The following is a 58,201-nucleotide window of genomic DNA, read 5'->3' on the forward strand; positions in this document are numbered from 1 at the left end:
TGCATTGGCAGATGGAGTATGAATTTGTTCCGTGTGGGTCTCAACGATCGATCTCGTGCATCCTTCGATCTTCAGGTTAGGTATAGGCAGATATATAGGTTTGCCAAAAAAAAAATCAGATCCAGAAATTATGGGCCAGTTTCTCAACGTAGTACAGGTAGTTGTAGGTAGCCTAGCTAGCTAGGTTACATAGCGACTGATCCATTGATATGCATGCATGCGACAACCGAGCGTGTTGTGCAGTGCATCGCTAGCTGGCCGGGAAAGTCTAACGTCGTACGAACCTAAGTTTATTATGTATGTACGAAATTCTTCTTGAGCTTGAGTTCGTGCTTACTTAATTAATTTTGTACATTTCCACATTTTAAGGAGATTTCTTTAAAACATTATGGCCCTATAAAAAGTGCAAACAATGTCCAGTTAGTGAGCAAAATTCACGATATAACGTAGCTATCCCATGGGTAGGTTATACTCCCTCCACCCGGAAATAAGTGACTTGATCATATTTATTTTCTCACGAATTTTTGTATGCATGGAGAATATAAGGAATTTTCACTATGGAGGAAGACTCGGCGCATGGAGTCTAGCAATAAACATATAGTCTAGCTAGTAATTAATTAGTTAATTGCATCTCTGTCCTATGGAGAATCAAGCTAGCTAGCCCATTTCACTATGGAGGAAGACTCGGCGCATGGGAAGCATGCATGCAGAGCTAGCCCTAGCTAATTTTCTCCTATTTGTTTCAGTATTGTACCTGCAAGCAATGTAAAAGGAGGCAGGAAATTACTTAAGGGTCCAAATGAACATGGGTCCATGGAGAGTACTGTACTCTGTCAGTATATTACTTTTATAACGGTATACAAGAGTCGAACAGTAGTTCTTGTTTTTTCCAAACACAGCTCGACCGATCGTACACATATAAGTTTTTCCCTGAGGATTTTTTTTAGGGAATCGTACATATAGTTAGTTTGTTATGGGAGGGACAGATGGGTAATTACGCGTGTGGGCCAGCGCGACACTAGCATCTCCGTGGTGGGCCTGTCGTGTCCCCCGGTCCACCCCTCTCTCACTCACTCACGTACAAAGTGTGAGAGCTAGCTTGCCAAATGCCAAGTGAGTGAGTGAGAAAGAGAGAGAAGCTGCCTAGCCAATTATAGCCGGACGTACGAAAAGTTTAGCTAGCTACCAAAGCAATCTCCTGCCCCTGTAGCTCTCCCCCTTCCTCCTCTATAACTCTCTTCCTCTTCTCTCTATGCAGCCATTGCCAATTTGACATGCTAGCTAGCTGCTGTTTGTTAATTTATAACCCCTTCTTCGATCTCCTCCTCCTCTTATAGCTTAGCTACTCAGATACATATAGCTCTCGTCGATCAGAAAGCGTTTGCAATTCGATCGACGTCCTAGCTAGCAACCATGGATGATATCTGAGCATATGCATGGCTAGCTCTGTGTGGGTAGCTGCTCTGGCTGGCAAATTAGTGTAAGCTTCAGGAAGCTAGTGGAGGACTCCAAAGGGATCGCATTGATCTCATCAGCTGCATCCAAGCATGAATCAACGGATGGATGGATCGATGCATATGCAAGATCAGTGCAATCCCTTTGGAATTCTCGACTCGCCTCTGCCTCGGTCGGTCACGCGCCTTCTTTTCTGCATCTGTCTGTAGACATGGATGATCAGCAGGTGCCGGGAGGTAAATGATTTTGTCCCTCCGTATGCTTCTCCTTTTTCCGTTAATTATCTTTTTGTGGTCTTAAAAGGGTTCATTAATCGATCGAGTTTCCCAATCTGGGTTTGGATTTTTATTTTATTTTGGAAATCTGGGTTTGGATTTTAAGCAGCTAGCGGCCTGCGGGTGTAAAATTGGAACGGGGTAGTAATTCGTTGTTAAGAATTATTATAGCACTTCTTTCTTTATTTTTTGTTACAGGATCAGCAAGCTTAATCTGGGTTTGGATGTTTGCAAGAATATTATCGATTTACCGTCACTTCGTCAGTAGTCTTTCAGGCCCAATTACTTATCTTTTTTGTTGTATATGGATCAACTGCTGCACATATGTTTCGAATATTTGGCAATATGTAGATGATAGCAAAAGAAAGGAGCTAAGCTAGCAGCAGGCATCTCGGTACGTTTGGCATAAACTTTACACGTTATTAGGATAACGACTGCACTAGGATTTCGCATATCCTTTCTTTTCCGGCCTTCTCTTCGTCGAACAATTACATAGCCAGAGGCCAGCCATCCCACTTGTTCTCAGTTAACTAAAGATCCAAAGCAAATCATGCTAGGCCTAAATTATGTTAGGTACATGCATTGTGAAGCCTGAGCAATTGATTTTTTTTTTTCGAAAAGGAGGGAAGTCTCCGGCCTCTGCATCGATCGATCATCATATGCACACAGCCAACTGAACAATCGATTTGTTCACATACAGACCTGGGACAGTTAATTTGTGGTGTCTGAGTCCGTATGTTGATATGGCCTAAATATGTGTGCATGGTCTCTATCGCGGATTCAGAGCTAGCTGTTGGATGAATCTCTGCTTAAAGTGCGAATTTGGCTGTTTTTCTGGCAGTGATGATCAGTGTGAGCTAAGCCCAAACATGCACGTTCTTCAGTTCCATCCATCTATGTATGCATTAACCACATTACCTGCCTAGCCTCTGTGCCTGCTGCATGCGCAGGAGGTCCAACTGTGTGTTATGTCTATGCATATTCCTGCTTGCTTGCATTTGGATCTCTTCTCCGTGTCCTCTCTCTGTTGTCCGACTGAATAACTACTTGCCGCATATGGATGCAGTAGTGATAGTAATTGACTGAGCACACTCAGTCACTCACTGTGTACATACATATATGGCTGGTGGTACATTATTGGTGCATGCGTGTAACCAAGTGAACAAAGGAAATGCTACAAATATAAACCAGCTGCACACCCGAGGTCTGCCTTTTCATTATCCGTGCTTAAAATTCAAGTAGAGTAATTAATCTGCTCGAGGTCTTAATATTCCCCACTGAATTTTGGAAACTTTGTTTATTGTTTGTCAATCCATCTCACAATGTTTATTCAAGCATCCAGCAAGTATTTTTTTTCTTCCTGGCTGCTTATTATTCGAAGTGGTTTTCGCTATACTACTGTAGCTGTATTTTCTTTTCATCTGTCATGACTTAGCGAGAAGAGAAACAAGGAAGCAAAAATTGGAAAAGAAACATGTACTCCCTCCCCTCCGGCCGGAATTACTTGTCGAAATATTACATGTATCTAGACGTTTTTTACTCATAGATACATCCGCAAATTTGAGACAAGTAATACCGGTCGGAGGGAGTAAATAAATCTGCTGTTGTGTTCTTTTAGCAACAAGTGTATGTAGTATTATGACCTTTGTTCCTAAATATAAAGACCCGTTTGACATAATGTATATATAAAAAGTACTAATATTTACAATATCGAATAAGTAATACATATCATGATACTATACTATATACTCCTATCAAGAAAGAGAATTGTATATCCTCCAACGCGTGTTGAGGGGAATATTTACCGATGGCGCAATCCTCCCCGCGACAAGATCAGCTACTCTGAAAACCTGCAGGGCGTTGGCGCCAGAGCTGATCACTCGCAGCTCCGGCTCTCCCAAGTCCCGCACGTCCAGGCTGAGCCCACAGCATACGCCGCCGCTGAAATCGCCCGCCGGACACGCGGCGATCACCCTGGGTGCCGGCAGCAAAGGGTCGAGCTCGAGAATCGGCCGTGTCGTTGATGATGATTCATTGTTGTTGTTGTCCATGGTCGTCGGAGGTCCGAGCGCGTATAGCTTCCCTTGGAAGGAGATAGGCACGGGGAACTTCTTGAGGCGCCAGGCCGAGACGCGCCATTGCTGGCCCTCCCCGGTGCTAGCGAAGAGCACGCGGCGTCTGCCGTCGACGTAGGTCGCGATCTTGACCGTGGCGACGTCGGCCCCGCTCACGCTCAGGGCGGCCGGCGTGCCGTGGAAGAGATGCTGGAGGTCGGTCGTGGAGGGTGTGCTCCCAGTCCCAGCGCTGCGGTGGTCGTCGGGGAGAGGAGCGGCGGGAGGTCGAGGGAGTCGCCGGTGAAGGGGTGGAGGAGACGGACGGGATTGTGGGCGCCGCCGGAGCCCTGCTGCTTCTGGAGCAGGAGGAGGATGCCGTCGACGGAGTTGAGGACGATGTGGTCGCCGAGAAGAGGGAGCCGCTGGTGGGCGCGGGCTCCCGTGGAGCGGTTCACGAAGCGTCCCGTGGTCGGCGCCGACGTCTCGCCGGCACCGGTGCCGGCGGGGGGAAGCATGATCCAGTGGCGCGGGTGGAAGCGCGGGTCGAGGATGCCGCGGCCGCGGGGGGAGGCGGTGCTGGCGCGCCAGTGGGCGCAGGCGGCGCGGAGGCGGACGTAGTCGAGGAGGTCGCCGGTGGCCAGCACGCGCCAGCCGACGAGGTCGACCAGATCTGCCTGCAGAGACATCCACGGGGACGCGTCGGAGTAGCTGGTGGTGGCACTCGAAGAGGGATCAGCGCTGATGGCCGCGGGAGCGCACTCGCAACCCGCCGCCGCCGCCGGAGACGACGACATGGATCCGTCCTAAACTAAACTGCTGTATAGATCGATCCGTTTGTTATTATTTTTTCGGCGAAACGAACTTCCGCCAGTGATCACGAAATAAAAAGAAGTGGACTCGGAGGGTCTGGCTTTTTATCAGGGAAGACCGGAAGAGGCCCAAGCAAGCACAGGGGAGCTCCGTGGGCCTGGAGCGACGGCGGCAAAGACGGGCCAAGGTCAATCTTGGCGCGCTGGGCTTCTGGCTCTGTTCTCTAAGCCGGCCCGGGTTATTTAATGGGCCACGTATGCATGCGCGGGAGGCCCAACTGTTTGTTGTATGTCTATGCATAATCGTGCTTGCTTGAATTTGGATTTCTTCTCTGTGTCCTCTCTCTTTTGTCCGACTGAATAATTACTTTGCTGCATATGGATGCAGAGTAGTAGTAAGTAATTGACCGAGCACACGGTCACTCACTGTGTACGTATAAATGCACGGTGGTACTCTCTAGATACATGTGATAGAAAGTCACTTAATACGTACGGATTGGAGGAAGTAGTAATTAACGGATCGTTATTTGCTAAATCCAAACAGGGCCTAAACTAAAAAATGATATATGTACGTGGCACGAAGACCAATTAGCTCAGAGATTACTTTGTACATATAGGAGCAACTTAATTTGGAATAAGGTATAGCTCTCATCTGCAGCTACTTGATATACAATGACAACAGTAGTTGGCAGACGAAACCGCAACGGCAACAAGAGGCGTGAAGTCACAATGCTGTCGCCAGCAACAATGGCAGGCATAGCTCCATGACTGGCAACCATGTTGCGTCTCGTACACGTAGCACTACAATGCTCGTCACCCCGTACACACATCATCTGGGTGACTGGGTACCAAGAAAGAGGGTGTTTCCTCCTATGCTTGTCAACGGGACGACCTTGCCCATGGCAAGATCAGCCACTCTGTAAACTAGCACGCTGTCGTCGTAACCGACCACCAGCATCTCCGAGTCGCCACAAATGATACATGTACGGAGTACCTATCTTTTTATTTTCCCTAAAAACCAATCTTTTATTTAATCTAAAAATACTTGGAGGTTTTTTTTTCCGTCCCCTGACAAGTGACAAACACCCCCCTCCCGTCCGCTCCGTATCTCGTCCACCTCTTATCCTCAAGCAAGCAAAAAGAAAAAAAGACACGCCTTCTTGACGGCCTTTCATCTCCGTAGATCTCACGATTCGACAAAGTGACAAGAGACAGACGGGACGTATTATCACCACCAAGTGCAAAATTAATGGAAGTACTCTTTTTAATCCATATTATACTTGTCGCGGTTTTATCTGCATATGCATGCATCTATGTACGTTTCATTTCATAGGTAAATGTATATCTAAACGATTCCGTGAGTCATATAGATTGTGACCGAAAGTAAAAACGTGACTGAAAGTAAAAATCTTCTGACGCTATCTAACATAGGGATCCATCTTCCCCGCGACAAGATCGGCGACTCGGTAAACCACCCGGTCGCTGGAGTCAACGCCTTTCACCACCAGCATCTCCGAGGCACTGACTTGTAGGGTGGGGGAGCCATCGCCGCCGAGGAATTTGCCCGGCGGACACGTGGTGACCAGCTTCGGTGACCGCAGCAGAGGGTCGAGCTCCAAGATCGGGCGCGCTCCATTGTTTTCCGTGGTCGTCGCTCCTCCCAGCACGTATAGCTTTCCTTGGAACGACACCGGCATTGGTAACGACGGCGAGAGGCTCCAGGCAGGCGGCGCGGAAGCGGACGCAGTCGAGGAGGTCGATGGCGAGCACGCGCCAGCCGATGAGGTCGGCTAGATCCAGTGGGTGGCATGGCAATGGTTGAATTGGAGGCCGTACGTAGCTATCTGTGTATCACCGTTTTCCGGCCTTATCCACACGCACCATTGATCCAACACGGACTCGTGTACTCGGGACTCCCACTGCCACTGGGCACCGGCTAAAGTGGCTAGCTAGGCCGGCCTCCCCCCATCTCGATCGGCCTGTAGTCGATTCGAATATTAGTTTGTGTTTGGTTGGAGAGTGGGGTGGTTCCAATTTGTTGTTCGGCCGCGGGGGGAGGCCAGTGGGAGCAGGCGGACTAATAAAAAGCCCGCAAAGAAGGTAGGCGACTGAGAAGGCCGCGCGTGGACGGATAGATGATGGGCCACGAATGGATCGACCTGGCTACGATGCAATGGGCCTTTAGAAAGGCTGGAGCCCCAGGCCAGGCAAGCTTGTAACGACAAGGAAAAACGGAACATTGAAGGGTGCTACTGCCAGTAGCTATCACGCACGTCGAGTCCAAGTTGGGGTCGCCCGCCGTTCGAGGACACCGTTTCCGGCCGGCCTTATCCACATGCACCATCGATCCAACATTGAACGTAACGAGCGGGTCCAGACAGATCGATGTGTAAGTACAGGTTGAAGCCAGGTTGGAGTGATGGTCGATGAACATGTCGTGCTGTCCAAGCCAAACTCGTTATCGTTTGCGTCCGTCCGTCCACATGATTGACCAAGTGGTGCCAGCCACAGCATATATACGGCACGTACTCTTGCGCTGCTCAATTAATTGAGCAATACGCATGCGCGTATAGCAACCTAGCAAGGAGGAATATAAGTACACTGTACTCCTACTAGATCGAAAGATTGCCAGACGTACGTACATCAGCATGCACATATGCTGAGCTTAGCTAGCTAGGCATGTCTTTTCGAAAAAGAAAAGAAAAAAAGCCAGGCATGCATGAATTAACCAACGCACTGTCGCATATCTATGTGCGCATATCGATCGATCGTACATGCAGTGGATATCGGATGATTGGCCACGTGGTCTCGATCGTGCCGTTCGCTCCACTGGTATATCTAGATCAGATAGATATTTTGTTTGTGGCTCGCCAAGACACAGGCGTCATGGTCATTCCAGCACTAATCGAGATCCAGAGCGAATCACGAAATATCGTACGAGCATGTGCTCTGGTCGCTCCATCGATCCACTCCATATATATGCGTTTATAGATGCATGTATGACGCGGTCGTCTGAGATTGATCACTTGTCTGGCGTCGTAGAAAAGTTCAAGGGTGTGAAATGTCTCGCTCACTTGATTTTTAAGCAAAAGTCTAAAATTTTGGTCGACACATGAGACCCGTTAGATCAAGATATGGATGTCATCTTTACTGTCCCTCTCTCACGTGCTGCTATTGAACAAGATCGGGTGGCCAAGCACGTCGACTAAGCTCTAATGAAAAGACAAAAGACTCCTTGATAAAAAAAACGAAAGTTTACTATCATGGATCGAAAGTGTTGTAATTGAGCCTCTAAGGGTACGGCACCCATGCTCTGTGCCAAAAGATGCCACTTGGGCGGGACGAAAAATGTGGAGCGCCTGTTGAATTTGTTCGATAAAAGCTCGGTTTGTCAGCCATCGAACCAAGCCGATCGAGCAACCACTTCAAATCGCAAGGCATAACGAGCTTATTAACGAGTGTGTCAACCTTACAGCAAGAGCAATGTGAGCAAGTCTAAGAAAATTGCTAGAAGCGTGTCTAAAGAAACCAAAAGGGCTGCAATGTGCATTTTTCTTAGCTACTGCTTGTGGGACCCACGGTTATAATTTTTTAACTCTCCCGTCACTTTCCCCAGCTCTTCGGTCTCATCTTCCTCCCGTGTGATTCCCCAACCCCCAAGCAGACAACCACCACCTGTACTCCTCCTATGGTCTGAACATGGCGATGGAGTCCTCTCCCCGTCCCCCAGCCTCGGCCTCCTACTCCTGTATCTTTCGACCAGCAGCCTGCCGCCTCTTCTCGTGCCAGCCACCGCCCCGCTACCGTCCCTGCTGCCGCTCGTCTATTCCGGCACCAAGTTGGCCCGTGCTGGAAGTGGCGACGCCCGTGGTCCTTTGGACAGGGTGGAGGAGGGAGGAGGCGATGTTGGAGCAGCTGCAGAGCATGACCAACCTCCGAAGTTTCTGGCCGTCTGGCGTCGACGCGGCTGTATTCTTGGCCTTCTTGCCCACCTCGTCCTGGCCGCCAAGCGTTGCCACCTGCCTCCGCCTCCTCGTCTCGGTCTCCTTCTATCGGCTAGACTCATGTTCTAGATGAACTTAGCCCCTTCTTAGTTATAGGTATTGACCAACATCGCACGTGTCCTTCGACGTTTTACTGACATGCTACCGTCTCTTGCATGCGGACATGGCAAACATGCTTTAAAATGCATGATTAAGATAACTTTCTGCTAGCTAGAGACAACAACTAAAAGATAACGCATTGTCAAAGGAGAGACACTAGTCATGTGACGGATTATTGACCGGAGTAACTTGCTTGGCGGGTTTACTGTACCCCCAAAACAAGACCTAAATTCCTTGAGGTACATGTCCTCCGTTCCACGATAAAGTGCCCACCCAGTTTTGATCTTTAACTTTGGCAAATTACGTGTTGTAAATTTATACCACTATAAACATTTTTTCAGGCGAAATACGACGGTGTAACACCATGCATATTATTGACCCGTGTGCATGCCTGCCTGGCTGAGAGTAATAATTTGCTTGGAACACAACCAACAGGCATCGAAAATATCTCTGAAACAGTTTGCATCGCACACACGTACCGTGTCACACCGCCGATGGATGGATGGACTGGCTGACACGAGGGGCTCCATTCCTGGGACTGGGAGAGACTGTAGCCCCGGGGCCGGCCCGGGCCAAGAATTGACAGGCCCGGTAGCGACAGCCCACCGCCCCCCTCTCTCCCGGGCCCAGTGCCGTGCCATTGTGCATGCGTCGATGCCGCGCGCCGGACGAAAGCTGAAGCCTTAACCCAAGCAAGCAGCAGCAGCAGCAATGAAAAAAAAAAAGGACCGCGCTGGCTGCCTTTTGGTTGGGCGAAAGGAACGGGACCAAATCTTATCGGCCCGGCGTTTGGATGCGTCGTCGTCGTCGTCTCCTTGTGTGGGGCTGGCTGCTGGCCGCCGTTCCATCCATCATCCCATGCCCATCCTCTCCTGAAAAACACATCTAATCTCATCTCATCCCCTTCCTCCTCTAGCTTGTGCACGTAGGCCAACCGCGTCATCTCTCTCTTATCTTCTTCCTCCCATCATTCCTTCCATCCGATCCATCTAGCTTACTCCCCGGCCTTAGCGCTTCTTCCCCCTGCCGCCTACAGCCGCCGGCCGGGAGCGGCCTTGTTCATGCCCCCGCCGTGCAGTGTGCAGCAGCTTATTGGCGTGCGTTCCGGCGGCCGGAGAGCCAGCAGCTAGCTGATAATACATCCTGATCAGGGAGCCAATACGAGCTTGTTCCTGAAGCTTAATTTTAGCCAAGCGGTGCTCGGTGGATCCACAGTTCCATATGCATGGATGGCAAAGATCACCTCATCGCACCGTCCGACCTGCCGCAGTTCTACGCCGCCCAGCAGCAACAACAGCAACACCACCACAGGATGCTCTCCAACGCCGGGCAGCAGGTTAGCCAGGCGTCGCCGCTGTCCGGCGGCATGCACCACTCCGTCATCCGCCCCATGCCCAACATGAGCATGAGCCCCACCGCCATCCTCCAGTCCATCGGCGGCGCCCAGATGCCGCCGTTCCACACCATGGACGCCGCGCCGTCTCCATCCTCCATGATGCAGCACGGCGGCGGCGCCATGGGGGGTTCTGGCGTGTCCGGGCCGGGGACGGCGACGGCCATGGCGAGCCCGCCGGAGCCGGTGAAGAGGAAGAGGGGCCGGCCCAGGAAGTACGGGCCTGACGGAGCCATGAACAAGATGTCGTCGTCTTCCTTGTCTTCGTCGCACCACCAGCAGCAGATGATGGGCGCGCCGCCGCCGAGGTTGGGGTCTCTGGACATGGTGGGAGGGATGGACGTCGACGCGGCCAACAAGAAGCGCCGCGGCCGCCCGCCCGGCACCGGCAAGAAGCTCTCCTCCCCCACCAAGAAACCCTCTGGTTAGTACCAGTACAGTACGGTGTATGATTAAATAAAGTGGTCTTTTTTCTTCTTCAGACGCCTGTAGATTTTGTCAGTTCAGAACATCTATCTTTAGTGCCTGGCTGCAGTAGGAAACGAATTTTAATGTTTTATGATTTTAGTACAAAGTATTTGAGATGGCTCATTCTGTTTACCAGTTATTTATGGCCTCCTTAGAATTCATCCTTTTCCCTGCTACTTGCCCTTTCAAAAAATTTCCTGCCACCCTACAACCAGAGGTTGGAGACGCTGTTAAAACCCATAACCTGTCACAGCATGTTTGTGCTCAATCCTGTGTTTTTACTACAATCGGATTGAGGAAAATTAATGCAGTATGGATCTCTTTCCTGCCGGCCACTGACAATGTCTTTCGCTGCATTGTTTGTTATCTTTTTCTAGGCAACGCGTTCTCTGGTTCAGCTGGAACGAGCTTCACTCCTCACATCATCACAGCGTCTCCTTCAGAGGTATGCCAGCAATGCAAACTCAAACAACCCCACAATGGCAGAAACCAGGCAGCAAGGACATTGTTAGACTGGAGAGAGTTTACCTGAATTCCATTACATCACTCTGATGCCGCTGCGATCATCTTTGCACCTGATGACCAAACTGATAAACAAAGTCGTGACAACGTTTCAGGATGTGGCAGGGAAGATAGCGGCATTCGCGACCCAGTCACCGAGGGCAGTGTGCGTGCTCTCGGCAATGGGCTCCGTCTCCAGGGTCGTCCTCCGCCATCCGGCAGATCATGCTTCCTCCGTCTCGAGGGCTCCACCTTCTTACAATAATCCTGCCATTTATGAGGTAGGCCACAGTTTTATGCATGGACAAATTCAGAAATGCACCTGAAAACTTTACCCCCTTTTTTTTCATCACCTTGAATGTATGTAACCCTCCATGATGTGCCTGGTTGTAGGGGTTGTATGAAATTCTGAGTTTATCAGGCTCTTACAATCTGAACGAGGACCAGCAGAACCAGAGCGACGGGATCAGCGTCACGCTCTGCAGCCCGGAGAGGCATGTCATTGGAGGTGTTCTGGGTGGAGCATTGGTAGCTGCCAGTACTGTGCAGGTACTACTCAACCAGATCATTTCATCTTTTAGGAGCTGGGTTCCTAAACAATACTATCATACGACATAATCAAGCAATCCTCTTTGGTCCTTTGGGTCACTTTTCCTGATTCCTGCTAGAGTATAACTGTTTCCTTTGAAATTCTCTTACAGTCCATATCGAGTTTCTAATTCTGTTGGCATGTGCAGGTGGTACTAGGGAGTTTTGTTCATGGAGGGTCCAGAGCAAAGTCTAAGAAATCCGGGAAACAGCCAAACTTCGGTTTCGACTCGCTCAGTGGCGGTGGAACAGATGCCTCTCCCAGCTCTGGACATAACCAAAACCTAACACCGCCCTCTGTTGTAACAACAACAGGAGGGTGGCCTAGCTCTGGGATATTTGACACGAGAAGTTCCAACATTGATATCAACTCATCTAGAGGATAGCTCATTTGTCGATCCTTCCAGCTCTCAAGAAATTTTCTATTTCCAAACGAATACCAAATGCATACTTTGAAATAGCTCTTTCAGTTTTTGAGATGATTCTTATAGATCATTCACCGAGCTGTGTTATTGCAGCGAGATAATCTTGTTTATATTTCGGTGAAATGTATTTTCGTTGCATCGTGCAGAACACACCGTCTCATACAACAGACTTGAGTTACTCTTAATATAGTTAAGACTCACATACACTAGCGAAAAGAACAGACAACGACATACATGTGACACACCGATGCATGATCTTCCATGGAGATACCTCAAACCCCCAACAACTTCTTGATGTCATTCTGTGGAACAACATTCGTCAGGTCAATCACCATACTGGTGGACACAAGGAATATATGAAACGAAGACTGTTGAGTTCACCTCAATGTTGAATGGGGAACAGGTTGGTGCATATCGATTAACGACATGCCCCTCTTTGTCAACTAGAAACTTGGTGAAGTTCCATTTGATACGCTCTCCGAATAGACCACCTCTCTCTGACTTCAAGAACTTGTACAGCGGGGCAGCATTGTTGCCATTCACATCAACCTGTTGCCAACTTGGAAATATTTAGATCAAAAGTAAATGCATTTTCTGTTAAAATGTAAGGTTTTCAGTTGTATAGACCTTGCCAAATATAGGAAACTCTGCTTTGAAGCGGTTGCAGGCAAACTCCACAATCTGCTCGTTACTACTTGGTTCCTGTCCGGCAAATTGATTGCACGGGAATGCCAATATCTTGAATCCTAATTGCAGCAGAAACCGGGAACAAAGTACATAGTGAGTTATTTGGGCTAGTTGTAGTCCCCTCATCAAAATATAATCATGTGCTAAATATTCAATATTCCCTTAACTACTACAAATACAATCCAACTAGAGCAACTCAGCAACCGAAGCCTTCCTACAATGCAGTCGTCCACCAACACTGATATCTATTTCCAACGGGTGCAGCTCGATGTGTGGAACAGCTTATGGCACATATACGGTTCGTATTGAGCGTACCCCATTTTAGCTTTCTAGTACAGAGCTATAGAAGAGTGTACCTTTGTCCCTGTATTTCTCGTAGACCTGACCCAGTTCAGTGTAGTTGGAGTTTGTCAGACCGCTGCAGGGGTATCAGCTCAGGCTGTAAACACAGTTTCTAATTGGAGAATTTGGAACTAAAAACTGTAAGACACGCTACCAACGAGATGCAACATTCACGATAAGTAAAACTTCGCCCTTGTATCTGCTGAGCTCCACATCGTTCCCCTTCGCATCCTGCAAAGTTATTCCACAGATTGTTCATTCAAAACAATGAAAACAGACTGGATAACCGTAATAAGAAACTGAAGTACAGAAAAGTTCCTTCGTGTTTGCCACAAATGATCTCATTACATCGATTACCAAATATTTCAAGATGATTTGTTCAAAGTATCATATGCAAATATCCTCAATATGCCTGACAAACAGATATGAACACCAGCACGAGAAAGGGAGGGAGGGATGGGCAGTGGACCTTAACGATGAAGTCATGAACGGAACCAACAGGCTTGGAAGATGACTCTGCTGCTCCCATCGTGACTGTCAGCAATACTGTAATGTTTCCACTAGAGAAAGGATTGGAGACGAAGAGTTAAGCAGCAACACTCTGAAGAAGGAGAATAAAAGCTGCGGCAACTGGCAAGCACCTGTCCTGGAATATATTTCTGCATCTCGGGAAGTTCCAGAATTCCTCCTTTTTTGCAGTCCAATGCTTTCCACATGTGCTAATGGTAACCACAGAAAGTGCAAATCATTCTATTTGAATGAGCTATATTTCTAAATCAGAAATGTATCAGTGGCAGAGAATGCTGCAATGGGATGTTGACAAAATACTCTGGACCTACAATACACCAGCTACTAGTGTCACATATTTTTAGGCATTCCTGTAATGGACATCACCTGAATGAAATTAAAATGCAAATGAGAGGTGAAGAAACCATATACTGTGTAAAGCTAAGGGTTGTGCCAAAGTTGTACAACAACAGTATTCAAAAGGCAGAATTCTTTCGTTTTAAGGCATGCAGCAGGAAATTATGTCAAAACCACAGCCACACAAAAACAAGGATAATCAATCAGCAGAAACTAGCCATAGAAAGGCTTGTAAAAGATGCAATCCCTCAAGTGGTTATAGTGTAGATATTCGGACTGAACAGAGAAACCAATCAAGCAGGAATTCAGAATAGTACTAAACATTAAACAACCAGCTATTTCAGAAACCATCATCATAGTTCCGGAACCTGATGAGTCATAACAAGCTGTCAGCACATTATTCCCTGGATCTACCGGCTAATACGATATACAGGCTCATTAAGTCCTGAACAACAGTCATAGATAAAAAACAAGGTGCAGGAAATTACAGCACATGGGCTATTTCTAGATATTACAACGATAAGGCCACCAAATGACTGCGTCTTTATAGCATACTGTCGGTCCTTGCTGGCATGCGTCTGAAGAAGTTTACTGGTATTGAGGGCAGCCTGTGTCTGAACCTTGGGTGCCTCATGGCATAGAACCCTCCTAATGCTGCAAGAACTTGGAGTGGTGTAACATACAGGACTATTGCTGCAGTGAAACAAAATAGGACAAATATTGCTGTAGCCCGAGGATCCCTCCAACTAAGCAGTGCTTGAACTCTCTCCCCTTGTGTTGCTATATCACCAACAACAGTCTGTATCCTTCCAGCAACACTCCTCAGCCTATCATACCTCATCCTTACAATCTCCTGGCTCCGGCTTGTCGGGAAAGTATCGAATTCTTCATCAAGTTCATCTGGGTGAACAGCCTCTGCATGAGAGATCTTGGTGTTCATGTGTGGGGGATAGCGAGGCCGATAACGATAGTTCCAAATCCCTATCAGGAACATGTACAAGAACACTGTTGGAAGTATGAGCTCTGGAAAACACACCAGCATTATAAAGAGGATGTGGACTAGCACAGTGGTAATAGGGTTCTTCCATGCACAGACACCACTAAACCACTTGCTGACCGCAAACAAGCCTGAGAAGACTGACATGAGTCTGAAGAAGTTTGCTTTGCTTCGCCTCATGCTCCACAAGTGAGAATCAAAATCTGACATGTACTCAACAACTTCCTTTCTCAGAGGTGGTTCCATTCGGCTAAGTCGGGCAGCCACGATCTGGACAGCTTGATGGCGCAGCATGTCAACCTGATGGACTGGTATCGGACGTGCATAGTGCATCTTCGGTAGCAAAGGTCGAGAGTACAGGTACAGCATGTTCACCAATGACGTTGAGGAAAACCGTATGGCTAGGTGCAGCTCACCCATCTTTTTCACCCCTGATGGGTGTAGAACCAGGAGAGGATAGGAGTGAGTGTAGACACGGCCAGTTTCAAGTGTGGAAAGGCGAATTCGAACCTTGCCGATTTTCGCATCTTTACCATTGGACGTCTTCTCCCCATTCTTGTCACCAAGCTGGCCATTGTCAAAAGCACCGATAGTCAAGACAGTTGCCGGATCATAGACCTCCCAAGTGTATTGTTCATTGAATTTGGGGTTTGGATTGTTCATGATAGTACGTGTACGAATCCACTTTGACCCATACTTCGCAACACAATAGGTGTCTGATGAACCTTTTCCATCTCGAGTCTTCATAGGGACAATCCCTTGAGCACCAAGGACTCCAAGCTCGAGCAAACCAATCGATGGCTTCCAGAGTTGCTTGGCTGTTGGTCTGAGGTCACTGCTGTAGTTTGTGGACTCGTCCAGAACATGGTACCCTCCATCAAGACAGAGACGGAGATGAAGCCGACTAGAGAACTTCTCCTTCTTCAGTTGGTCCACATCAACAAGTACAGGCTTCTCGAGATTAAACCACTTCCCATGGACAATACGGTCATCAGCCCGTCTTTCAACCATCGTCAATGGTATAATTATGCGGCCAAGCATCTCATCTTTGTTAGGACCTACACGATCTTCAAGCGTGAGGATAAGGTGATCCTCAAAAGGTTCAGCAGCCACAAACATAAGGTCTTCATTCCAAAATGGGTTGAAGTTTCTAGCTTGAACAGGTTTTGTCCTCCCATGCTGATGCCCCACCTGTGCCCTCACAAAAACATCTGGATAGCGGGTCTTATCATGTATGAGAATATCTTGGGCCTCAATTATATTAACTCGCAGGTACCACAATCTGGGAGCATGGTAAACTTTCGACTTCATGTGTGTTACAGCAGATGCGTCATCAAGTGTTGCGGCATCCGAATGCCATGCGTCAGGAAATGCCTCATCAGCTTGGGTGCCAACCCAAACTGCCAGCATCAGCTCACCCCTTGACTTATCCCCACTCTTATGAACAAGCCGATACCATTCTGGAGCTAGCGGACTATCAGGAGGCACACGTATTGGTACATCATTCAAATCGAACCTGACCATACCAACAAAATCATCCTTAACAAGATCTTTATCTTTGACCAACACTTCAAGGACAGATGCCTGCATACGATCTCTAGCAAAAGCAAATACTGCATTCCACTCAGGATTCCGTTGCTTCTCAAAGTGCTTAGTTATGCCCCTGTAGTTGCCAACTCTCACTTCCACAAAAGGATCCAGGCTACCAGTGATGTCCATGTCAGGCAAGTCCCGTGCCTTGACCACACGTACAAACAGATACTGCATTCTCTCCACCAGGTCGTAGGTACTAGCATGCTTCTCACCACGTATGACCCGACCACCAACAATCTGTCCACCACCAAGAAATGGACTAGTTTCTTTAAGGGCGTAGTCCATGGGCTGCTGTGAGGCTGCTGAATACATCCTGACAATCTTGGGCTGTTGAGGTTGAGGTTTCATTTGCTCAATACCATACTTGGAAGGTTGCTCGGAAAAAGAAGCTGGAAGATGGCCATGGTGCTGATGATGATGTGCGTCCTTAGCTATGGTATGCAAGGTTCTCGCTTCATTCCTGTGTTCCCGAGAGGTGTTCAGATTAGTACCAGTTATATCAGCTGCTATTTGCTCAGCTTGACTTGGAGAATGATTCGAAACAGGGTCCATTGCCGGAAGAGGGTTTGAAGCTCTGATAGAGGGGTCGTTGGTGATGTACACTTTCAGACCCAGTTCTCCTCTCACCCGTGAGAACATCCCGCGCTTCTCCAGGGGATAATGCATGATGACGGCATCAGGGAAGGGCACGAATGAGGTCCCAGCAATCCTGACCTTGCCAAGGAATGACCTGGAACTTTCAACGGATTTGTTGACATTGTAGACATACGCCTCAAGAGCAAGCTCAGGGAGATTTGATGGATCTGACACGTTGAAGTAGAAGTGCTCGTTCCACACCGGGTTCAGATCCTTCTCCTTGATAGCTGTCCGGAACCGCTGGCCATCAAAGTTGAGCTCGACACAGGCGCTCGCAGAACCATGCCCGTCCTTGGGCATCAGGTCATGAGCGCTCGCAACCTCCACACCCAGCTTATACGTCGCCATCGCGCAATCCACTACACCGTGCTGCACAAAAGAAAAAGCACCGTTAACACCATTTCCTACAACTAGGAACTGTGATTTTAAAAATATTAGCCAGATCCCCCGCAAAAAGAACTTCATTTGCCAATCAAACGTCTAACTTGCAAAACCGTACCGAGGATGTGCTGATTTAAAGCAGGACTGTGCTTCCTCCCCCGTTCTACACTAATCGGTACATAACATTCCTACTACATTCGAAATAATTCAGCAGTCCACATCAAAGGAAGACATCCATCCACAGTCTAAAAATCCCCCTAGGACCAAAAAAGCTTTTCAGCCATCAGTCCATCACTACTGACCCACCGATTGCGACACCTTCGGAGATCACAGCTGACGGCGACACACACGCACAGATCAAACCTGTATATTAGTACCAGCATATATATATTTCCACACCACCTGGACGTATATCCCAGTCAGTTAGTGAATCACACGAGCACATGAAAGCATTTTCATTTCGCGTAAAGCCAGACGGGGAACGCACTAGTTTATTCCGGACTCCGGAGAGATTCGGCCGATCTAGAGACCGGGTACGTACTTTACCTAATCCAGCATAAGAATATCCAGGCAGAACCCAAACCCCCACCCCCAGAAAAGGCAGAAACCCCCGGCCCGCACCGGGAGACGGGGCGGCGGATCGAGCGGGCGGAGAGAAACGGAGCTCACCTGTAGATCAGACTGCAGCCGGCCGGGGCCGCCCAGATCCGGCCCAATGCGGCCGCGGAATCGGGGACGGAGTCAAGCAGCCGCACGCCACGCCACGCAGGAAGGAACGAACGCTCAGTCGGCTGACTCCATGGCGTGAGACCGGGAGCGGAGGATGGAGCCGGAGAGGGAGCTTGGCGTCGGGGTTTGGGTTTGGGGAAAGGGAGAGGAAGCTTGCGTTGCGCGTGAGAGAGAGAGAGAGGAGGAGGACTGTGGAGTGAAAGGGAGAGACACGTTGGGGTCGAAGTCAGTCCTCTTCCTCGTCAGCCGCGCAGCGGCCTCGTGCCTTCTGCTACGTCTCTTCCTCGTTTGACCGTATTACCCTTTTTCTTTTTCTCTCTCCGTATCCTCGTTCAAAAATTTCGAGTCAAGGAGCGCGTCATCACGCGGGGCACACTGGTCCAACGGGCCGCCCCCGAACTTGGTCGGTGAGTTTACGGCGCCGGGTTTGTTGAGCTTCAAGCTTTACCCTAACACTGACATGTGTGACCGCGCGTTGCTACAGGTTAATAAAATCACAAACTATTTATTTTTATTTTATGTGTAAGCAACTCATGGCGCTGTCGAGGTCGGCATGTGGGTGTGGTGGCGTCGGTTGTAGGACGGAGTAGCAGAAATCGTAAAAAGAACTGGAGAAAAAAAAATAACGGATAGTGGCATATTGGTTGTAATTTTAACTGGAGGAAAAAAAACAAGCAATGACATATTGATTGTAATTTTAATGAAGTTAACCTACGGTGGCGACCGTACCATCACCACCAACTCTAATTTAATATATTGGTATAGATATATCCCATTAAAAAACGCTTTATTCTTCTAATAAATCATATATCTTGTCTTTTCATCTTCTTATCAAGATGAATACTATATACAAGATTGAATCAGAGTTATGGTGGGCAAGAAGCCAATGAAGAATGATAATATTGGCAACCGTTCAGAAGAAAAATGGTAACGATCGTGCTCCATGAGTTATCTTACCGGAATAAGTTGTTGTTGTTGTTCATGGTCTAATATGACTTAGGGCAACTCATTTTTGGTCTGTCTTGTGGTCGTTTGGGTCGAGGTCCGGACAGACAAGAGGATTTTGTCCGTTTGGGTCTGTAAATCAACTATCCCCCAACGCGGCCACTCATTTGGTCTGTTTTATTGGTTATATACATGTGAGGTTCACGAGAGGAAAAATGAGCAATGAAAGGACAAGCACGGTGCAAAGTTGTTGGTTGGAAATGGGTCGGGGGCAGACACAAAAACGGATGCTGGCCGAAATGGGTCGCCTGGCTGGGGACGTGTTTTGTCCGTTTCGGTCTGAACGGACCGGTCCGCCGCAAACGGGTCACGTGTCTGGAGTTGCCCTTAGGGTAAGGAGTTATGAGTGAAGATGGATACTACCAGTGGTAATATTAAGTGCACAAATCCAGAGTAAATAATATCGTTGTTTCTTTAATCCTGGCTTGAGAGAGAGAGAATGGCCAAAGGCTTACATGACTTTGCGCTTAGTTTTTCTCTACACTCGCTTGGATTTTGTTCTAGGGGAATCCACTCGCTTAGAAGAGGTGTATACATTTTTTTTTTAGAATAAGAAGATGTTTATACATGTGTAGCCCACGCACAAAACACACACGTTCAAATTAGCATGTGGCTGTGGGCTGGGCTGCTGGCAGGAGGACAGGGAGGCCAGGGCCTTTATGGGCCACGTCACTTTGCTATGCTAGCAGTACCCCCATGGGGCTGCGCTGTCCATGCATTGTCGTTCGTCCGGCTTCGCCTGTCTCTGTGTGTGGTGGCCCTGTAGTACAGCTGCTCACGTGATGCTTCTAAAGATTCTAGAAAAAAGACCGATGCTTCGATTTTTTGTTCACGACGATCGACCTCCCGTAGCTGTCTTCTGGGGTTTGGCGAGTAATCGATTGATCGAGAGTTGATTTCGTAGATTGATTTGGCCGGTCGATCTTCGGCCTTTCAATCTCTGCAGGGACAGACATGCATGGTCTTCAGTTAATTATTAGCACTCGTCATCTCACATTGCGTGTTGCGGCCGGCGGTGTGCCTAACTGAATAAAGTACGTGCACCTGGTTTCAGAAAGAACAAGAAGAAGAAGGAAAACGCATTGCTAGGTACAGTAATTCTTTCTTGGAAGCATGAGTAGCACTTGAGTTTGCACGGAGATCGATCAGCGTACGTGGACACACACACGTACGGACCGACCCGCATATCGGACCATATTTGAAGCGAAGCGTCTGGTTGGTTTATACTCCACGATGTGCTGTTATTGGCTCGATCTTTCCGGGTTAGGCAGACTATAAAATGTATCATGATCGAGCCGGGAGTTGCCAGGGGCCTTTCCAACCTCCCCAGGGACCAAAATGCACTCCTTCAGGGTCAGTGGCAACTAATCAAGTTTGCGTTTGGACTGCAAATTCGTCGATCCATCGAAAGCACAGAAGAATTCGTGCGTGCACAGGGAGCACGATCGACCTCGAATCCTCGATGGTTGCTTGTCCTGAAGATCGGGTCCCATCTCGACCGCAAACGGCCCGGCAATCTGGTGGAGGCCACGTAGTGGAGCAATTCATTGGCGTGGTCGACCTGACTAGCCGGCTCCCCGGACCCCGCGCGCAAGCAACGGACCGAGCTAGCTAGGTGCTCGGCACAGAAATTGACCTGGCCCCTCTTGCACGTGTCCGCGCCAAGCACGATTGCTGCGACGTGATCAGATCAGAGTGACAATCGTATTCCGGCCGAGTAACACAGAGAGGAGGACAATTGGCCATGTCGAGAGAGCGACGCGGCAGAAAGCCGGCAGTGCTCCGCTTCTGCGTTTGGAAATGTCACGGGAGCTCGATCCGGGCCATGCCTCGAGCATTATTGACGGGTCCAAGGGGAAACTGTCGCCGTCCACCGGTTTCAGTGGTCCATCCAAACAAACCAGATCGGCACCGGTGACGCGCACACACACCAACTGAACTCCGTTCCGTCGCACTGGGACTGAGAGCGACCGTGAGACGGTTGCTCTGGATGACACAACATCTGCAGACAAAAAATCTCTGTCGCTTTACGCCGTCTCAGTCTGCAGAGACAGAATCCACGCTGGCCTTCAGTTACAAGCAACGTACACTACGGTTCCAGAAGAACCATGACACACAGCAAGAGACGAGACGACGTGCGTGGCCCGCCAACCATAACATTCCGGGCGGGTCATTCATTAGTCTCAGGGAAAATGTCGCCGTCGCGTGCGTGCCAGGCTTCTAGCGTGCTCCAAAACACGCCGGAGTCTGTGGACGGCCGGGCCCGTTACGCTCTCCACGTCTCATCTCGACGACGATAACAAAGAACGAAAAAATGTTTTTTTAACCAAAAGGAAAACAAGCTCTCGTTCGTCCAATGCACGTACGTCCAGAATATGGCACACGATCACAAGAACCCCGGCCAAACAACCTTTTCCCTTTAAATCTCTCCTTTTGACGCAATCAAAACGAACTGCTACACTCCAATGAAGTACTAGCTAGTGCGGTGTTCACGGATTCCCTTTCCCTTGTTTGTTCCGCTAATTTCTACGCCGCCCGCCTTTATTCCTTCCTTCCTTCCTTCCTTCGTTTCGTTGCACCTTACATCAATCCATCATGCACGCACCGACGCAAAAGAACAATTAAAAATCATGGCTTTTCACCGGTCCTATCACTACGCCTTGGCCGCCGCCGTCGTCGCCGCGGCCGGCGGCGGGGCGAGGAAGTGCTGCGCGACGACGCGGCGCTGGATCTTGCCGGTGGCGGTCTTGGGCAGATCGTCCGCGATGAACACCTTCTTGGGCACTTTGAACGCCGCCAGATTCTTCCTGCAGAACTCCACCACCTCCTTCTCCCCGACCTTCCCATCTTCTTCCTCCCTCAAGATCACGGCGCAGTTGATCTCCTCGCCGTACTTCTCGTCGGGCACCCCGAACGCCACGGCCTGCTTCACCCCGGGGCATCCTAACAGCACGGCGTCGACCTCGATCGGCGAGATCTTCTCGCCGCCGCGGTTGATGAGCTCCTTGATCCGCCCCACCAGCCGGAGGTACCCGTCGGGGTCGCGCACGCCGATGTCGCCCGTGTGGAACCACCCGTACTTGAACGCCTCGGCGTTCGCCGATGTGGAGTCGGCGGTCCTGCTGCTGTAGCCGGCGGTCACGTTGGCGCCGCGGATGCAGACCTCGCCGGGGGTGCCCGCCGGGAGGAGCGCGCCGGAGTCGGAGAGGATGGCGAGTTCCATGTCGCCTGCGGGGAGACCCACGGACCCCGGCTTGTGGGCGCCGTCGCAGGGGAGCGGGTTGGTGGTCATCATGTGGGAAGCTTCCGTCATGGCGTAGGCCTCGAGCACGGGCGCCTTGAAGGATGTCTCGAGCTTCGACATGATCGCCGGCGCCAGCGACGCGCTGCAGCTCCGGATGAACCGGAGAGAGGGGAGCGGTTCCGGGTCCGGGCGGGACACGTGGCGGTCGAGGATGATCTGGTGGATGGTGGGCACGGCGGTGTACCAGGTGGCCCCCGCGCCGCGCATGTTGGCCCAGAAGGTGGACGCGGAGAAGCGGCCCCCGGCGGGGAGCGTGACGGCGGCGCCGGAGGCGAGGGAGGAGAGGAGGGAGCAGAGGAGGCCGTGGACGTGGAACAGCGGGAGGACGACGACCGTCGCGTCGGACTCGGTGAGCTTGTAGACGGCCCGGATGTTGCGGACGGTGGCGGCGAGGTTGCGCTGCGTCAGGGGCACCCCCTTGGGCCGGCTCGTCGTGCCCGAGGTGTGCAGGAAGAGGGCCACGTCGGACGCCTCGTTGGGACCCAGGAGCTTCTCGTCGCCGGCGGTGATGTCGGTGGTGTTGTCTTCTGGGAGGTTGGTGAGGCTGATTGATGGGGATGACGAGGATTGGAGGGAGGCGGCGGAGTGGGGGAGGTTGAGTTTGGCGGCGGCGGCCTCGGCGGCGGGGTTGGCGGCGGAGAGGTCGGTGAGTAGGAGCCCCGCGCCGGAGTCGGAGAGGTAGAACTCGAACTCCTCCTGCGTGTAGGCCGGGTTCAGCGGCGCCGCCACCGCGCGGGCCCGGATCACCGCCAGGAACATGATCACCAGCTGCAATCAACCACAAATCAATCAGGATTCAGGACATTGAAATCGAAAGCAACACACTTTAAATCGATCATCAGGACGAAACATAGATCCATCGGATCGGATCGATCGGATTTTACCTCGACGGTGTTGGGGAAGCAGAGCGCGACGGTGTGGCCCAGGCGGACGCCGGCGCGGGCGGCGAGGCGGGCGGCGGCGGCGTCCACGAGCGCGTCGAGCGCCGCGTGGGTGAGGTCGGCCTTGCCCGGGACGGCGACGGCGCGGCGGGACGGGAAGGCGGCCGCCGCGGCCTTGAGCTGCGCCGTCAGCGTCGTGAGATCCTCCTCCGCCATTGCTATTGCTATTGCTGCTGTCGTTCCTTCGTTCGTTGGTTGTTGCGTCCGCCCGCCAAACGCCAATGGGGTTCACTTGTCTCTGCTTTCTCCGTTCGTTTGCTCTGTTGGCGCTTTTATTGGGGGGCTTGCGACGTGCGAGCGGGCCGTTTTGCTTCGTCAGCTAGTTAAAAAGCCCGGGTCGACAAGTCACAACGTGCAGTGACGGAGAATTTTCGCCTGCCGTCGACAAGACGAGAACACAAAATCAAGTTTGTGGCTGCACCAGTGCAGCCTGCCCGTGAACACGGGACCGACCGGGGAAGGTTCTTTCTGCAGAAAATTCCGCTATTTCAAAAGAAGAAGAAGAAGAAGAAGAAGAAACCGCTTCTTCTTTTGTTATTGACTTGAAATGCAGGAGTGTTGATAATCGTACTATGTGTTGTTCAAATTTCAAAGCTTGATCGTATTCGTATCACGGACGATGCAGGAGGCCCCGTACCTGTGGACTCGCGCTCTTCTCAAGCTCCGTGTTGTCGACTTGTCACGGGTTCTGTTCGTCTTGAACTGATCAGAGAGCCCTTCTTTTTCATGCCCGGCCAAGCCGACCACCGCACGCAGATTTCCCAGTCTGCCACGTACGACGCCTGTCTCGAGAGGAAGAAGAGTAAAATCAAGATCTCTCCTGACACGATGGCGATGGGCCACCTCCACCTGTCGTCGATCGATCCTGTGACGAACATACAGTAAAATCCGTTAGGAGCCAGATAAAAAGGAAAAGGAGATCTAAAAAATGAACACTATTCCAGAATAAAGGTGGTAGAAGGGGACACTTGGCCAAGCTACGTGTGCGTCCACTCGACCCCCTTAAACTAGCTAGTTTAGCATTAACAAAACGTCACACGCACGCCAGGTCGACAAACTTAGCGAATTCCGTTTCTGTCTGTTTGTCTGAGCTTAATACGAAAACACGAAGAATTCCATTTGTAGATGGCACACGTACGTCTACGTGTCGAGGTCAGGGGTGACGCGGCGCGCGGATGGCTTTACGCGGGCCGGGCCTCCACCAGATGCGCCTGCGTGCACGTGTAGTAGCGATGCGGTCTTTTTGTTATCCTGACGTGTTGCGAATTTCATGCATGCTTTGTGGACTCTTTTTTTTCTGAAGTTGTACGGAGTAGCATTTTTAATAATCAATAAATTCTGTAGTACATACAGTGATCCTATGCAGCGTCGACAGCTGCTCAGTCTCAGCGCAGGGGTCAAGTTAGATTGAGAGCACGGAAGGAAGCCTTTGCTACCTAGCTAGCCTGTCTAGAAGCTTATGATCGATGTCGGCATGTCGTGTTAGCGACGAAGCTCTCGACAAAACCGTTTTCAGCTTTGCCGTTCGTCGATCGTCCTTGGCGAAATGCATGTGACGACGGCCGAAACGGCAGACAGAAGCGGTTTTGTGCAGACGCTAGCTCCACGTACGCGGACGAAGCCAAAGACCAGAGCATGTCATTCTGCCCCTGGAGAAATTGAAACGCCAAAAATCAATCGACATACGCCCCCCCTGCGAATCAACCCCAGAACGTAGAGTATAATAACACACATCAACACCAGCAACAGGAATCCGCAAAGCGACCTGTAAGCGAAACGCAAAGAAGCACATGATTGAGAAGCATCAGGGAGCCGTGCAAGTCCCTTCCTTTCTTTGGGGGACAGTTATATCGAAAGGAACGGCGGCGGCGATCGCACGGCACAGGCTCCCGGACGGACACACGACAGTGGCCCTAGGACAGAAGGGCTACTAGCTATTGTTGTGGCCCATAAGGCCGGCCTCTCTGCCCGCCGGCAGCGCAACTGCAACTGGAAGTTCTTTGGGCTACGAATTTTCGAAAGGCATGTAAAAGACCTCTGACGATGAAAGTGCATCGGTTCATGGAGCATTGACAGAAGGGCCCCACTTCCAGACCGATGCGGCGTCCGACTTTGCAGGGCCTGGACCGAACAGACCACTGCCGAACCGAACCGGATGGATCTCACTATAGGTGGCGACCCGGCTTGGGCCAAAAAAAATAAAAAGTACGCGACCCGCCTTGGGCTGTTCCTGGGCCTCGTTCTTACGCCTGTGGGCCGGCACGGCACGGCCCGTTTAACTATTTTTCTAAAAAGAAAATCTTTTGCAGAGGCAGCCCATCTCATTCCCACCCTGGCCGTATCAGCGGGCCTCCCTCTGGCGCTGGCGCTCGATCCCCTTCAAAAATCTCGCTCGGGTACTTTAGGTCTTTAGGGATTTGGGAGGCGGCGACGCCGGCAGAGCGGCGACCTGGCGTCGGAGGAAGCGAGGGCGGCAGCTGCTCGACGGTGAGTGCCTCCCCCCTGTTCTCTCATGTATTTGGTCAGAGGATTCCACATGCTCTTGTCCTTAATTCCCACTCTAATCCCCCCCCCCCCCCCACCCCTGTTCTGGTTTAGGGTGCGGTGAGCTCGTCCTGTGAGTTCAGCGTGGAAGGATACGGGCCTTCTAAAATGCAGCTGCACGAAGATTCGGTGGAGGATATGGAGCTTCCCAGGTCGTCAGTCCACAAACTAGACTAACAACCAAAGTCAGGCATTCTAACAGTTGCAGAACTTAGACAAGAGTGGTCACAGAAAAAACAGCAGTTTGCTGAGGATGTACTCAAGCGGCTCAAATTGATCTCCTTTCCGCCACCTCTTCTTTCTCCTGAGCAGTCTTGGGTTAATTGCTTCGACCTTGGGCAAAAAGAAGCGATCAAAAGCGCCGAACATGACCCATATTAGGGGGCCATCCTCTGTCTGATTATCCATGATGCGAATTTGCAGCTGGCTGTTGACAACCCTGTAGGCGAAACAGACAACTGCATGGGCTTCGGCTGTTTCAGGATCAGTGACGCCCTGGTAGACAAAGCTGCTGTCCTGCAGGTAACTGATGTACATGGCGCTATCCACGACTAGTGTCCCAATCACTGGACCTTCATTGTAGATTAATGACGCGATGCGAATTGCCCGCAGGTGGCCGTCCTGACGATACCGGACATAAGAACCGAGAGGAAGCATAATATCATTTGGTACTTTCTTCGTCGGAACTCCCCCAGTAGAGATGATTACATTTAGCACATCAGAGACCCAGGAGCCCTTCTCCTTGCTCCAGACACCTCTCTTCTGACATATATTCTTCAGCCTATCCGGATGCTTCGCTTCGAATGTGAATGAGCCGTGCTTATACTTTCGCTCGAATGCAAGCCTGTGTTGGCCCACGATACACACGGTGCAGGCCGCAATGCTGCAAGTATCTGAAAAGACACAAGCAGCAGCAAACATAAGCAAACTCCTTCGATCATGGAACTGGAAGAAGAAGAAGGGATTAACAGAAGAGAATCAGGAAGTCAACTCACCACCGTCGTTGAGGATCGGCTGACCCAGGACGCTCAGCCAGCTCCACTCGGGTGGCGACGCGCTGCCGCGTCCGAGAAACGTCTTCGAGGCCCAGTTGACAAGGGACCGGCATAGCAGAGGTAAGCCCCAGAGGAATAAAGCCTTGAACCTTTCCTTCCGCCCGCCGGTCCTCGCCCGAGCCAGCAGAAGGTCGGAGCGGCAGATGAGGCTGTCCGTGCCGTCCTCCGAGTCCGTCAGCGCGCTCTCTGCTCGGACCTTCTCCTCGCGGCGCAGGACGGCCGCGGATCGGCGCCTGCTTGTCGAGGCCGGCGGTGGAGCGACGTTGACCAAGGCGTCGTCGCGGAAGCGGCTCCTGGCGCCTGCTAGTCCCGGCGAGCTCTCGGCTCCGGCATGCCGCTCTCCCGGCGGGGCGAAGAGCTCCAGGTCGAGCTCGGCGGCCTCGTTCTCCTCGCAGGGCAGGACCGCCGCGGATAGGCTCACGCTTGTAGACGCCGGGGAGACCCGCCCTCGAGCTGCGTCGACGAAGATGTCGTCGCGGAAGCGGCACCTGGCGCCTGCTAGTCCCGGCGCGCTCTCGGCTCCGGCATGCCGCTCTCCCGGCGGGGCGAAGAGCTCCAGGTCGAGCTCGGCGGCCGCGTTCTCCTCGCAGAGCAAGGCCGCCGCGGATCGGCGCACGCTTGTAGACGCCGGGGAGACCCGCGCTCGAGCTGCGTCGACGAAGATGTCGTCGCGGAAGAGGCACCTGGCGAGGACTTGGGCGGCGATGATGACGCCAAACCCAGTGCTGGGCGCGTGGGCGCTCCAGCCGAGGAAGCATTCGCCGCCATTGGAGGCCGCGGAGGAGAAGGAGCTCTGCCGACCAATCGAAGCGCAATTGGGAAGGAGTTCCCGACCGATGGCAATTCCCATGACTCGCTTCTTTCTGGCGGTGCGGTCTTCCTCGGATTCGCCACCATTGGCGCCTGAGGAGGAGGCGTAGAAGGTCTTGGAGGAGGAGGCGAGGCTATTGGAGAACCAACCTTCGCCATTGGTGCGCACATTCATGTTCTTGGAGGTTTCCGGGAGATTCTTGGAGGAGACTGGCAGGTTCTTGGAGGTGGCGGCGAGATTCTTGGAGGAGACGGGCAGGTTCTTGAAGGAAGCGGGGAGGCTATTGGAGAACCAAGCCTCACCATTGGCGGTGCTCTCGGAGCTTTCGCCTTCCTCCATTAGGTTGGAGAATAGAACTCAGGGCGGTGGTCCGTCGGGGGAAGGTTTGGTGGAAGCTTCCGTTCCGCCGGGAAGGCGGACACAGAAGAAAGAAACAGAGGAGGGAGAAGGGGAGGGAAGGGAAGGGGGCAGATTTATTTGTTTTTTTTTCTTCCTTATTATTTTTCTGTAGCGCATAGCCCCTATCGCGAGCCTTCGGTCGACCCAATTGGGCCACAGCCCACGAAACGCTTTCTACGCTTGTTTTGCTTCTTTGCTCGGTAGTTTTTTTTCCCTAAAAAAATACTGGAGTACCTTTTTTTTTAGGATTCACTACTCCGTGGCCTTTTTGAGATGAAATTGCTCTGTTCGGTCTTTACTGTTGGCACGGTAAAGGGAAAAACCAAATTAGGGTGTGTGTTAGTACTCATTTTGGCCACTACTTTGACAGATTTGTGACGAAAGGGAACAAACTTGCAGGCATATAATAGGAAGGTCTATGAAGTTTGGCCATGAAAAAATGTTATACGTCATATATTTTGGAACGGAGGAAATACGTATTTTTTGACCATGCAAAATAACGCACTATTTATTGTTGAGAAAAGGGTTCTGCTCGGAAAGTCACAGGAATGTAGCAAAAGAAAAAAAAAAGAAGACTACAAGAATAGATAAAAGAAGACTTGATCTAGGGCACCAGGGAGCGGAGACAAGGGCCAAAAAACAAGACCTCTAACTTATCATAATTTCCCCATAGCGCAGCCTCGGACTTGATGATTGTGAAGGTGGTGATTGTTGAGATCTCGAATTCGTAGTCTCTCATCCGAATCACCATTTGTTTTGATTTTTTTTAATCGGAGGCAAAAGCTTTACTCATCTCATAAATTAAGAAGAAGTTTCGATGTCCAGTTAATTAACGGGAAACCGGGCAAAAACCTGTACAACAGACCCTCAGTGTAACACAAGCCGGTCTGTCTACAACATTGGACTCTCTACACACACCACCGAAAGGAAGACCATCGTCGAGGTTGTTCGAAGGGTATCACACATCACTCCTCGAGCTGGTGCCTCCGACTTCACCGCAGATTGCAAAACCTTCGTTGTGACAGCTGCACAAAGCCCAAGCGGCCTCTGCCAAACAACCAACCCAACGCTCCAATGACACGACAGCCGATTCTGAAGACCAACTGGAAATCACCGCACACCGAGACCACCTTTGATTTCACAGCAATCGATGTTGCCTCACTGAAGGAGCACCCAACGTATCCGTCACAATGTCATCGACAACAACCCTCTGACCGGCGACTCCGAGTTCACCGCAGACTGCCACGGAAGAGACACTTCAAACTAAAGCTCCGGCAACACCATTGCAGGGCAAAAGCACTGCACAACAACGCCAGACGATGGCACCCTACTCGCAATCGCTGCACATACCCGCCCGCAGGCGACATCGAGCTCACATCACACACTGCCGCCGGCACCCCAGGCCACCGCCAGCGCCCGCAGCCATCCCAACACGAGCACCACTGCAATTAGGAAGCACCGGAAATACCTTCTCCTCGGATCGGCCAAAGTGGCAGCCACCGAGCTTCTCCTCGGAGCCGCCACGGATGCTGCTGCCGCAGGCCAAGCCCCAAGACAAGATTCTTTTGATTTTGTTTCTCCAGTAGTCCCTCCTTTCTTAGATACTTGTCGCTGTTTTAGTTCAAGTTTGCAGTAAAACAGCGACAAGTATTTAGAAACGGGACGAGTACTCACAACTCTGGATGGAACTTGATTTCGTTTTCTCAGCAAAGGTGTCCGAGGCGTTCGTTCGGTTAGGATTTTTGTTTTTCCCTGCCCGTAAAACAAGATTCTTTCTTCCGGATCGTTTTCGATCAGGATTAGGATTAGGATTCCGTACTGGTCTAAGCTAGCATCCGATGATCCCCTAGCCTGCATGCGCATATATATACATATTGATACGATCGATTAGCCCATACATACACGATCAACCATGGGATCCGTACTTACACGATTGCTCGATCAACCATGGGGTCCTTACTCCTCTCTTCCCATTGATGATGATGATATATGTATCAGAGGCCCGCTCACAAAAAAGTGAGTAGTTTCTTCCGATTCCTTCCATTAATCTGTTCTCGCTTGACCGATTCCTTGTAATTTTTGAGTAATAATAATATGAATCGCCGATGATGACGATGATGAACAGACAGCAGGACGCCGAGTACGCCTTGTTCCACGCCTGGACCGCCCTCAAAAAATACAACTCCAACCATCCGGTTCGTACAAGAAGAAGAAGAAGAAATTGCTCAATGAATAATCCATCTATCGATCTACGTATAGCTCGCTGATTTATTACTGGATATAATACGCAGGGGCCTGATTTCTGTCCCGTAGAAGCCAAGGCGGCTTGCGTCGGCTTCAGACAGGATTTCTGGTACCACGTCGGCTTCTCGGCTCGTACTATCCGGAGAGACGACGAGCAGCAGCAGCAGCAGCAGCAGCAGGAGCGCTACTACTTCTTCGCCGAGCTGCGCTTCGATCGGCGCTCCAGAGGTCATCTACACGTCGAATCATGCATCATGCTGGGTATCAATTTCCATCCAGATTGCTCTTAACTAACTGTAGGCGATTCAGCTATATATAGCTATTGCTAGCTAGGAGGAGTACTCGTGGCTAATTCGTTCCCTCTCTAATTTCTCTGTCGCGGCAGAAAAGCCGCCGGGCAGTTACAGGAGCAGGTGTGCGTTTTGCCCGGACAGATTCAAGATCCTGCACCCGAGCGACGCGGAGTTTGTGTGTGGGAAGAAGGGGCACAGGAAGAAATTCTTCCGGGAGAGGAATATGCTTGGCAGGCCATTGTGCATCAGAGGCTTCAGCCAAAAACATTGCTTTGCCGACGTATCAGTGTAACTCTTTGTTACATGTGTATATTGGCAAGTTAGAGAATATACTACATGAATTTTAAAAATAAGCTCAAAGCGTGCGAACCGAACCATTCAACCATACCTTGGGAATAAAATCTTCTGTAACATAAACTGAATTGGAGTTCAGCTCTTTTTTCTGGAGTTGTAGTATTTTTAACAATCAATATATTCTGTAGTACATACAGTGATCCTATGCAGCGTCGACATCTGCTCAGTCTCAGCGCAGGAAGAAATTCTTCCGGGAGAGGGATATGCTTGGCAGGCCATTATACATTAGAGGCATCAGCCGTTCTTGCTTTGCCGACTTATCAGTGTAAATCTTTATTACTAGTATAAAACAGACGATGCCATTGAACTAGCTTTCTCTTCAGGGTTCAGGACTTCAGGTTTTGCACGAATCGAAAAAATGTACAGTACAGATTTGGGCAGGCACCAAATCAGATTCAATTCACCACACTATAGCACAACCAAGGTTCATCTCATTCTCGAAGCAGACCGGTGGAGGCGTGGAGCAGCATTGCAGAGCCCCACTCACACTCACAAACTGTAAAAACACAACACAGAGTTACAGAGTCGACAGAATCCGTCAGGTGTTAACGTGCGAAGCTGAGCTAAATTCCCGCCTGCCCACATGCCTTAGTCCCTGTATATATTTTGGAGCCATGACAGTGGGTGTAGGTAGAGATCAGTATCAGTTTTTGTTACCGCGACGCCGAAAATTATTTACAGCGGGACGCGGCGAGGCACAGGAGAGTTGTATGCTACAACGCCAGGGCGAGCTCTGCCCACGCCAGAGAGGACTCCTTCAGGATGCCGGCAGCGGACAGGTCGATGCCGGTCTCCAGCGCCCCTGCGATGATCTGCATCGACGGTCTCTTGGACGGGTCGGGGTCGATGCAGCGGCTCACCACGCTGCAGATCACCGCCAGGTCCTCGGTCCTGACGTTGGTCAGCTCCGGGTCGACTAGCTTTCCGATCTCCTCGGGCTGCTGGAGATACTTGATAGCCTGGGAAATGTAAAGGATGATGATGAGCAGTGTGTCGCTGCAAATGGCTTCTTCAGTTGGTGAACTAAATAGATGGCCTCCAGATTTTACAATCTTTTTGTAAGACAGGTCCTGTTAGAATGAGACTGAGAAATAGATTGGCTCACCCAGTCTACCAGATAGCCTTTGTCCTTGCAATAAGGAAGCCGCCCACTAATGATCTCCAGTAAAATCACTCCAAAGGCAAATGTATTGCCCTGAACATCAGCATGTTTATCCTCTGAAGAGTCAATTCTACCACAGAAGGCTTTGGTATTGAAGTGTCCGAGAGATTTCTCGTGTTTCGAGAACATCATTTTCCAGCATTCAAAATCGACAAGCTGCAAACAAGCATTGAAAACAAAAATGGTTGTTTCACCAAGTTAGAGAGTATATGCATTTAAAAGATAAGCTCAAAAGAAATATTAAGCATATCTGTGTGCGCAAGTACCGAACCATTCAACCATACCTTGGGAATAAAATCTTCTGTAACATAAACTGAATTGGAGTTCAGCTCTGATATAGCGAATGGAGGCTGCAACTCTGTGTGCAGATACCTTAAACCTTGGGCAATACCAATGGCTATTTTCATTCGCCTTAGCCAAGATAATTGGGCTGCTTCCCCATCTGAAGGAAAAATCTTTGAAATCAAATCTACAACCGATTGCATTATATAATCCATGTGAAATGTAATAATTGGGTTGCACGTAATCATCAACATAATAAAGAGGCTGACTTACAATGTAGGTGCTCATATAGGGTCCCATTTGAAGCGTATTCAAAGACCAGCATCCTGGAAAATGGATCACTTTCTCTGCAATAGCCCAGGAACTTTGCTATATTCTCATGATTCAGTCTTGCCAGATCAATAACCTACAAGATTCACCCCCATTTAATTCTTTGAGCTAAGGAGTGTCTATGTGCTGTAATTCGAGACAAATCAACTACCTTCTTTTGGTAAAAGAGTTCATGCTGGCTAGTCCAATGACCTTCAAAGGCACATAATGATATAACAGAAACCTCAGGTCCATCATTCATAGTTCCTTTGTAGACTACCGTCTCCGGAGTTGAGCCAATAATGTTACTAAAATCCTCACAGGCCACTTCAAGCTCCTGACGGCTTAGCTTTGGCAAACTTTTCAGCATATCAGAATCTGAAGAAAGCATGGTTACATCAACAACAATATATGGAAACCAAGCTTAATCAAGTTATCGAATATCTGTTTATGTGATAAATTTGATACTAACCAATCAATACTGTTATCTCATCGCTCCAACTTTTTGATCTGTTCCAAGAGGATATTCTTATAGAAGGCTTTAGCTTGCAGCTTCTGGAAGCAGTTATTGCACCAGTGATAACAAAAACAAGCAGAAGAACACCAGTTGCGATTTCCAGAACAATAAGCCAAGTTGGTTGCTGGACTCTATCATGCTTATGCTCAGAAGTGGGGCGTTTAAATCCCTTCAAACTGCCAGCCGTAGAACCACCTAAAACAAAAGAGTGGATTTCAGTTAATGGAAGTTGAAGATGATCTACGCAACTAAAATGCTACTTATACAGTAACCAACTACAATCAATGCTGGTGTTACACGAATTTCAATATCTGGTTTTCCTCAAGTACACTGTACACCCCTTTGGGAATAGCTCACAAATTTCAATGTAAATTGAGAGCAGAGATCAAAGCTACGCTGTGTAGCTTATGCAGGTAACTTGATCAAAATTTAAAATCTAGTAAGTACTTGGTCAATATTTAAGATCTAGTAAGTCCTGTAATCATTGGCAACCTGCCAATAGGCCAAAACTCTTTAAAAAAACCAATATTTAAGACCTAGTAAACTCCCCTGTCATTTCAGAAGAGTAAGCTTTGTCTAAATAAGAAAGGTTGGTCTTACAGACCCAGTTCCCATTTTGATTACAGTGCCTGATTTAAGCTCTTCATCAACTCTTAAGGTGGGGTTCTGAAGCACATCCCTTTAAAGAAGTGGATACGCCATGTTGCTTAGGCAGTGTAATTTCAAAAGGACTATTATTTTTGTAGATATCTATCATGAACATAGTGATGGTAAACTCTACAGAGAAATATTAGCAGTGTAACATTTATATGATCGTAATGCATGATTTAACTATTTAAGGGATTAAATGATTCCACTTAAAACTGCACTATGCAATAATTAGCAAAATATATCAACTTTTTGTAGTGAATACTGCAGTGAAGTGTTAACTTCTAGAGGCTAAGTTACATACTTTTACAAATCTGAGAAGCTCGTTGTCGGATAGAGTACTCATCCTGAAAGCAATTCCCCTGAAAACTTGACCTGCAATTAGCCAGGTAAATGGATGGACTTCTAACTGATATTAACAGGGAGAAGTGATTTGTGTAATATTACCTTGGAAGATACTTCAAACAAGGTGGGATTTTTCCAGCAAGGAAGTTGTAAGAGAAATCTCCAACAGTTAATCGAGAAGGACATAGTCCATTACGAGCTATGGATCTGATGGAGCAAACATATATTATTCAGATAAAATAGTGGGACATGGTCAAATTCACACATGAGTGTTGCAGTGCTCTTAATAAAATGCTATTAACAGATAATGGTAATAAACTAAAAAAAAGTCATAAATTGAGAGGTCAGATGAGTACAATTGGCATGCAGCTCCTATTTTTCTTGTGCATGAATCTTTTGATGCCACAAATTAAAATTTGATTTTATGCTTGCATCATATTCCACTTTTCCATCAGTATTGGGTTTATATGATCGAATAAATAAAAGGTATCTACTATATTGGGCACCATACAGAAAAAAATGAGTTAAGACAAGTCACTAACCCAGTATCTGCTGCAGGAGAATAACCAGTAGCATTGCTACCTGGAATTGATCCTTTCAGTCTATTCCTGTCCAACCTAAGCTCAACTAGATTCTGTAGCATTCCTAGCTCCGGTGGTATACTCCCAGTTAGCCCATTGGAATGCAGTTTTCTGCAAGAGACGAATGAAGCAGGCTCTAATTTGAATACCAAAGAAACAGCAGGAAAACAGGAAAATTTCAAATAAAGCAATTGATATCTTACATTACGCTCGAGCTCCTCAATCCACTCAGCTCAGGAGGTATAGGGCCAGCAAGCCGGTTAACACTCAAATCCAAGACCCTAACATTCCTCAGTGAACCTAGTTGCTTTGGAATTGTCCCAAAAAGCAGATTGTGATCCAAATACCTGCTCCAAAAAGAGACCTTTAGAGAAAACTCATAGCTAAGTCTTCAATAAACAGTTGAGAAAATAATGAAACAAAGCATACAGCTCTTGCAGGAAAACCAGTCGCCCGAGTTCTGGTGCGATGAATCCCTTGAGCGAGGCGTTTGACAACTTCCTGCAAGATGAGAAGTCAAATCATTGTAATCATCAGTTCCACTTCAGCGTGATTTTGACCAATTAGGCAAGTACACAATTTAGTTGGCCTTTCCCTGTAAGACCAATCCTACTGACTGCTGATCTAACTGGCACATCAGTGTCCATTCTTAGTTTCTTACAAGCCATTTGCACATCAAACAAACAAAAGCATCTACATCACCGGCTCACATCTGACCAAATCCTTTTTGTTTCGGCTTTTAAAAAGAGTTCAAGTACCAAATCCTAATCACCAGAACACCTTTACTCCCAACTTAAGTGGGTAGCAACTTTGAACAGGTAGTGGTAGTCTGCAAAAGCATTTGTGAGATCTAGGTGAGGGAGGCGTCTCTTACAGGGAGATGACGGAGCCCTGCGCCGAGGAGCAGATCACGCCGTGCCAGTCGCAGGCGTTCCCGTCGGCGTCGGTCCAGTCGGCGAGCGCCGAGTGAGGGTCCTCGATGACGGCGCGCTTGAAGGCGATGAGCGCCGACACTGGCCACAAATCAAAACCCATGTCAGAAAACAAAATTGGCACACTCGCAGCTGCAGCTGCAGCAGCATTGTGTGATTCGCTGATAAGAACCGAGGATAGCTCGAATTCGGCGGCTCGTAGATCAGAAAACGGGCACACCAAGGGAGGAAACAAAAATTAAGCACAAATTTCGCAGAAAAGACGCCGGAATTCATCGCCCGGTCTACTCGGCAGCGAGTAGAAGTGGAGAAGAGAACAGATCAGGACCAAAATCCGGACAGCTATTTCAAACAGAGCTAGAGAAAAAGGAAAGAAAAAAGAAGGAAAGGACCGGAGACATGAATGATTCCAGAAAAGGAAGCGGCAGGCAGTCCAATCAAGCGCAAATTTACAGTTTTACACCCAAAACGAACACACCAACGAATTCCGCGAGAAGAAAAAGGAAAACCAGGCCAGGCAACGGTCAGTTGTCTCACTGACTCACCCTCGCCGCCGACGGCAGACGCCGCCGCCGAGCACCGCAGGAGCACCACCCCGCAGTGCAGGGCGAGGAGGACGACCCCTGCCCAATGCATCGTGCCCGAAGCTATCGCTCCTACTTCCAAAACCACTCGCCCCCTCCGACCAACAAAGAACGGCAGAGAAATCACGCAGCCATGCTCCGCTGCTGCATCCGCCGCCGGTGCCTGCCTCCTGCTGCTGCTGATTGCCCTTCACCGCCGCGGCGACATGAGGGTGTGGGGGGTTGGTTGGGGCCTGGGACTTGGGGGTAGTGGAGCAGTTGAGCAAAGAGCAGGAGCCGCGCGAGGAGGAAGGAGAGAATGTTATTGCGGTGCCGATCTAGAGAGAGGTGAAGGAAATAAATGGCATGGCAGGGAAGGGAAGGGAAGCCAGGAGGGATGGTGGTGGCGAATTAGTTATTGCGCCCACTGCTAATAATAACCCTGCTCCTTAACTAAAAAAATTAAAAATTTCTAATTAACAAGGGGATTAGGGAGTATCTTCCTTTCTTAAGACTGTTTGCCGAGTGTGTACTTATCTATCCAAGCCTAATCTAATCAGCGGGCAGCAGACTCCTGTCTCTCTGTCTGTCTGTCACTTTGAATCTTCTCTGAAGGAGTGGAGTGGAGTAGGAGGAGTGTATTTCTTCAGAGACTTCAGACAAAGGTCTTGTTTTGACCGTTCGTCCTTCTCGTCCGTCCTTGCGTATGGTCCCTCCGATTTCTGCATGTTTTTGGCTTTGGGGTTTCTAGATCATTTTACTGTGTGAGGTAATAAATCATGAATGCAGCAGGGATGGTAAAAACATGGTAGCCAGCCAGTAGTATATCTGTAAAGCTTTGCGTCCTCTTGTATTACAGTACGACATCTTTAACATGGCAAGAAAGCAGTGAAGTGATGTGGAAGCGACTCTCTGTATAGCCATGAACGGGAAACATTGCGAGACAAGGATTCAGTCGTAGAACGGCCGGAAACAGGCAGCTTTGGGGTTTGTTTGTAGTGTATCCATTCCTGTTTCTGTTTGTTTGGTAGCCATCCGGGTCCAGATTTGTAGCCACCTGCAACTGCAAAGACTTCACGGGAGACTAGAGGTGCGTCTTGTTGATACGGCCTGAGTATGTTCCAAATCTTTCGTGATATGGATGTCTTTATAGCTGGAGTCCTGGATTGGAAGATACTGTATCACGCAAGAGGATTCGATATACTTATGCCGTTTGTCTGAAAATGTATCACACAAGAGAACCCAAACAAGTATAGCCTGGACTGCAGCAATGAGGTATTTGCAGCAAATCGACAGTGCCGGTGGCTGCAGCGTTTGCACCACTGACAGGAGAATTCTGCAAGAAAAGAAACTGAATTGAATAGCCTATTCTTCGAAGGACTGCACTGTCGATGTTCACTCACTGCCTTCCTAGCTTCCTTTCACCTGGGCAGTAATTTTGCATCCACACATCCTCTGCACAGGTCTCAGTAAAACCACCGACATCGTTCATGAGCACTTGCTTGCCAGGTTGTTTCTTGGTACCTGTATGTGCAGAAAGAAATTGGCCCCACGTGGCAGTATGGCATTGAATTGAAATGTTCTACTGCTAGCTTGGATTGGATGTGCAGCAAATTACAACACGTTTGAGTGATTTGCAAGCAAAACTACTGACTCCCAGATGCAACAGTGCTTTGTACACCACACTTTGTTTGTTTGCTTTGGTTATTTTAAGGAACAAACAGGAAAACTTTTTAATCTGCTTCGATGAGATGGTGGGCATTTGGTTATGTGTGTATTGTAAATGTTGGTAACATTATCATTGCAGTGAGCACCAAGTGAAGTGTTGTGCATCTGCCCAACTAGCTACCAGCAGCAGCTTGTTGAATCCATAATCCAAGCAAGCCAGAAATACATATCCTTGCATCCATGTGCCGAAGGCTATTGGTTCTCTTCTTTTTTTGAATTGCCGGCAAAGTTGAGGGCAATTTTTTTTGCCAATTTTCAGCTAGAAGTGCCAATTTTCTTGAATTGGGTGACTATGATGGCATACCAACTAAAGATCGATCTCAGTGGTTGTCTCCTCGGCCAGCTCTCTTTATGATGCCGCAAGAACACGCGGTGTGTAAGGCCTACCCAGCCCTGTTATCTCATTATCTTTCAGCGAAAAGTTCGTGAATAAAAGTCATTTTAAGTTCTTTCACAAAGCAAAAACTTACACATTATCGTCACATAGAAATAAAAGTGGCGTCGAAAAGAAACCAAGACACAACAGCAAACCTTGCACAACAGAGGATCAAATTTTGACGAAAAGACAGTCGTTTGCCATTCGATTCGAAGAGTAAGCCACCAACCATAATGCTAGCCAGTTAAAAAGCCTCCAGGTAACTTATCATACATCGTCGAGTAATGACAGTCCTGTTGGAGACACGCAGGAACCTCCCATGTGGCCACGTGTGTGTCCTTTGAGAAATAAGATCAGAACTACTTTTTACCACCTAATTACCCTCTCTTCTTTTCGCCCCAAAGTACGCCAATAAAGTAAGAATTTGGTTCTGAAAATTTTCAAGTTCAGTTCTAGCCATGTTTGTTTTAAATTTAAGCTGCGATCACCTGGCACAATTATGTTTTTGTGTACAAGGAGATCGATGAGAGCACTCATATCATCACACTTAAACATGCATGCGTGTCTTCAAGTGTTCAAGGCACTTGCATGTGCTGACTTTAGGGGCCAGGGGTCTTCTTTCCCTCTCTCTGACGTGCCATCTTTAAATTCTCAGCATCTGCGTGCAAGCAAATCATCAAATGGTCCCATGCAAGCCAACAGTAAATCGTCTTAATAAACCTCTCTACTGCTAACAAAATTCATTTGTTTTCTCTAATTATACACCCAAACGCAAGATTAGAATTACTGATTGACAAGAGCAAACGCAAGTTAACCGTGTAGATGAAATTTGGATTTTTCGCAATCAAAAGATTACGTTTTTAATAACATCAGAGCATAGAAGTTTCTTATACTTAAAAAAATGTATGGTGCCGCCAAAATCCAAGCAATGTAGCCAATGGCCATGCTACGTCATAGACAAGACTCAGTATGTGCCAACCGTTAGATCGCATTAGCACAGTGTTTTAGATGGCAGGTGCGTTGGTGTACTTAGCAATGATCCAGGGAGCAGATGCTCGTGGCAGTGGTAGCCCTTGACACGACGCTTTTGTAAAAGTTGGCTGGTAGTTAACGAGAAAGGAAAGATAAGGTGATGAAATAAACAAAGGAAAGAAGAAGAAGAAGAAGAAGCCTTTTGATGCTTTGTTATTTGTGTTGGATAATTGCATCCATCTGCAGGGTTCCAAGAATAACAGACAAACATGCATAGATTCTGGAGAATTGGATTATTAAACTGTCTCCTGAAACCAAGCTTATAGTAGTACACCAATTAGCTTTTGTCTTGCTTATAGGACTGAAGAAACACCTTATAATGCTGCCCTTTTTTTTTGGCTCTCTTTTTCAAATTTGCACTTGCCAACAAGGCCATCCACTCCTCATCTCATGTATCAACAGAAAGAAATTAAAGATTAAGAGAGAAAAAATGCACAACTTATTTTACACTTTATATCTTCTGACAGTATGTGCGTGAAGTACCAGTAGTGTGGAGCAGAAGCAAGTATACCTTTTCTTGATAAGATCTTAAGCAATACCATACCAAAGTCCTCTACTCATCACTGCACCATACCTCAAATCCCACTTCCAACTGGCAATGATTCCCTTGACTTGCAAGTGAAGCCTTTCATGCAAGCAAACAGACAATCAAGGAGGTCTTTCATTCACAACCTTTTCCCTCCTAGAAGGAAATTTGCTAGAAGAGAAGAGATGGAGTACTGGAGTCAGAGTCTGATACCTGTATCTGTACTGTACTAGACACTTTAGGCCTGATCTTTGTTAGTTGCTCAAGGACTACAGAGTGAGGACAAGAGTGGAGAGTTTGGTGTGTATGTTGAGAGTGCCATCAGCCATTGAATGCTAGTAGCTACTTACATCATGCTCTCATGGATGGACAGATCTAAAATGCCCTGCCCATATATCTGCACTTCATCTTTTTTTTTCTGTTCCTGCATTCTGTTGTTTAGTTCCTCACCCATAGGCAACTCTGCATACAAGTTTTTCTTAATGGAGGAGAGAACTCTGACAGCTAGACGCACATAGCCCAAAATTTTCCTTTTTTTTTAAGGCCAAGAAAAGCAACCTGAAAGCGTGGAATTAGATAGGAGTATTTTCTTTGGCAAATCAACAGTCGCAGCTGAAACAAAATGCTAGTGTATCACCAAAACAAGACTGATTTTATTGGTTGGTTGCATAGAATCCAAATTTCTTTTTCTCTGTCCCAAAGTCGTAGCAACAACGCGTTTTCCTTTTTTTTGTGTGTGTCTGTGTGGCTGCATTGATTGTGGTTAGTCGGAAAGAGGCTTTTAATTGTCCAAAAGAGGTTTATGTTTGTTGGCTTTGGCTAGTAGGAGTTGTACTACTTGCTTGTTGAAGCATTTCCAGTCGCAGTAGCTATCTTTTAAACTCTCCTCGATTAAAGAAATGAGGCAGACAAAAGAACATTAACAGCAAGAAAACACCACAGGCAGAAACAGTTTCGTGTCAACTCTTTAGCCGGGTGAATGGTAACCATCATCAGTTAACAAAAGGCATTCGGATCAGAGGCGTTACAAATTAGCTAGGGAAGCAAACAAATGCTTCCAGACCGAGTTTTCAGAAAACGGCACCTCTGTGAGACTGTAAACCATCCGGCCCAGGTGGATCCGTGGGATTTCGAAAACTGAAAAAAAAAAGGATCAGAACTCCCACAAGCCACCAAAAGAACTGTTTATTCTTATAGGGCAAAGCCAGGCAGGCAGCCTAGCCCTAGAGCAACTCATCCCGGGGCCGGGGCTCGTCTCGGTCGGCCAAGAGCATGTCTTTCCAGGCCTCGTAGAACATCCAGGTGATGCCCGAATTGGGCATCACCTTGAGGCAGCTGGCGCCCCAGCCGCGGTACATCCCCAAGAGGCCTTCCTCTCGGATCACCTCCGACAGTGCGGCCATCATGTTGGGCGGGCACTTCCCTTGCAGGGCGCCTACCATGAGACGCTTCCTCGCCACCTCCAGCGGGAAGCTGATTGTACTCGCCGTCAGACCTGCAGATCCGACAAAGCCAAATGTCTTCTTGACACAATGCTACTACTTGTTTAACGTACTCAAGCTCCAAATGACTTGTTTGAGACTCTTTCGCAAAATTCATAATGGATTTTAAGATAACTGGAAATGTCTTTTACCTGTCAAAGCTCCAATAACTAGTAGCTCGGGGCGGCTCAAAGATTTCTTCTTATGTAGGCGGCAGTAGGAAGTCTTGATCGTGTCATACATAAAATAGTAGCATGTGCTGTATGGAAGCATCCCGATTAGTGTCGGACAGAGTCCGGAATAGAAACCCCGGATACCTTCAGTTCGATATATCTTGCTGAAGGCAATGCTAATACTAGGATAAGCTACTCGATCGACAGTCAAGCGATCCTGTCACAAAAACATACAAGTGTAAGGCACATATATGTAGCGCCGTTTCAAGAACTGAGCATATATGGGTGGAGTGGTGGACATATAGTTGAATATTTGGCTGTCAACGTGCAACCAGTTCAGCATTTACCTTAATAACTTCAAGAGGATGGCACGTCAATGTGCCAGCTATCCCAGCTGCTGCACCAGCAATAGCAACTGGAGATAACAAGTGGAGTGGCAGCTCGATTTTCATATTGCCAAGCTGTATCTTTGGGCATCCATCCTCTTTCCATTTCTCTTGTGCTGTTCGCATGCCCCTTTTGACATACTCGAATGTTCCAAGCTCAATTGCTTGAGTTGGAATAATGCGAATCATGTTGATTGTATTACCCACCCAAAGCCCTGGCCACCCATTTTGTTCCATGATCTCCACGAAACTACCACCTATATGTCTCGATCCTACACCTACAACCATTCTTGTCCTGAAATTAAATGTCTATACATGAGAATGTGATTATAATATTTAAGCAAGTAGAATCTCCAAACAAAGTCAAGAACATGCAAGGGTGCTGCATGTGTATAAATTAAGATAGAGAAGAACAAGTAAGTTAAGTACATGACCACCCAGTTACAAGAAAAGAAGCAAAAAGGACCCTGAAGAACTAACTGCTTCTGAACTCTCTAGCGCCAGCAAGACATATTCTTACTGATAAATGGCCAACTCAGAAGGACATGCAGTTTAGTACGTAAAGGTTGTCAAGTACATGTTATTATTTTCAGTTTCGAAATTTAGTGCCCAGTTTCTGAAACTAGGTTAGTGGATCACTTATATTTTGACGAGGCTCAAGTAAATTAACAAAGAATTTAATACAAAATATGAAAAGACAAAACACAATGTCGTGCATAAGATATATCATGCTGAGGCCAGTTAGCTTGACTATTGGCTTTTGGCATCACATCTGATCTCAGAAGTGCATCCATCAACCCCATCACAGAAAGCGAATTCAAAAAAGGCTTACAGTTGTCAAGGTTGAGCACTTCAGGAGTAAAAACTACACCGGACTTCACAATGAGTAAATGAACGAGACTGCATCACAGCACCAGTAAAATTCAGTACCTGATAGTCTCAAGGGGAGCAAGAACAGCTTTGGACATAGCACCAGCTAACGCCCCGCTGGCAAATTCTCTAATCTCTCTACTCCTGAAAAATGCCTGCCGTAGGTTGAAAGACGGATTCTGTCATCATTGTATACACACATGGATTTAATTGTTCTATGATCATGTTACTGACTTCCATGGCTTAGATAGTGATGTCAGTACACTTGCGCAAAACTAAATAATTACCAGTTTAACAGTGTAAAGTGGAGAATCTTACTTTACTATTTCTCGTTGTCTCCGCCCACAAATCTTCATATTCAGCAACAGTACCCCTTTCACCTTCCTTCGTCATTCGTTTTCCTGTCAAAAAAATATGGCCATCAGCAAAAAGTCTTGTGCAATATTGAAGTAGAATAACATTACAGAATATAACACGAGGGGGTGCTTTGCAAAAACACTAGATCATCAACTTGTGATGCCAAAGTTATCGAATTCAAATCACTTGTCTGCTACACGGTTGTCAACCCAATCACATTTTTAAGAGCACGATATCTCCTTTGTGGTGATATCCATATGCCACGGGAAGAAAGAGCCGCTTTTCGCCCGATGACCTTTTTCTCGATAGGACGAACATGGTGGGCCGTGGGCGTAATTCAGATGCATAGCTATCAGGAAACTTGACCCTTTCAGAACTTCACAAAATACTACTCCAGCTTCTTCTATTCACAAGATACACTAAAATATAGCACCTGATAGAGGCATGAACTAGAAACTATTTCGATTGAAACTGCATAACCAAAGCTTGCCGGGCAGATCTGGACTGGCAACAGCCGAAGCTTCTGCGGGATTTGGTCAGTACCTGTGTAGCCGACGGCACGAAGTTGAGACGGCAGGGACGAGCAGATGGTGAGGGGGAGCGGGAATGGAGATGGCCGTTAAAAGCAGGGCAACGTTGGGGGCGCCGCCGAGGAAAGGCCGGACACGGTGGCGGCGGCAGGCCCTAGAAGGCGGCGGCTGTTGGGTTGGGTCGGGTCGGAAGCGGGTTAGGTATTTTTTGACGGAGGTCGTATTTGGGTCAGCTGTGAGGACTAGGAAGGAAACTGTAGAGATGGACGTTGACCTTTTTTGAGTTGACTGTCGACAGAAGTTACACACTTTATATTTTGGGACCGAGGTCCTTTTGTTTCGTACTCGCTCCGTTCCATAATTTTTATCGAAATATTACATGTATTTAGATGTTTTTTAGAAATAGATACATTCATATTTGAATAAATTTGAAACAAGAATTATGGAACGGAGGGAATATTAAGTGAATCAAATTTGTCTAACTATGAATGTATCAATACTCAAAAAAACGTCTAGATACATGTAATATTTCAACACTTCATATGGAACGGAGGCAGTAGTATTTTAAAAAAAGAGAAACCGTGTGTTTTACTGATACTATGAAGAAAGAATGATACAAGTCTGATGTATGTATGTGTAAATGTGTCTGTAGAGTTGCAAAACACATGACGTTAAGCCACAACCCATATTTGGAGGCACCATCGTCGCGTCATTGTTTCCGGGTCACATGCTTTCAAGTTTCAACTCTGCAAGGCCTAAACTGAGGCTTGCTGCGGGCTAGTTTTGTTATTTTTAGCCGCTGATGAAGAAGAGCAAGGCGATGTCCCAAATCAGATCATTCATATTTTAGAGCATCCGAGAGTCCGAGACAGGCAAATTCAGTGGGTCTAGGCCCAAATGATCTGCACAACCAGAGTTGTTATATTCAGTATGTGCAGTGCAGGATCCTTCATGTTTTCTTCTTCTCGTTGAGAACTAAAAGAACAAGAATACACAATAACAATCCCTACAAACACAACATAGGGCTTTGTAGGTTTTTGCTACAGGCTATATAGCTTGTCCAGGACTTCAGAGTTGTCTAGAACCGTAAGTGATGTAGATAAGTTGAGCTGGTACACAGATCATCTGGCACGCGGCATCGAACTGGGATGGTTATCACCGTGGAACTGTAAACGAATCGAGGGATGCTGGCTTAGAATGCCACCGGCTAAAAAATGGGGCTTGTCTAAGAATTTCAAGCATCTGCTGGTACTCATGAGCCGTATCCTGCAACAGAGATCAGGCAACTTTAACTCTTGACTTGTACTCATAATCATAGCTCATAAATGATTAAGAAGCATTTAACGAATTCTAGCTGTGCAGATTCTGTTTATGCATTTAAGTATTCAAGTCTTCAAATATAAGAGGAAATACCTTGATTGCACGATAAGTCAGTTCTTCACGCTGGAATTTTGTGACTAATGGATGTTTGAGCGAAATGAAGGCCTCTGCCAATCTTATCCTGTCATTGGAACATGGATTAAGAAAATCATGACAGGCTTACATCAGGATGATAGCAACGGGGAAGGAAACTTCTCTTACTTGCAGAGCAATGACTCTGTGGAGGGTAAACATGCTGCCTTTGAAGATGTACCTTGTTTTCTCCCAGTTGTTCCTAAAACAACTTCATGCAAACCTGATTTATTCCAGCATATTGAGTACCTACAAAAGATAAACCACAAAGCTAAGCTTTTTTAAAAAGGGTTCAACCAAAAATGGTAAATACTATAAGAAGAAAAAGAAAAAGGAGTTCAAAATGGCAACAAACCATATAACTACCCGCATGTCAAAAGGGGTATATCTCCCGAAGTCTGTTGAAACTCTTTCGGGGGAATAGGTGCCTCAAAAAATAGGGGCTGCAGGTGTCGAAAAGTTAGATGCCTCAAAAATAGTGGCTCCAGGTATAGAAAAGTCCACTGACATGACTCATGTAGATGTTACTGTCTTACTGCAGAACTGGAAGCTATGAACACTTGATTACTAACCTTTTTGTCTAGTTTAAAAGGGTCAGGGACTTTTCTGGATAGAGAGGACAAACGAGCACCAAAAACTTTCTCAACATCATTTTCCATACAGAACCCTTCAGGTGCACCATCAGGTGATTGTCCAATGGTAATGGTGGACAAATACAATGGTTCCAGAATGTGTGACAGCAATGCACCTGTAAAAGAACACAGGTGCAAGTGGTCATCACGGCTGACCAGTGAAGGGCAAAGCATAACTGAAAAAAAAAATGAGTGCCACTAAAAGCGGTCTGTGCGATACACCTCACATTCTTAATACCGTGAAAATATGGAAATAGTTGATATTATAGATAGTCACAACATGGATCTGTACAAGATTCTGAATAACAAACCTTGAATCCCAACAACACACCAACGAGTAATTTTGTCAAAACAGCTCATAGACAATGTTGTATCTCCACGCCCTGGTTTCCTTTGAACAAAACCAGCATCTGATTCGCAAAGGACTATGTCAATTAGAAACTACATGTAACCAATTAATAGCAATACCAAAGAAGTGTTATATGAAGACCATAAAATGAAAAACCAACACTCTCCAATACCAATTCTAGCAAACCTACTTATTGCACATTGGTCAGTTGTCCTAATGTCAAATTCTCATCTCTACTTGCTAAATGTACCACACTTCTGTGGCACCATTTTGGTTCCGCAGCAAGAGAACAATTGGCTTCATAAAAGCATCGTAAATGAGTTACATCTGGTTACTAATGAAAATGATGTTGAAACTAATGCTATCTTGAAATAGATAAGATTGTGCGAGATCATGGACCAATTAGGGCACTTTGCCAAATCCACAACTTTTATCACATAACAGTTAGCTGCTGCAAACATAAACTTACTACTCTGCCAAACAACAGGAATAAGAAAGAAGCGTACCACTGCATCCATTCACCGCATCGTCCAGCCATTCCCTCGGAACGTCCGAGGTTGACCGCGGCACCGGCATGATCCCACCTGCATCAGTATTCAGTTCACCAGATGAATCAACTGTTCCTGGCAAGTGATGTCACAGACGAATTCCAATACATCTGCCCAGCAGTCCAGACAAAACGACACTACTGCGGTACCAGTACATTAGCTCTGAACAAATGCTAAGATGTGTTTATCAGAAACACCAGGGTGATATATGATATGATAGTTGAGCATGAAAGAAGGAACAACTGAAAGTGATGCACATACAGGGGAGCTGGGTGATGTAGAGGTGCAGCTGATACCCATCCCTCATCTTCCACCGCCCACCCGCACCAGAGTCAGCCAACCAATTCGGCGGGCTGCCCGCGCCGATCTCGGCGTAGATGAGGCGGAGGAGCGCGCGGCGTGCGACGACCTCGGCGTGCGCGTCGTGGATGAGATCACCGCGGGCGCCTAGCCGCGCGGCGCCGAGGCACTTGGTGCCCGTGGCGAGGGAGAGCACGGTGAGGGGGCTTAGCGGGTCCTGCTGCGGGTGCGGGGAGGAGAGCAGGAAGGCGGCCAGGACCGTGGACTCGCGCCCCTGCGGCTTGCCCTTCTTCGGGAGCGACGAGTAGTGGCGGAGCGCGGCCCTGGAGGCGGCCTCGGCCCACTGGACGGCGTCTCGCGGCGGTGAGCAGGAGGAGGAGCGGAGCATGGCGGCGGGAGGAGGAGGACGGAGGAGTGAACGGGGGCTGGAGGAGGGCGTATCCGAACGGAGAAGGCGGTTTCTATGGATTACGCTTTGCGAGCGCGGTTGTCCGGGTTCTTTGTTTTCCGTCCGTGGGTTGGGTTCCGAAGACGGCCGGAGAAGGAAGGATGGATTGAGCAGGAATTCTCGTCGGTGAAACACAGGCAGGGATCGATGGGAGTGAAATGCACATGTGGTCCTCTAACCCGTGGCGCAGCCCGATTTAGTCCTTAAAGTTATAAAATGTCCGTTTAGTTTCTTATACTTGTATATATGATTTATATACGGTCCTTCTTACGGTCCGTACCGTATCTAATACTTCAGGCCCTCGTGTCAGAATGCCTGAGTGACTTGGTGCAGTGCTGACTTTTGCGGAAAACAGCCTTACGTCTGTAATTTTTCCGCTTTCCTTCCTTCCCCTGCTTCTTGTTTCCATCTTTTATGCCTCTGGTACGTGGTCCTCCTTTTGCTTTGTGCGTGCGCAATGATTTGACGTGGTGGAGTAGCACGTCGGTGCCGACGCACACCGTACGCAACAACTGCACGATGGTGAGGTTGTCCACTTGCACTCCGTGGGCTCGTGCCGCATAGCGTACCCGATCGGGCAAGTTGTTGATGCCCAAGGCTTCGTCGGCCGTAGCCGTGCCTAAGGTGGCTGCTGCTGCGCTGTTCCTCCGCCATGCTCACCTCGCCGCCGACCCCTTCATTCCGCGACTGCTTCATCTCCGGCAGCAAGGCGTCCGTGACGCAGCTCCACGCCATCGGGGATGCCGCGCGTCCGCTCGCGCAAAGAAGTTGATGAGACGGGGTCAGCAGCACCGTTCTCCCTGCTGCGTAGCTTGTTCAACGGCGCGAAGCTGGGCGTCATGGCTCCCCCTACGCCGCCTAGCTATCGCCCCGCCACCACCATGCCGTGGCTCAACGCGTGCCCCTTCATCCCCATGCCATCCACCGGCGCCGCTGGCGGGGATCATCTAGAGGAACGGCAGGCCAAACGCATGCTGGCCGGCGGCGAGCTCCTTAAAGCACAGACTATTTGGCTTCTTGAGTGGCCGCGGATCAAGGAGCACTGGAGCAAGGCTCCCATCGACGACGGGCGACCGGAGAAGCACGATAGTTGGCCAACTCCTCGAAACGGCTGGCCCGAGAAGGAGACGAACGTGGCGCCAGCCGCGAGTCGGAGTTGGAGAAGAATGTCCGGCAGAGGAGGAGCACTTGAGCACGACGGCGTGGTTAGCTCAGGGTCGCGGATGCATGACATCCACCCCATACGCCCGCCCTCAATGCCGCCGCTGGGCAGAATTTGTGCGCCGCGGGGTTCGAGCTGCTATCGATAGGGGATGCACTGGCCGTTGCGATGATGTGCTGCTAATCTCTGCATGGAGGGAAGCCGAGCAGGTCACGACGGCGGAGACCGGTAGCTGATATGTGTGCGTGGTGGGATTGGGGCCAGCTAGAAAAGGAATGGACTGTGGGAGGAATAAAAGATGAAAATATGGGGGGAGGGGGGGGGGGTTGGGGGGTTGCAATAAAAGAACGGTCCGCCAAGTCATCCCTAGTGCTGACATGTGGGTCCAAAGTGTCAGATACGGCATGAAACCGTACAAAGGACCGTAAATGAACCCAATATGCAAGTATAAGGATCTAAACGGGCATTTTGTAACTTCAAGGACTAAATTGGGCTGCGCCACCAAGTTAGAGGGCCGCAGATGCATCTCACACAGATTGATGGCCAGCAAAGTCCTAATGTCAATGAAATTTTTCTGAATCAGTCAAGGGCCCAAGTATTTGTCACTGTCCCCTACCGTATCATGGGCTCAATCATGGATCTAATATTCTGTGCGATCCTAAATTGTTGTCGAAATATTACATGTATCTAGACGTTTTTTAAGAATAGATATACGTGTTTGATAAATGTGAGTCAAAAATTGAACATCAGATGATGTACACTCGTTCCGTGCCGAAAGTTACGTAAATTTTTATAAAATTCTATACAAATCTAAACGTACGTGCAGTGTCCGCGTGCTTGCTGTACATGTGTGTGGTCGGAATTAAGTGACGCCACGTGGTGCGGGTACCGAGGAATTAATGTAAGCACCTGCATGCATGCTTCTTCCGGGACGTGCTTCGTCCCCAGCGGTCAGCGGACCCACGATCGACGTGTGCTGGATTTTGCACAAAATCACTGGGGCTCACGTACGTACACTTAATTACCCAACCTAGCGTGCCGGTCCCTGGCTCTGCTATATATCCTCTACCGGCCAGCTGCATGCCCAGGAGATTCCAAGATGAATATATATATACGTAAGAACACAAGTATCCTTAGGTTGCTAATTCGATTAGACGTCCATGTAAGTTTAATTAAGTTATATCATTGGAATATATAACATTTGAAGTTTATCGTGCATGATAGTGTATAACTTTTGTGATATAAAACTCATGTTACCTTGTTAAATTCGCCGACACATAATTAAGGATACGTACGTGTGAGAGACTTGTAAACAAAAAAGAGGTGGTACATCAAGGAAACAGTGACCGGCTTAATAAGCGTTGTCGATCTTCTTCTTCTTGGAGGTGCTTAGCTAGGTCCGGGCTCCACGATGGACGTCCAGGCTAACGTGCCGGGCTAGCTACTGCCGGCCCCGGGTGGCCAGCTGGATAAATATCTACGTACACAGGTAATTAAGTAGGCCCCGTACAGTGTACACTGTACTACCTGCCCACCCACGTACTGTGCCTCTGTACGGCAACATTTCAAGCGACATTCATTCAAGCCGCCTTGTCCTTGTTGTGTTTAACCTGTAGGTCGGGCCGAGGATCGTCCAGGGGGCTTCTGTGTAACTCCAACTCTAGCTTGTTCGCTCACTCTCTCCTCTCCACCGGTCTTTTCGCTCCAGCCGGAGAGCTCCACTTTTCGGGGAAAAAAAAAAACAGTCTCTACACACAGTATCCACTAGCTAGCTACTGTAGTTCCGAGGAATCTCAGCTCTCGATATCGATCGGCCGGATCAGCTCCGGCCGCCGCCACTGGCCATTGTGCAGGTAGGGATCGAGCTTGCTTTCATTCGGATCCCAAAGATAGCTAGCTATATAGGTACTCCCTCCGTGAGTGTGAGTGAGCGAGTGAGTGAGTGAGTGAGAGAGAGATCTTGGGGGTGGTGGGAGCTGAGGGTTAGGGATTTGCTTGTCAAACACTTTTCTCTGCAAAATTCATCTTTGGGTTTCCACGGAAGCTAGGTGCATACGTGCCGCCCGCCCGTACGTGCGTATATATAACTCGGGCCTCTAGCTTTGATTAGCTATATATATATATATAGCTCCTTTACCAAGATCACACATTAGGTAGTTAGAAATCACACTTAATTATTGGGCGAAGTGTCTGGTGAAAACAACCTCTACGGTGCAAACTGTGAAAACTCCATCGAAAAAAGTTCAAATTTTTTTCAAAAAAGTCGCATATGTTAGAAAAGTGATGGTTTATTATATATGTGTAAAATTTCAAGTCCAAACTCAATTTCATTTGGTAGCAACGAAAAAGACAAATTCTGCATGAATAGTGGTTTTTCAGTGTTTGAGACTATTCATTGTAATCTTTTTTTAATTTCTTCCAAATGCTTTTGATTTTGAACTTGAAATTTTGCAGGTTTGTAGAACATCGCAGTTCCAACATATGGTATTTTTTTAGAATTTTTTTGAAACTTCTAAACGTGGTTTTTATGGAGTTTGCACGGTTTGCACTGAATGAGGGTTTTCACCGGATACTTCGCCTAATTATTGACCATCCATAATATTACTCCTTATGCGGTAGATAAATGTATCGGGTGTGCAGTGGCTCGGTATATATTGTAAGATTGTCGCTACTTATTTACCACAAATTTTTAGGATATACGAGGGATCAAACATTTAAACAATTTCTATGTTTTTTATTAAAAAAATACGTAGCAACACGTGCATTTAGCTGGTACATAATGTTAGGGATGCAGCGGGATCCCGCATATGCATGTCCTGCTTCTCGGCCAACATAAAAATCTTCAGATCAAAATACTGAGGCACACGTTTTGCACTGGCACGTCTCTTTATCTGACTATATGTTTGCAACACATGCATGTGTGTGCATGTTTTATGTCGCCAACGTAACTGTACACAGGCTGTGGTACCAAACTGGTATAGCACAGTACTGCAGCAGGAACTATCCTACCTCAGTCCTGAGCAATGAGCATGGCATCCAAGTTTTGACTTTTGACAGGTGAATCATTGCAGGGTAGAGAATAATAGTTTACCGAGTAGCTAGATAAAGTGGTCTTTTAAAACGGGCGCCGAAGATGTCCTTTCTTCCTCCCACACGTTTCACATAAACTTCTTGGCATTTCTGAAGAATGTCTTCAGTGCAAACGTTTATCATGTGTAAGCGTACCTGCAAGAAACACATACATATGTATCAAATTATATTTAAAGAAACGCATTTTACATCTGAAAAGCCAGAAAACAATCATATATATACACTTTCAAAAAAGAAAACAATCATATATACCTTTTCAAGGTGAAGTAGCTAGCACGGTGTCCCGCACAATTGCACAAACAATCTTTATACATATTTACTTTTCAACTATCATTTATGCAAAATAATCTTTAGTTTTCAACTACAAAATACACAAAGCAATAAAATCGTGGTGTTTTTATGTGTGTACCATTTGTACATGATAAGAAAAAATTATTCCAATTTATATCAATATATGTATGTGAGCAGAATTTAGGTCGCGGTAGGCACCGACGGAGCTAGTATAGCATATCACCGTTGGTGTCGAATGACACCACCAATGTTTTTCTTTTTGCTAATCCTATTTAGGAAAGGGCAAATTTGACAGTATGCCATGACACACACAAGTTTTCAAGACTGACCCCAACCGTGTATTTTCTTGGGTTCGCCTTTGGCAGTAGATGCATGGTTGAACGTTTATAAGAGATGGCATGTTGTGTTCCATGTTACATTTGACACCGGAAATCCGAAAGATTGAAGGATACAATTGAGTTTAGATGAGCCTTAAACAGATTTGATGTTTCATGAAATATTGACTTAAAACTAACCGTAGCACATTGGGTCTATGTGGTCTTGATTAATAACTCTTGGTCATGATTTGTCTTAACGAAACAAACATGCAAATCTTTGTGCAAAGGAGAGAGTATGTCTTACGACGGATTTAATAAAACTAATTTCGAGTTGTAGATGTTGGTAGGTTTCTCTATAAATTTGGTCAAGCTTTATGAAGTTTGACTTAGCATAGAGCTATAACATTTTTTATTTTAGGAACGGTTGGAGTAGTTTTTATTACATTTTAGGAACAACTTCATATTTGTACATATAATTAATAGAGTATGTTAAAAACTGCATATACTGCCTAAAAGAATAGTATATATACGATGTTGTGTACATATATACTACATACTCCATGTTGCGCAATACACTTCCTAATTTGGAAAAGTACGTGAGAGAAACTACATTTAGTAGTAAAAAAAAGTCGTTTTTCACTACTCCCCCGGGTGATTAAAACCATAAATGTCAATGCTAGTCTTCTGTCTCATTTTCATGCAAAAAAAGATCAATTTTCATCCTTAGCAAAAAGCCAAGCTTAGCACTAAAAGGTTTATTTTTTAGAGCACTGACTTCTTTTGTCCAAGACACAAAAAAAGGTTCTTTTTTACTTGCAAATTTACAAGCATGTTGAAGACGAGAACATCTATATCCTTAAGGATTTTCTAACATTTACAAAATGATGCTAAACTGTAGTATATATCTTTTTTGGGGATCTTGTAGGTCACTCACACGAAGATGCTGAAATCAGCAAAGGCAGTCGTTTGGCAAGCATGGAACGAGCAGGACATTCAGGTTACAGTAGTCATCAGCCTCATAGTGCAGCTCTTCCTGTTATTCGCTGGAATCCTCCGAAGGCGCAAAATCTTTGGGTTCCTTAGGTTCATAATTTGGCTGGCATATGTGGGGGCAGACGCTATTGCCGTCTTCGCCATTGGCCTCTTGTGCAAATACGAGGAAAAATACAAATTAAGAAGCCAGCATTCTCCCGGGGAACTGACGCTGCCCTTCCTGTGGGCACCCTTTCTCCTCCTTCACTTGGGAGGCCAGGACACCATGACGGCCTTCTCCATTGAGGACAACAACCTATGGCTGAGGCACTTGCTCAACCTCGTAGTCCAAGTCACTCTAACCTTGTATGTGTTTGCCAAGTCGTTTGACATACTTGACTCGCAGCTGCTAGCCGTTGCCATGCCCATATTTGTTGCTGGGATAATCAAGTATGGGGAGAGAACATGGGCACTCTATACCGGGAGCCGGGACAACCTCGGTAATCGCAGGGAGGAACAGAAACAGCCGCGAGATTACACTAGTGTGGCCGGGGCATCAGCTTATGCTCTTAACACGGTGCTCCGTGTCCGAGGATTGCTTATGGGACGGACGTTGTTCCAACTGGGAGAGAAGATTGAGAATGAACTGGTGCATGACTTTGCGAAGCATGGGCAGAAACAAGGGAAGCTCAAGATCGTAATGATGGAGCTTGGCATGATGTATGATCTCCTCTACACCAAGGCCATGGTGCTGCAAAGCTTGACCGGGCAGATATTCCGGTGCATCGCCGAGATCTCCATGGTTGTCGCCTTTGTGTTGTTCCTGGCAAACCGTGAGCTGCATGCCCACAACAGAGCCAATGTTGCCATCACCTATACATTGTTTGTTGGGGCCATGTTTATGGAAGCTTTCTCACTCTTCATGGTGATAGTATCACCCTGGACAAAGGCGCTCTCGAAACAGGACATCTTTATCTGTTGGCTGTCCTGCAGTGCTTGTTCTCTTTACAATGCGATCGTGCAACCGACGAATCAGCAGCAGCAGCAGCAGCACGGAGAGCAGCAGCAGGGAGTGCAACAAAACCAACAGTTGTCAATTAGTTTCTCCCTGGGGCAATTCAACCTTACAGACTACGCATTGTCTAAGAAACGCAGGCCGAAACTCATCTCCAAGGTCGTCGGTGCAATGAGCCTGGAGAAAAAATGGAGAAACACTTTCCACACCCAGCACGTCCAGGACGAGGAGATGAGCAACTACATCGAGAAGTTGCTCTGTACCGGAGAGGGGTCCCAGAAGCTAGAGCTTGGCAGGGAACTGAACTACGTGCTAACCCTGCCTTTCGAGCACGCGCTTTTCCGCCTACATATTTTCACCGACTTGTATCTGAGCAGCTTAGGAAATCCGGCGGCAGATGACTGCAAAGGACCTGCGGCGGAATGCAGGAAGCTATCAGAGTACCTCATGTTCCTGATGGCTGTTTACCCTTCCATGTTGCCGGTCAGCAGCGCAGCCCAAGATCTCGAATACGTCTTCGCCAAATGGGTCAGCGAAAACCACACCATGACAAAGCCAGAGATCCTCAACAAGTATGCAGCTCAAGTCCTCGGCAACGAGACCTACTCGGGTTCACCCTTCGAATCGGCATCGTTGGGGATGATAAAGGAGGTCTGGGCAAGGCTGCTCATCTACGCGGCCGGCAAGTGCCCCGTGGAGCTGCACGCGCGGCAGCTGGGCAGCGGACCGGAGCTTCTCACGGCCGTCTGGCTTCTCATGGTGCATCATGGTGCTGGGGATGTGGGGAAGAGGGAGGTCAGCCTCTTCCAATCTAGTGATCCTCATGTGCCCACAGCAGGGTCACTGGTGCCGGTCGCTGATAGTAACTGGATTCAACGGGTACAAGAGCCTCTCCATGCCTTTGAATTCCGCCAGCATGAGCAGCAACAGCCAACACAAGAACAAGTCCCAAGCTTATATGTAGAGCCTTTCTCTCCGCTGCGGCCGACACGTGCAGCAGGCAATGCCTTATTACTTGCGGCATTACGGCACCTCGACCCCGAGAGCTTCCAGGCTTTGTTGCAGAGCATAATGAACGGGCAACCTGTTGTTGGGTCTGCATCGACGGAGACAGAGCAAGCCGCAGCTGATCGCTCATCGTCAGAAACAGAGCAGCCCCTGCAGGAAGTTACATCGCAGCCGGTACGTAATAATTAACTGACTACCTAACCGGTTCATCTTCCTCCATTATTGCTCTGGTGCTCGACCATATTACATATGGAGTATATAGCTAGCTAGCTAGCTTTATAGTAGTATATGTAGATATATATTTGGATTTGGACGTATAGCTCTAGCTGCTGCTTAATAATGCTGACACTGTGGACAGGAGGATACTTCCCCCGAGACTGATGTGGCAGCATCAAAGAAGCAAGACCATGTGGTAGTGGTGGAGATGCAGCAAGCTGTTGATGCTGGGATAGAAGCTGCTGCTGCTGACGATGATGGTGCGGCGGCGGCGCTGGAGACAGAGCGAGCTCAGTCTCGTTTTGTGGCGCTGCAGATAGAGCACGACGACAAGCCGGGAACGTCGACCTGAACTCAACTCAAGGCCACATGCATATCCCTTTTTGCTCTCTTGCATGTCGGGATATCGCTTCTCCAACAACTTATTACTGGCTTCCTGAAATAAAATGAACGCTCGTAGCCTGATTACAGACATCAGTTATATTTGCCTGTAATGTAATGTAATAAAGCTGCTGGAACCTGACAGATGGTGTGTCAGGGAGAGCAAAAAAAATCCTGTTAATTTGCAACAGATGGTGAACCCAGTGCTCTCCGTATTAATCCCGCGTGGTGAATGTCGTGACGGCGTATGCATTATAGTCGTCGCCCCACATTAATAATACAGAGAGTAATATGGTATGTGTTGTACTGACGACAGTAGACATATACTAATGGCCCGTACAACCAATAAGAAAGGAATATGCATAGTACACGATAGAATATCCCAAACATAAACTACAAATAGTACGCCTCACAAAGTCACAATCGAGCTTTACGTGATTACGACGCCCGGGGACGACGCTTCCCAAATACGGCCGCCCTCCTCGATTCGTTCCCCTCCTTGACCGAGCTGGATACGGAAACTCTCGCTGTCCGAAAGAGTGACAAGTGCAGCCAACTAAACAACACGGACCGATGCAAGGCAAGCAACCACAACGTCCAACGAAACAGATACTCCTGCTATTCATGAATTTCATGATTCTAGCTATACGTCCGATCCCGTTTTCTAATACACCGTCGGTATCTCAACCACCATCTCGTATACTATACGTACGTTCTCCATTACTATAACGATGATCTGCATACAGACATACATACATACATACTCTGTAGACACTGGTGTATTTTTGTAAGAATAAAAAGGCTGTGTAGTCCGCATCGATCGCTGTCAAAGCGGCCGGCCGGCCCTCCATTGCCGGCCACGGGCAGCAGCCACGCGCTCCCCCTCGCTATAGCTTGCTACCTCATCTCCTTCCTCAGAGTCAAACATCCATATATACATACATACATCTATATATACAAAGATCTCTCCATTCCATGGCTTCCATCCACGCCGTGAACTAACTCGAAGACTAGTTCATCCGTGATCTCGATTAACTGCACCGGCTATCCGTGTTAGCCAGAGATCGTCGATCGAGCTTGATCATTTGGGCCGGGCTCGATCGAGGGTCGGCAGCAATGAGGCTGGCGAGGCCGTACACGGTGGCCGTGGGCCGGGCCGCGGGCCCGCACGCGCTGCCGCTCGCCCGGATCAAGAAGATCATGAAGAGATCGACGGCGGGGGACGGCGGGGCCGGAGGGGAGAGCAGGATGATCTCCGGGGAAGCGCCCGTGGTCTTCTCCAGGGCGTGCGAGCTCTTCGTCGCCGAGCTCACGCGCGCCGCCTGGGCCGCCACGCTGGAAGGGAAGCGCCGCACCGTGCACCGCGAGGACGTCGCCGCCGCCGTCCGCGACGTCGACCTCTTCGACTTCCTCGCCGCACTCGTCGTCGCCCACGGTGATGCCGGTGCCGAAGCCGGGTGCCAGGGCGCGCTCGACTAGATCGTTATGGATTGATCAAATTAATATTTGTCGATTTGTTCGGGGCCTTGTGAAAATCGATCCAGCTGTATCGTATCGTACGCACTTAATTGATTGCACTGATTAATTAACTGAAGGTGTATTTTACGCACGTTGTGGATTTATACATGTGTTCAGGTCATTTGTTTTTGTTTTGATATGGAGTACAATTTTTTGTTACCACTAATGAAAATACATATACATATACAACGATGTAGTGTGAAATCACTAGCTAGATATGATGATGTTGAGTGTGGCCTCGAAGCCAACTCTTGAATTCACTAGTTATTGTCGACTCGATTCAACCCGAAAGCAAAACCTACTGCATCATCCCGTCTCTCACTACTACAAAAATCTACATTAGTAACGGACGAAAAAGTACGTCATTAACGGGCCGGAGGCCCGTCACTAACTTCCTGTCGGTAACGTGGGTATCATCATTAACGGGCAGCCTGCCAATTACTGACGGGCAACA

General features: G+C 48.1%; 11 protein-coding genes, 1 long non-coding RNA gene, 1 other non-coding gene and 1 pseudogene across 14 annotated transcripts; 5 read left to right on the top strand and 9 right to left on the bottom strand.

Moving 5' to 3' along the window:
- The first annotated feature begins 1,466 nt into the window (after positions 1–1,466).
- MIR393B (microRNA MIR393b) lies at positions 1,467–1,640 on the top strand. The gene has a single exon (NR_126898.1). It is a non-coding gene; the product is annotated as a microRNA MIR393b (primary transcript).
- A 1,742-nt stretch (positions 1,641–3,382) lies between these two features.
- LOC106865549 lies at positions 3,383–4,614 on the bottom strand (annotated as a pseudogene).
- Positions 4,615–9,135: 4,521 nt separating this feature from the next.
- On the top strand, positions 9,136–12,123 carry LOC100832411 (AT-hook motif nuclear-localized protein 9). The gene is made up of 5 exons (XM_003580803.4): positions 9,136–10,513; positions 10,935–11,002; positions 11,175–11,339; positions 11,452–11,607; positions 11,796–12,123. Exons 1-5 carry the CDS (start codon positions 9,922–9,924, stop codon positions 12,030–12,032), a joined length of 1,218 nt encoding a protein of 405 aa, XP_003580851.1. The 5' UTR covers positions 9,136–9,921; the 3' UTR covers positions 12,033–12,123.
- LOC112269346 lies at positions 10,564–10,925 on the bottom strand. Its single transcript, XR_002961119.1, has 2 exons — positions 10,691–10,925; positions 10,564–10,575 (listed from the first exon to the last, which is right to left on the bottom strand). It is a non-coding gene; the product is annotated as an uncharacterized LOC112269346 (long non-coding RNA).
- Positions 12,124–12,158: 35 nt separating the features above from the next.
- On the bottom strand, positions 12,159–13,763 carry LOC100832728 (probable phospholipid hydroperoxide glutathione peroxidase). The gene is made up of 6 exons (XM_014895843.2): positions 13,570–13,763; positions 13,255–13,331; positions 13,115–13,176; positions 12,699–12,817; positions 12,453–12,620; positions 12,159–12,373 (listed from the first exon to the last, which is right to left on the bottom strand). Exons 1-6 carry the CDS (start codon positions 13,627–13,629, stop codon positions 12,344–12,346), a joined length of 516 nt encoding a protein of 171 aa, XP_014751329.1. The 5' UTR covers positions 13,630–13,763; the 3' UTR covers positions 12,159–12,343.
- LOC100833034 (FT-interacting protein 1) lies at positions 12,229–18,523 on the bottom strand. The gene is made up of 6 exons (XM_014895842.2): positions 18,241–18,523; positions 13,570–17,559; positions 13,115–13,331; positions 12,699–12,817; positions 12,453–12,620; positions 12,229–12,373 (listed from the first exon to the last, which is right to left on the bottom strand). Exon 2 carries the CDS (start codon positions 17,536–17,538, stop codon positions 14,509–14,511), a length of 3,030 nt encoding a protein of 1,009 aa, XP_014751328.1. The 5' UTR covers positions 17,539–17,559; positions 18,241–18,523; the 3' UTR covers positions 12,229–12,373; positions 12,453–12,620; positions 12,699–12,817; positions 13,115–13,331; positions 13,570–14,508.
- Positions 18,524–21,610: 3,087 nt separating this feature from the next.
- LOC100822696 (oxalate--CoA ligase) lies at positions 21,611–23,864 on the bottom strand. The gene is made up of 2 exons (XM_003579458.4): positions 23,494–23,864; positions 21,611–23,377 (listed from the first exon to the last, which is right to left on the bottom strand). Exons 1-2 carry the CDS (start codon positions 23,704–23,706, stop codon positions 21,959–21,961), a joined length of 1,632 nt encoding a protein of 543 aa, XP_003579506.1. The 5' UTR covers positions 23,707–23,864; the 3' UTR covers positions 21,611–21,958.
- Positions 23,865–26,319: 2,455 nt separating this feature from the next.
- LOC112269402 lies at positions 26,320–27,107 on the bottom strand. The gene has a single exon (XM_024456098.1). It carries the CDS (start codon positions 27,013–27,015, stop codon positions 26,320–26,322), a length of 696 nt encoding a protein of 231 aa, XP_024311866.1. The 5' UTR covers positions 27,016–27,107.
- A 2,941-nt stretch (positions 27,108–30,048) lies between these two features.
- LOC104585469 lies at positions 30,049–31,456 on the top strand. Its single transcript, XM_024456306.1, has 4 exons — positions 30,049–30,375; positions 30,485–30,554; positions 30,651–30,864; positions 30,989–31,456. The coding sequence occupies exons 1-4, from the start codon at positions 30,272–30,274 to the stop codon at positions 31,186–31,188; spliced, it is 588 nt and encodes a 195-aa protein (XP_024312074.1). The 5' UTR covers positions 30,049–30,271; the 3' UTR covers positions 31,189–31,456.
- Positions 31,457–31,507: 51 nt separating this feature from the next.
- LOC100823016 (probable LRR receptor-like serine/threonine-protein kinase At1g63430) lies at positions 31,508–36,984 on the bottom strand. Its single transcript, XM_003579459.4, has 13 exons — positions 36,572–36,984; positions 35,969–36,107; positions 35,524–35,595; positions 35,298–35,441; positions 35,056–35,205; positions 34,616–34,720; positions 34,473–34,543; positions 33,476–33,715; positions 33,176–33,381; positions 32,968–33,100; positions 32,697–32,854; positions 32,356–32,568; positions 31,508–32,209 (listed from the first exon to the last, which is right to left on the bottom strand). The coding sequence occupies exons 1-13, from the start codon at positions 36,660–36,662 to the stop codon at positions 31,964–31,966; spliced, it is 1,968 nt and encodes a 655-aa protein (XP_003579507.3). The 5' UTR covers positions 36,663–36,984; the 3' UTR covers positions 31,508–31,963.
- Positions 36,985–41,192: 4,208 nt separating this feature from the next.
- LOC100823328 (probable mitochondrial adenine nucleotide transporter BTL1) lies at positions 41,193–44,279 on the bottom strand. Of its 2 annotated transcripts, none has more exons than XM_010242333.3 (6): positions 44,062–44,279; positions 43,480–43,562; positions 43,222–43,340; positions 42,253–42,586; positions 41,885–42,122; positions 41,193–41,746 (listed from the first exon to the last, which is right to left on the bottom strand). In XM_010242333.3, exons 2-6 carry the CDS (start codon positions 43,552–43,554, stop codon positions 41,475–41,477), a joined length of 1,038 nt encoding a protein of 345 aa, XP_010240635.1. In that variant the 5' UTR covers positions 43,555–43,562; positions 44,062–44,279; the 3' UTR covers positions 41,193–41,474. The 2 variants fall into 2 exon arrangements, with proteins under 2 accessions (XP_010240635.1, XP_003579508.1); XM_003579460.4 differs by having other exon boundaries at positions 43,222–43,316; positions 44,062–44,278.
- Positions 44,280–44,871: 592 nt separating this feature from the next.
- Positions 44,872–47,826, bottom strand: LOC100833349 (tRNA-specific adenosine deaminase 1). The gene is made up of 8 exons (XM_010242335.3): positions 47,291–47,826; positions 46,988–47,065; positions 46,444–46,542; positions 46,073–46,248; positions 45,867–45,943; positions 45,630–45,749; positions 45,462–45,549; positions 44,872–45,314 (listed from the first exon to the last, which is right to left on the bottom strand). Exons 1-8 carry the CDS (start codon positions 47,715–47,717, stop codon positions 45,204–45,206), a joined length of 1,176 nt encoding a protein of 391 aa, XP_010240637.1. The 5' UTR covers positions 47,718–47,826; the 3' UTR covers positions 44,872–45,203.
- A 2,747-nt stretch (positions 47,827–50,573) lies between these two features.
- LOC100833654 lies at positions 50,574–56,448 on the top strand. Its single transcript, XM_003580807.4, has 3 exons — positions 50,574–50,792; positions 53,563–55,806; positions 55,991–56,448. The coding sequence occupies exons 2-3, from the start codon at positions 53,578–53,580 to the stop codon at positions 56,198–56,200; spliced, it is 2,439 nt and encodes an 812-aa protein (XP_003580855.3). The 5' UTR covers positions 50,574–50,792; positions 53,563–53,577; the 3' UTR covers positions 56,201–56,448.
- A 593-nt stretch (positions 56,449–57,041) lies between these two features.
- Positions 57,042–57,844, top strand: LOC100823938 (nuclear transcription factor Y subunit C-3-like). The gene has a single exon (XM_003579462.2). It carries the CDS (start codon positions 57,346–57,348, stop codon positions 57,706–57,708), a length of 363 nt encoding a protein of 120 aa, XP_003579510.1. The 5' UTR covers positions 57,042–57,345; the 3' UTR covers positions 57,709–57,844.
- Positions 57,845–58,201: the final 357 nt, after the last annotated feature.

The sequence above is a fragment of the Brachypodium distachyon genome, chromosome 5, assembly GCF_000005505.3.
Source record: "Brachypodium distachyon strain Bd21 chromosome 5, Brachypodium_distachyon_v3.0, whole genome shotgun sequence".
Lineage (NCBI taxonomy): Eukaryota > Viridiplantae > Streptophyta > Magnoliopsida > Poales > Poaceae > Brachypodium > Brachypodium distachyon.

What these genes read in the sequence shown, in the direction of transcription:
- LOC100833654 (XM_003580807.4), top strand. Translation starts at nt 53,578, where the DNA reads ATGCTGAAATCAGCAAAGGCAGTCGTTTGGCAAGCATGGAACGAGCAG. An exon ending in AGGAAGTTACATCGCAGCCG is followed by an intron (nt 55,807 to 55,990) that starts GTACGTAATAAT and finishes CACTGTGGACAG; the next exon opens with GAGGATACTTCCCCCGAGAC.
- LOC100833349 (XM_010242335.3), bottom strand. Translation starts at nt 47,717, where the DNA reads ATGCTCCGCTCCTCCTCCTGCTCACCGCCGCGAGACGCCGTCCAGTGG. An exon ending in ACAGAGTCATTGCTCTGCAA is followed by an intron (nt 45,550 to 45,629) that starts GTAAGAGAAGTT and finishes TTCCAATGACAG; the next exon opens with GATAAGATTGGCAGAGGCCT. An exon ending in TGACTTATCGTGCAATCAAG is followed by an intron (nt 45,315 to 45,461) that starts GTATTTCCTCTT and finishes TCTCTGTTGCAG; the next exon opens with GATACGGCTCATGAGTACCA.
- LOC100833034 (XM_014895842.2), bottom strand. Translation starts at nt 17,538, where the DNA reads ATGGCGACGTATAAGCTGGGTGTGGAGGTTGCGAGCGCTCATGACCTG.
- LOC100823016 (XM_003579459.4), bottom strand. Translation starts at nt 36,662, where the DNA reads ATGCATTGGGCAGGGGTCGTCCTCCTCGCCCTGCACTGCGGGGTGGTG. An exon ending in TGTTTGAAGTATCTTCCAAG is followed by an intron (nt 34,544 to 34,615) that starts GTAATATTACAC and finishes GGCTAATTGCAG; the next exon opens with GTCAAGTTTTCAGGGGAATT. An exon ending in AAGGCTATCTGGTAGACTGG is followed by an intron (nt 32,210 to 32,355) that starts GTGAGCCAATCT and finishes TACATTTCCCAG; the next exon opens with GCTATCAAGTATCTCCAGCA.
- LOC100832728 (XM_014895843.2), bottom strand. Translation starts at nt 13,629, where the DNA reads ATGGGAGCAGCAGAGTCATCTTCCAAGCCTGTTGGTTCCGTTCATGAC. An exon ending in TTCATGACTTCATCGTTAAG is followed by an intron (nt 13,332 to 13,569) that starts GTCCACTGCCCA and finishes ATAACTTTGCAG; the next exon opens with GATGCGAAGGGGAACGATGT. An exon ending in AGTTTCCTATATTTGGCAAG is followed by an intron (nt 12,621 to 12,698) that starts GTCTATACAACT and finishes AGTTGGCAACAG; the next exon opens with GTTGATGTGAATGGCAACAA.
- LOC100822696 (XM_003579458.4), bottom strand. Translation starts at nt 23,706, where the DNA reads ATGGCGGAGGAGGATCTCACGACGCTGACGGCGCAGCTCAAGGCCGCG. An exon ending in GCTTCCCCAACACCGTCGAG is followed by an intron (nt 23,378 to 23,493) that starts GTAAAATCCGAT and finishes GGTTGATTGCAG; the next exon opens with CTGGTGATCATGTTCCTGGC.
- LOC112269402 (XM_024456098.1), bottom strand. Translation starts at nt 27,015, where the DNA reads ATGTTTGCTGCTGCTTGTGTCTTTTCAGATACTTGCAGCATTGCGGCC.
- LOC104585469 (XM_024456306.1), top strand. Translation starts at nt 30,272, where the DNA reads ATGGGATCCGTACTTACACGATTGCTCGATCAACCATGGGGTCCTTAC. An exon ending in AGAGGCCCGCTCACAAAAAA is followed by an intron (nt 30,376 to 30,484) that starts GTGAGTAGTTTC and finishes GATGATGAACAG; the next exon opens with ACAGCAGGACGCCGAGTACG. An exon ending in CGAATCATGCATCATGCTGG is followed by an intron (nt 30,865 to 30,988) that starts GTATCAATTTCC and finishes CTGTCGCGGCAG; the next exon opens with AAAAGCCGCCGGGCAGTTAC.
- LOC100823938 (XM_003579462.2), top strand. Translation starts at nt 57,346, where the DNA reads ATGAGGCTGGCGAGGCCGTACACGGTGGCCGTGGGCCGGGCCGCGGGC.
- LOC100823328 (XM_010242333.3), bottom strand. Translation starts at nt 43,554, where the DNA reads ATGACGAAGGAAGGTGAAAGGGGTACTGTTGCTGAATATGAAGATTTG. An exon ending in AGACAACGAGAAATAGTAAA is followed by an intron (nt 43,341 to 43,479) that starts GTAAGATTCTCC and finishes CAATGATGACAG; the next exon opens with AATCCGTCTTTCAACCTACG. An exon ending in ATCCTCTTGAAGTTATTAAG is followed by an intron (nt 42,123 to 42,252) that starts GTAAATGCTGAA and finishes TTTTTGTGACAG; the next exon opens with GATCGCTTGACTGTCGATCG.
- LOC100832411 (XM_003580803.4), top strand. Translation starts at nt 9,922, where the DNA reads ATGGATGGCAAAGATCACCTCATCGCACCGTCCGACCTGCCGCAGTTC. An exon ending in ATAATCCTGCCATTTATGAG is followed by an intron (nt 11,340 to 11,451) that starts GTAGGCCACAGT and finishes GCCTGGTTGTAG; the next exon opens with GGGTTGTATGAAATTCTGAG. An exon ending in TAGCTGCCAGTACTGTGCAG is followed by an intron (nt 11,608 to 11,795) that starts GTACTACTCAAC and finishes TGGCATGTGCAG; the next exon opens with GTGGTACTAGGGAGTTTTGT.